This window comes from Triturus cristatus, chromosome 5_1, assembly GCF_964204655.1.
Source record: "Triturus cristatus chromosome 5_1, aTriCri1.1, whole genome shotgun sequence".
Classification (NCBI taxonomy): Eukaryota; Metazoa; Chordata; class Amphibia; order Caudata; family Salamandridae; genus Triturus; species Triturus cristatus.
Genome location: NC_140587.1, coordinates 904,896,346 through 904,968,434, shown reverse-complemented (window position 1 = coordinate 904,968,434; position 72,089 = coordinate 904,896,346).

Sequence of the window (72,089 nt, the reverse complement as noted above, 5' to 3'; positions counted from 1 at the left end):
TCTTTCTTCACTGGGATAGATTATTAACACAGAATATAAGGTACTTGTTCTCAGCTTCTCACAACCTTAAGGCCCGCAATACTTTGGGCCTCTACACTCTTGGAGAATGGTTCTTTCTATAATGTACATCACACGTTTCCTTTTCTTCTCAGTTACACGTTTCTCCTTTCAGTCACTATTTCCTATCAACACAGTTCTTCAAGTCTTCTGTCGGTTCATTGGTATCTATAGGAATGATTGGATATTCACTATTTTATACATTATTTTATACATATTACCATAAGAAAACATCAGTGCACTGACTGTCTTTTAGGCACAATATTAGCCACAGATGTATTGTAGATTGTTTTTATCTGGATATATACACTAGATAAAGCATTTAATGAGCATTATTTCTTCGCCAAATTCTTGGTCACAGCCTTGAAAAAGTTACACACAGTAACGAAACACGTGTCGGCTGTCTTTGGCTGCTTTTTAACTGCCACAATTTGGAAGGCTCTTGGACTAGGACCGTCATTCTGGCTTACACATTTGTTCACAGTGTTTAAAGTGAAGAATATTTTAAATGAAATACTCAAAACATGCATTGAATTTGAAATCATATGTAATATACTTTGAATTGTTTGAAACTATGATTACTGTGCTTTGAACTGCGTACATTACTTAAAAAAAAGAAAGAATCTTGGGTCAAACAATATTAAATTGTATATCCTCATTTGATGTTTTCTTCTTTTCTTCAATGATTTATGTATTGCTTATGTTCTCCTACTAGAATAGAATAGAATTATTTACTGACGCAGGATCCCTTGAACAGGCCATTTGTTCATATCTAATTACTACATGATAAATTACTTTATGTCAAAATATTAGAGTGCCGAGATACAACTGTTTTCTAAATGAATTTATAAAGTGTTTACTATCCTGAAGTGGGAGTTAGTTGTTATCTTTAATTTAGGCTAATGTTTTAGTTATGGATAGTTTTATATTCTTGATATCTGTGATTTGGTGGTAAATAGGGAGCAAGCACTCAAGTGTGTGCGCCCTACCATACTTAATTAGCTGCCTAGTGCACTGTGCTATTGAATGGGCACTGTGTTAGCTTTGTTGTATAGATGTACGTGTTTTAGAACATACTTATTCATGCTGGGTCATTAAAACTAGAGTGAGTATTCAGTGAGGTTTAGCCAGGAAAGTTGAGGAATATGGACAGAGGAGTTAAGGACAGGTTCAAGTTAATAGGTGTAGGAATAGGTATTTTCTAATTAATCTGGATTTGGCTGTAGTTCCTATGTGATTTTATACTGCCAGCACAAGTACTACAGGAATTAGCAGAAATGAACAGAGTCGAGTTCAGTTTGGTATTTATTTTTAATTCTTAGTGATTTATTCATTTACTAAGCATTCACTGAGTTTCCATGGTAATGTACTTTGAATCTCTATTTTTTTTTTATAATAGAAATATTGGGGCCTTAACTGGTCTGAGAGCTGTCCACAGGAACAACAGGGGCAACTACAGAAGTTAATTGTGAGTTTTACCCAGGAGAAAATGATCCTCAGCAAGTAGCTGTGGTCTATGATCAGAAGCAAATACACCTCGGCAGACTGTGCCCAACAGCAACTATTCTGCAGCAGGCATCTATGTGAAGTACAAAGCAGGAACTATTTCCTAGAATATCATCAGTGGTGGATGAAAGGAGAACCCGTATCAGGCGATAGGCTCTTTCCAGGATGTCCTTAACCTGTCATCCTTCACCTGGATGCCCCTGCCGGACACGCCTAGATTCCAAATTTAATAGGGGCACAAATTTAGCAATCGCATGGCCAGGGTCCAATCAGAGCCCTACTTGCTATAGACTGGTGGGGCTAATCTAGTACCAAAGTTCAGCCCTAATGCACGGCTGATCAAGTGGAGCCACCCTGTTGTTAATGATCATCTAACTGACTTACTGGGCACAATGAAAAAAGCAGGGAGTTGCACATAAGGTGTTTCAAATTATCACAAAGCTTTTAAAAATGAAAAAAAAACTACTGTGATCTGCCTCCGTGCAGTGAATTTATTTTTGGGGGTAAAAGGAGTTTGGGGCAGAGGCAGGCAGAGTGAAGAGAGAAAGTGAGAACGGAGAGACGGTGTGCATGGAGAGAAAAAGGAAAAAGAGGAGACAGAAATGGAGTGAAAGGAAGGAAAGGAATAAATGAGGAAAAAACAAAAAAAAAGAGGTGAAAGAAACGTACGTGAGAAAGTGGTGAGGGCTGAGACAAAAACATAGTGAGGGAAACAGTGGAGAGAAAGAGAAGGAGAAAGAAAAAGTAGAAGAGAATCAAGAAAAATGGAGAATATATTACAGAGGAGTGTCTGGTGCTTGCCTAGATTGCCACGGGTGAGGGGCAAGGGAGAAGCAAAAGCACACAAGCGCAATGACAATTCCAATTAAAACCACAGTATCAAAGTTTTCAAAAGCAGTTCTAAATAATTCAGGTTAATGCACTTGTAAAAGAGCATATGTGAATGAATAAACTTCTGAACTGTAGGCACACAAGCCCGTTTTGGAGGAACAAAACTTATCAACTGACCCTGGCATAAGAGGAAATGGTCATCTGCAAGGAAGCCCAACCAGGAAAGAAAGGCCAGGTGATGTACCCTATGCAGGTAATCCACTGAAGGGTGGTAGGGGCCCCAAAGGAGGAGGATATGAAATTCCAAACTACACTAGAAGAAGGACTCGAAGTAGTTCGGGTTGGAAAAAACGTAAAGAGGGTCGACAGACCGAGAGAACAAGGGGGGAGAGCGTGGAAAGGAAAAGAAATATAAAGAGCAGCGGAAGAGAAGGGGAGAAAGCCGGGGAGAAAGGGAGGAGGGGAGGAGACAGAGATCTGTGGGTCACGTTGTATAGAGCTACCCTCTTCAGCTGGCAGGTCATTGCAGACACAAGTTGACTCTTTACTTGTGTCGCACATAACAGCCGGAAAGCCTCCTGTGCAGTGAGGTTACAGACTGCAGAGACCTCATGCCCCGTGAAGTAACACAGTGAGGGGCGCGCTCTGACAGTTTCCTCCGTGCAGTGGAGTCACCAACTGCAGAGGTCTCCATCCGAGAGGAGTGAAGTCACATACAACAGATGTATCCCCATCTGTGAAAGCACACACTACGGGCAGCCACTTTCCCGCACAGTGAAGCCACACTCGCAGCCACCTCCCAATGAAAGTTAAGTCGATCCTAGGCACCACAGAAGGTTTCAAATGTAGTGGCTGCTAAGCCCCGGAAACACAATCTCTTTGGCAAACACACAGCTGGGCTCTGTCGTATAAAAGCTTAAGTGCTCAGGGGTGTATCTTTCAGCAGAAGAGGATTTCTTCACAAAATGAAACCAATGTGTGTCGAGAGGGATGGGTTTTGGGAGTAACAAGGGAAATTACTAAAAACTGAAATATGAAATATTGCGAATACACTGAAAGTAGCTCCTCTGGTGAAAGCGATGAAGCGCACAAATGACAGGGTGTGCGCTTTCTTTTTGCAGGGTCCAACACTGCGGTCTCACAGGCAAGAAGGAGATGCTACTGTATCCTTATTTTGTGAATCACAAGTGCTGTAATTAGGTCTGGCTTTACAGCACAGCTATCTGTACGACCAAATGTTACTAGTTCTTTTAGCACATACAAAGATAGATAGGGCTTTGGCTCTCATCGAAGGACTAGTCCTCTCTCGCCTTTTGCCATTGGCTGGCTGACGTATCATTGGAATTCCTATTGAGTGTTGCGATGCATCAGGGTCTATTTTAAATGTTAAAAGTATTCTGATCAGAACTCATTCAAATATTTTTCTCTTAGATACATTGTATACTTATGATAAAGTGTCCTGGATCATAAAACATGGGTCTGCCATCATATAAACAATATATGGGCCTCTGAGTCATGGTGACTTGACATAGGGCTTCTGGACAAACGCATCATTGGGACCAGTGATTAATAAAACACCGACACATGTCTTTCAATAACAGGGGACCTCAGTGAGATGGTCATTTAGGGGACTGGCATTGTTCCTGCTCTGCGGCTTCTGCTATGATGCACGGACCTGGGCAGAGGCCACAGCCGTGGCGCTTCCAGAGTGTAATGATGACGCCGCAGCAGGAGGGCGCAGTGTTCTGTGACTGCAGAGACAGGTACGGTGACAGCAACACCACAAGGCTCCTACAATGCCCTTCACTGCGTACAGGGACGGTGACACCAACACCACGAGGCTCCTACAATGCCCTTCACTGCACTCCCTGCAGCAGCTGCACAACACCCACCCACCTCATGCCGCTGGAGGGACGCCACCCGCAGCAGCGGTACTCACCCTGCGGTTCTCGCACCCACCGCCACTCCGCTCCTTCCAATGCTGTTCAGCTACCGCGGACATGGCTCATTCAGCAGCGGGACCAGGACACAGCAAGGGGCATGGCCTCCGAGGGGGGCAGAGCAGGGTGTAAACACCAAGCCATGTTCCGTGGAGCATTCAGAAAGAGGCATCCATGCTTCAGGGGAAAGGAGGCGCCAGAATGGGCGTGCGCAAACACCTCCACCAATCACCGTTGGGATATTGCATGCGGGTTTTGGCTTTGTTCTGACAGCCTTTTGTTGCCGTAGCTTGAACCCGTCTCGCGCAACGCAGCAGCTCTCAATGTAAAGATGCAATCTTTTCAGGGGCAGTAAAGGGAGCGTGGGGCTGCAGCAATTGCCTCACAACTAGCGATCTGTGTGTAGCTTGAACCATCCCACTTGCGTCTCGTGCAACACAGCAGCTCTCGGTGTAAAGATGCAATCTTTTCAAGGGGCCGTAAAGGGAGCGTGCAGCTGCAACAAATACCTCACAACTAAGCTTCCAAGCTATTGTGTAAACTGCATGTCTCAACAAGACAGTGCAGGCGCTGCCTAGGCGAGACCTAAAAACTAGTATTTAATCATAATATATTAGAGAAATTATAATATTACATTTTTGAGAACATAACATTATTTATTAATTAGATAACATTTTCAGTTTCCCATTTTTGCTGTTCTCAGATTGCACCTAACTTCACTCAGCACAGTGACTTGATTGTAGCATCATCATTGAACAGCGGGGAAAAACAATCGAATTGATTGTACAAAAAAAAGATCAGCATAGTACATTATTATCAATATGTGTAACTATGTGTTTTCATATCGACACTAATCGCTTCTTTCATCTACATTAACTCGATTATTTATCACAAACACATTTGAAAAAATTTACAATCTCATTTACATCTGGTACAATATTGACAAAAAACATATAAACTATTTGCATTAAAACACAATTTCAAAATGTTAGATCCAGTAGGCCAAATAATAATCAAAACACTAATTATAAACACCAATCGACTGCAGTGTTTTCTATTTTCTTTTGATATCTCCCCAATAGGCCGAATGATGTTCTCAAAACTTTGGCTGGTGAAAAAACATATAAGAATTTGGTAATTGAGAAGGCAATCTAGGTTTGAATTCCAGTTGGGCATCATTACAATGTGTCCATCCTTTGCTACACTTTAAATAAACAGTATAGTGTCCAGATGTTGTAGTAGATCCATCATGGAAAACAATAGCAACTGTTGTATAAGTTCTTCCTGAAATAGATATTAGACTTCCTTTAAAATTTGTAATTTTTATTTCCAATTTTCTCCCATTTGCTCTGCAGCGTTGTAACATTAAAATGACATATTTTCCAAGTCTTTTTAGATATAGTCTAGACTACATCTCTGATCTACAATGTGAACCTGTCATATCCTGATATGCTGTTTTAATCAATTTGTTAAAAGGTACTGATTTGCAGTCTGGTATTGTTAAGTAAAGGAATGATTCTCTACATATTTCAGTGGTAGAAGTGAACAAGCATTCTTCACAATTATGGTCCCCTTTGTAACTTAGTCCAAATAAGTTATCAATGTGAATTCCTTTGTCTTTTAATACGCTAACCCTGACCATTAGAAATTCTTGTGCATCTTGTTCTATGCTTAGAATAAATGTCAACGAACCAGTACATATATCTAAAAGATGTCGAATGACTGAAGCAATATGAATTTTACTTCTGTCACTTACCAATTGTTGAAATAAATGATGCAGTGCAGAACAGAATCTTTTTTCATGATTTTCTATGATTTCCTGATGAAGATGTGGTAAATGAAACACGACATTCAAAATCACATTAGCATAACAGTTGATACCTGAACTGTTTTCCAACTGGTAACCTACAATGTCATCATCACGTTCCACTTTTTTTTCTTTATGCCTTCAACTTTCTCTTCAATTGTTTTCTTATTTTCAACCTCAGTTGAATGTTTGATATATTTCCATTTTGGAAACACTATATGTTTCTCATATATTGGATATTCAACTAAAGGAAGAGCATGACGTCTTCTTAAACGATTCTACTCTCTTGCACAATTTGTATCAGCACTATGCTTTTTCTCATCAACATCTATCAAATACAAACCAGACAATGATTTTACTCAAGACATTGCAACGTATGCCATACCCTCTTTGAACACCGTACGTCCAATATTTACAAAAGCTTTGTCTACACTTAAACCTTGATATTTATGAATAGTTATTGCATATGCTAGAGACAGAGGAAACTGTTGTCTTCGAACATACAAGTCGTTTACAAGCAAAAAACGTACAACACAATGCCTCAATGTCTTACCTCAATAATCTGGTCAAATTTTATAATCAAAAATTCTATTCCATCTCTATTTTGAAAATTTACAAAATCAACTACTTTCCCTAATGCTCCATTTACTAATCCTTCTTCTACAGTTATGTAACACCGCAAAATTACTCAACAGTTTTTACACACATGTGAACTCTTTTCCAATCCTGCAGTTTTAGATACAGACTTTTCCAAAGAATCTAATTTAGCCTGTAGTTTCTCAGTAAGAAATATTGTTACTCTATGGTCTTCAATCTTGTCAATTGCTTCAATTTCCAAAATGTGTTATTTTTCCAATTTGAGAAGTTGGTCATTAAATGTAGAACACTCTTGCAGTGTAGGCATTAGGCAAACAATAGATTTCTTTTCTACTACCATATTCTACATTACTTCTGTGCTGTTTTTTCAGATGTAAACAAGTTACTTAGTAGCTGACTTTCTAAAGCTTGTGTACCATGTTCAGTCATCATACCATATTATATGTCTTTAAGAATATTTCCATAATCTTCATCACTTGCTTGTCGCATATTCTTAACAAGTTCTTTATATTCGAAGTTTAACAAAATATTTACATTCTCCATACTTCCCAAAGATTTCCTTGTGTCATCATGGAGAAGTGTTTAAAAAACAGGTTGTCCTTTAATGGAAGTAAGCTGCTTTAGGCCTCCAAATACAATTTAATGTTTTCCTCCAAACAGAACATCATAATCTGTTTTTAAAATATGTTGCATTCACAAGTGTACAAAGCAAGCATTAAGTTTGACACCATGCTCACCTCATCAATGATTCAAAGTTTTAGTTTCTTCAGAACTGTTGAGACTTCATAACAAGCTTCTCCCGATAGCTTTTGATATTCCAATTTATTATCATGTTTAACAGGTAGCATAAGTAATTGATGTAAAGTAATACCTTTAATGTTGTGCGCTAGTTATCCAGTTGTAGCTGTTATGACACAAGATAAATGTGATTCTGTAGTTTTTTGTAGGTAACTGGTCAAAACTTTCATTAAGAAACTTTTTCCTGTTCCAGCTTGACCACTAATGTACAATAGAATAGGTTGAAATTATGAGTATTGGCAATCTCTTTTTTAATGGAGGAAACCATTTTCTACCTGTTGTTTGTCTTGCAAATATATTTCTTTTTGTTCAATATTTAGTTAGTAGTTCTTCTAACTTCTCAAACTGAATTATATCCTGTTGTGCTTGCTACATTGCAGTTTCTACCTCATTCATGGCTACTGCTGCTTCATTTTCAATAATGGGTTGTCCCAGTGGATCTTCACACATTGGACCTGAACTTTGACAGCTTTGTGAACTTTTTCTAACTACTTCAGCTCCAATAGCTTTTTCTAGTTCAATCTCATCATTTAACATTTGTAAGTAAGTTAGAAAAAGCGTACACTGAATGCTGCCTGTACTTACATTAAAAGAATCTTCATAGCAGTCAAAATCTCCAAGTAATTCTGTTTCACTACGCCAAGGCTTGAACAGCTGCAGAAATTCTAAATATAAAAATTCTCTCTTATCTGCAGGATGGTTAATAGATTCCCTTTAACATGTTTCGCTAAACACCCATCACATCCAATTACTGCATAATTTTCTTCTTTTATATTTTTTCTAACATTCTTTTTAAACCTATAATATTGATGTATTTCATGCAGACATTGGTTTTCAAGATGTGGACTCCTTTTGAGATATTATGTATTCAACATATTAATTTTGACAATATCAGTACTTTCTGGCTCATGCTGTGCTAAGTGTTGGGTTTCTTGTAAAGGTTTCAATACTCAATTTCATGTGGAGGCTAGACCTAGACGTATCCAAATGATTCTTCTTGATATTGAATACAAACTGGCTGAGCTCAAGCAATCCAAACATTCGTATGATCTGATCTCTCTATGGGAAAGCATTTTCAAGCTGAAGCTGTACAATTTCTTGCTAAGACTCTTTTCAGCCAAAATTTCTTCCTACATTTCTTTCATCTGGCTTTTCAGATTTTGTAATATATGATGTGACACAAGAGCAACAGCAATTGAATTGTCTACAACAAACTGAATATCCAGGTTTGCATTCCACATTTTTAAAAGAACTGGATTATAGTCATTAATGTACTTTGAAGCTTCTGGTCTTCTAAGTTTTATGTATTCTTGTGAGATTATCAAGTTATTGTATGTCCTACTGCTGAGAAAAAACTATTTACTCTTCCTTTAGAAATTATAGGAAGTGGGAATCCAAAATGACATTTTGTATAACATTTCCTTTACTTTTATATTTCCGTCAGCAGTATTTCCCACATCTAGGACTTTGAAAGCGTAAAACTTGTTGTCTCAAGCTCTTTTCTCCGCCTTCTCGTGGAATGGCACATGTAACATACAGTTCAATGGAAGACAAAACAGCTTCATCACTATCTGTCCCATATTTTGGTGCATTCTTTATCCTTAATAGCATGTGTACATGAGGAGCACATCTGGCTTGGTATTCTTTGTGCCAAAAGTTATCAGTTACCTCGCCAAGTAGTAGAACACTTTTATTGCAGATAAATGACATGATAGCGTGAAACCTATGGTGACAATATCTGCAGACATTTACAGGATTCAAACAACAGAGTTCTCCAGTTGTCTTCAGTTCAATGTGTTTTTACATTTGTATTTGCTTCTCAAAGGAATTCAAGTAAATCACACCATGCATATTCAGCACAGCTAAGTGTTAGAAACCATGAAGATGTATGTAGGTTTTTTAACATGCATTTAATTTCACCATGAAGTCGATACCAATATTCAGTGGCACCACGTTGGCACGCCATCAAATTAATTAATTAAGATTCTAAATTTGTATCTCTTTCTTCGACTTTGTCCATGAACTCTTTTGCAGAAACATGTTGAAGATGAACTCCTGTTTTAATTATATGGTTTGCTGCATATGAAAGTGCAGACAAATTATATTCAAACCGAAGATGAAATATATATGGAATGCACTGCCAAAATCTTGGATCTTCACAGTACATTTAAAACATTTTTTTTAAATAAATTATTTTTTATTGAACTCAAGGTATGACATATGAAAAAGACAACTAATACATACAATGGCAATATAGTTATGTTACAGGGGAGACTTAAGCAAAATAATTACAGAACAACAATATTGCAATCACAGTTCTAGTGTGTTCAGACCTCGTGCAACAGTTTCTTCCCTCATCTATGGAGGCTCACATATCCCTCACCTTTGGGTGTTCCACTTTTCCCAAACCTGTGTCCATTTGGTGGGGCACCCCCTCGCTTCGTACATGGTCTTTTCTGTGACCATGCACCAGTCCATATCCTTACCCCAATCCCCTATACTTGGCGGGATTTGAGCCTTCCACAGTCTTACGATGTTTCGCTTTGCCACCATCAACCCCAATGTTACCCATATTCGCTCCTTGGAGGTTAGATCAGTCAGGCCCCAGGTGTTTAGGATGGCCAGCTTTAAGTTACAGTCGATCTTCTGCCCCAATACCCCTTCCATGAGTCTCACTACCACTGCCCAATACCCTTGGATTATCGTGCATTCCCAGAGAGTATGAATAAAGGTTCCCTCCTGCCCTCATTGCCTCGCACAGCCACCGTCCGAGCTATATCCCATACGAACCAGTAATGGACCAGACAAGTAGGACTTATGGAGGAGCTTTAGCTGTACTAAGCAAAGCCTGGAGAAAATGGCCACATTCCGAGGAGAGGCCACTGATGCCAGCCACTCCTCGTCATCCAAACCCGCTACCCATTTTGCCCTCAGTTGGACCAGGATATCTGCTGTTGATCAACTTTTTGTAAATGAGTGATATGGCCTCCTCAGGCAGGTCGCCATCCAAGTGTCTATCCCCGAGTGGGGAGGACTCAGGAAGTGACCCTCCTCCAGGGAGTGCAGCAAGTAAAGCATGTCTAATTTGTAGGTACTAAAGTGTTCGGAATGCGCCAGTTCATATTCTTGCTGCAACTGAGTGAAAGGGATTATATATCCTGATTCCCACAGGTCTCCCACCTTGGAGATGCCTATGAGATCCCAACGATCAAGGCCCTTCGAGCGAATCAGTCTACCCAGTTGTTCGCTATGGCAGAGCGGTGTGGCCTGTGTGATCTTACCTTCCCATCCCAAGCTTTTCGTGGTGGCCTTCCATACCTGCACCGCGTGTCCGGTAGGGCCGGTCAAGGCTGGTTTCAATGAACGCACATACAGTGCCCCTTCAAAACTCCCTCCCGGCAGAAGCCATCTATTAATCTGGAAGGCGAGGGGACCCTGTGGTCTTTACGTGCATTGGTTAATTGCTGCCAGGTGAGACGCCCAATGGTACTTCCTAATGTCTGGTACTCCAAGTCCCCCATCAAACCACCCTAGCATAAGCTTGTGCGTAGCAATACGAGGGGGCTTACCCTCACAGAGCAGGTCCTGTATGAGAGAGTCAATTTCTTTGAAGTACGAGGATTCAACGTAATGTGGGGTGTTCTGCAGGGCGTATAAGAATCTGGGAAGGGACCTCATCTTAAATAGTACCACGCATCCCAAGAGGGACAGAGGGAGCGATTTCCAAAGAAGGACATCAGACTTAAATCAATATCAACCACAGGGGCAGCCCTGCACACCCAAACCAGGGGCAATCAATGTTTAGTCCTAACATCGGTTCAGGATACTATTTACATAGACATACCATTTTTAAAAACAATAATTAATACCGACAAATTGAATTTGTTAAAAAAGAGAAAGAAGAAGAAAAATGGAAAACCCATATAAAAAGGAATTAGAAAATTATGTAAATTTTATTCAATTTGAAAATAGTAAAACAATTAAGACAAACGCTCAGAACAATAAACTGGTACATAAAGAATGTGCTATACAATACAAAACCAGACAAGTGGCAAACAGAAGGGATTACATAGCAAAAAGAGATTCAGGGTAAAATTGAAACAACATCAAGCTAGACGATGCGTCCTTCATTAATTACGGCCACACATGCGTCAATGGCGTTTCGAACTTTGTATAATTACATGGTCATCATCAGTACACGACTTTTTACTGAGCGCCCAAAAAGATCTATTTCTGAAGATCATCCAACCCCGAATTAATTCAAGTTATACGGTTGTGACCAGATTTTTTGGAAGACGTCAAAAGATGAATTTAGATAATAGATGTAGGGTAGTAACGAATATACCCCGAGATGTTAGAGAGCATCCACCCAATAGCTGCATGTAATTAATATAACAGAACTAGCCAGGGATGGAATTAACAAATCTCCGGTGTGCTTCACTCCCACGTAGGGCGTATCGTCCCTTGCGTGGTGGTTAATTTGCTTCTGGAATTGTTGAAGGCATCTCACCATAAATGACATAGAGCACTGATTTGGTCCAGTTTATTTTATAACACAATACATTATTATTGATCGGTTTTCTGAAGCTGGAATCAGTGAAGCTCCCTCTTCAAATCATCCACCTACTTCAGTGGGGAATAGCTGTGGAAAACAACCAGCTTCTAACCTTTTTTCCCAGATACTCATGGGAGTTCCCTTTGCTTCTTTCATTTGAAATAATTCAATACTGTTTCCTATGATTTATTTCAAATACGGAGGATGTATAGTATATTGTTCATAAATCTCTTCACTCCTGGACTTGTCCACTTTTTCAATTTGGCCACTTGAGAACAGTGTTTCATCTTGTAAGCATATTATGTGTTCATCAACATTTACATTCTTATATTAAATATTATTCTGTACTAGGTATAATGTAGTCTTTCGAAGCTTATTAACATCTCCAAACTCTTGCCAGATTTTTCTACTCTTTGTTGGTACACCATTTACTAGAATAACTTCTGTCTCGTTTTCCTCTCTCTCTACACCAACCGTTTCAATGTCTTTCTTAAAATCTAAAGGTAAGTACAAAACTCTTCCTTTGAGACCTTTCTGTAAATCTATTGGTGGCAGCTTACCTGTTTTAGGCTCCATACGAACTATGGCATGAAATGGGTGTACAGATTGAATAAGAATAGACACATATACATTTAAATATGCCGGTACCTGAGGAATAGGTACCAACTCTAAGTTGTTATGTACTGCTCTAGTGGCATTTTCTTTTCTTCTAATTTGTTGTAACAGTAGTTGTACAAATAACTTGAACACTGGCCAACTCAAACTGACCTTCTACAAACAAATAAAGACCAAATTGCTGCCAGTTATCATTGTTTTCTTTTTCACTTTTTAAATATAAATGAACATTCCTAGTTTGACTTTTATAGTAAGTAAGTAAACAACAAATACAAATATAGTTTGGTTTTTCAGACAAAACTGTGTTAAACTTTGTAATTTCTTCAGAAAAATCATCAATACTAATCTCTTTCTCTGCCACACCCACACTCAAGCTCTCAGTTTCTCTGCACTTCCCTTCAGAACTAAAAAAACTAAACTGTATATTATCACAAACTTTCTGTAATCTGCTACAGAAAAAGAGTTGTATTCATTTCCCTTAAACATAATGCAGGAGTTTTTACATATAAAAGTCTCCTTACTAACTTCCGCATTTCAGAGTGGTATACAGCTAACATTCTTAAATGATGAAAATTGCCTTGGAACACCTTTCTTGAAAGACAAGCCAGAGAATGACCCTGCAACTTAGTATATTTTCTTATTTGACATGGATCTAGCCCTTGCAACATCTTAATCTTCTATTTAACACTTTTATTTGTTTATTCGCACAAAATAAATTGTAATATGTCAATAGATTCCCGTCAAATACTGCAAATACTGCTACAGTCCCACTTATATACAGGAGTTTGTGCATGCCTTCCTTGAACTTCTTCAGCTATTACTTCTACATTTCTAGGAATAATTTTTCCTTTGAAATGGGAGAGCCATCTTTTACCTCGTAACACTGACCACTAGTATCAACTGCATGTACTAATATGCTCTCTTGAAAATAGCTTTCTTCATTAAAGAAAGGCTGAGTACTGAAAGTGTGCTTCCATTCAGTAGTAAAAGTTTTACAAAAGTGAATTTTATTAACCAGGCTTTTGTTTTGCTTTTGTGCTTCATAAACACCATTGTTTTATCTGATGTTCTCATTCTCTTCAATATTGAGATAAATAATTTTCGTTTCAACTCAAAAACTCCATCTACTACACTTTTAATCTGTTGCTTTTGCTTATAAATTGTTGATCTCTTTTCATACTTTTTAAATAAATTTATAATTACTCTTCTTCTAAACATTTTTCTTCTTATGTCCTTATTTGCTTTCTACCTTCTTTTGAGATGCATTGTTGTACTATAATGTGAAGTTCTTTCAGCATGACAAATTCTATTTTGTTTCTGATTTGTTGTTAAACTTTTCTTTTTCTTTTCAACATGTTCCACATTTTTTAATCTTCGTAAAAGTGTTTTAAGAAACTGTTTAGTTCTCTTACCAGAAGATTTGTTTTCCTGTATAACCTTGTGTGCATCATCTAATTTTTTTTTCACTCTTCTTTAAGTAGTACTGTTTTGTTTGTACACTTCTCCTTTTATGTTTTCTTGCCATCTTCATTTTTTTTCAAATAAAGTTAATATCTAAAAAACAAAGAACAGCTCCAATAGTTTGTAACATTAATTAATAATTTTAAGGTAATTACATATTAATATTCATAATAATTGATAAGCAGTTGCTTACGATTACATTGTTATTGTCTCCATTACAAATAAATATGTAGCATATCTAAGAATGCACATTAGCAAAGGTGTAAAAGGTTGAAACTCTGGGAGAAAACTTTTATAAATTACTGTACACTTTTATTTTCTAAATATTTGTACAAGAAGATGTATGCATTACTTTTTGCTCATTATACAGGCTGTCAGATTGGTAACTCTATATTCCAGTGCTTCTCTGATGCCTACCTAGGTAAATGATCTAGACTTCAGTGACTGAATGCTGTAGTAGGACTGAGAAAATGTGTCCAGCTGTATATTACCCTACAAAGTCTTTAAGTTAGGGTCATGAGCTGCACAACACATGTCAGAATACATGTAGAAGTAGAAACATAGCTCAGACATGATAGCACGCAGATATTCCAAGTTGACAGAGTGCAATTTCTGTTTAAAGAAGACACCTAAATTTATACTGCCTACTTCAAGTGTACCTTTCCAGAGACTCATATGAACTAGCATATACAATGATACATCTTTGTTTAAAGCTCACTTTTCTCTTGAAGTTTCATTATTCACTGACAGCTCACAATGACAGGCCAAGGCAAATATCAAAGGCCGACTCTTCTCATGTCACAGCTGTAAGTCTCAGCATCTTTCTCAAGACATGAATGTGTGCATGAGAGCACAACCCGCCGCAATGTTAGGAATGCAGGATGCACCCGCCAGTGTGGCAGGCGCATCCTAATTGCCCCCACGGGACCCTCGCCCTTATGGCGGGCGGTCCCTCTTCACATCGGGATGGCGAGCGGACAAAGTCCGCCCGCCATCCTAATGATGCCCTATGTGTCTTTCTGAACTGCTCAATAAGTATCTGTCTGCCTTTTACAAGTAAGAAGACATCTAAAGAAGCCTACAAGTATTAGACTACCACTATCTCACAGTGCATCCTCTCAAAAAATTTATAAAAGAATCTGCATGAAATACTTAGTGCTTATTATACAGCACAAATGCATATTGAACTCTGTATTCGAGTGCTTTTGTAATGCCTACCTAGGTAATGGTTCTGTGCGTCTGTGACTTAATGCTGTAGTAGCTCTGACAAGATTTGTGCAGAGGTATGATAAACTACATACTTTTTGAGTTAGGATCATGACCTGCACAAGACACATCAAACTACACGTAGAAGTACACATAAACCTCAGACATAGTAGCACTCAGACATTGAAACTTGTCTGGATATGTCATCAATTTAAAGAACACACCTCACTATATATGACCTACTTTGAAAGTACCTTTGCAGAGACTTATATGGACTAGAGTACAGGTTAATCAACTCTTGTCCATAAATAGCAGGCTGTCATACAATACAAGGAAAAAGTGGTTTAATAGTATAGTGACTGTTGTGACATGAAATGAATAAAGTGAGAAACTGAAAGGAAGAAATGAAAACCCTAATACATAAAAAACACAGATTGATGGCCAGTAAATTTAAATCTCTGTCCAAGTGTATAAATACAGTAGTAACCTGAGCCTTCAATTATATATAGTTACACTGCTATCGGACATGAGAGATTGGTACGTCGACATTTCAACCCAAAATGTCTATTTTATGAGGACATCAGAGTGGGTCTTCTTCAGGACGCAAAGGGGGTCTGACAGCCAAGTCCTTAAGAAACAAACTCCTCCAATCCTGGATGGAGTGAATGCGGGCGTCTTTTCAGGGCATCATCAAGAAGTAAAATTGCTGTGAGGATGTCTTCCTCTCCAAGTCTGAAAGAGGCGTAGGTTCTCTTCCCAGTGGGTAATATTCTCCATCAGGTGCTGGTTAATCAGTGAGAAAGCCACTGTGTAAAGGTAGAGAAACCAAGACAGATAATGAATTTGATCCTGTCATGAAGCGCAGATGACAAACCGGGGCATTTCTAATGGGTCTGGGAGAGGCCCTCTGTTATGAAAAGAGCCGTATGTGCAACTTGTGGCAAAATGAAAGCGGAACCTCCTTGTGATGTCATTTCAGCATGAATTACTTGGAGCTTACTATTCAGCACAAATGCATATTGAACTCTGTATTCGAGTGCATCTGTGATGCCTACCTAGGTAACGAATCTCTGCTTCTACGACTTAATGTAGTAGGACTGACAAGATTTGTGCAGCTGCATGATAAGCTACATGGTTTTTAAGTTAGGGTCATCAGCTGCACAATATGTGTCAGAATACATCAAGAAGGTTCTTAGCTCAAACATGGTAGTATGCAGGTATTCCACGTTGACTTTCCGTTTAAAGCAGACACCTAAATTCATGCTGCCTACTTCAAGTGTACCTTTCCAGACACTCATATGAACTAGCATATACAATAATTCATAAGTCAACATGTTTTAAAGCTCAATTTTCTCTTGTAGTTTCTTTATTCACTGACAGCTCACAATGACAGGCCTAGGCAAATATCAAAGTGTGACTCTTCTCATGTTACTGTTGTCAGTCTCAGCATCTTTCTCAAGATGTCAATGTGTGTGTATCTGCCTTTTTGTGCTGACATGACACATCAAAAGAAGCCTAAAAATACTAGAATACTTCTGTTTCACACCACACACTCTCTAAATTTGTGTAGAAAAAGATGTGTGCATTACTTTCACCTCATTACACAGGGCAGGCGGGTATTTAACTCTGTATTCGAAGGCGTCTGTGACACCTATATTGGTAACAGATCTCTGATTCTGTGACTGAATCCTGTAGTAGAACTGACAATATTTGTGCACCTGTATAATAAGCAACATAATTTTTAAGTTAGGCTCATCAGCTGCACAACACGTGTCAGAATACATGTAGAAGTAGACATACCTCAGTCATGATAGCACACAGATATTCAAACTTGACAGAGTGCACTTTCCGTTTAAAGCAGACACCTACATTTATAAGGCCTACTTCAAGTGTACCTTTCCCGAGACTCATATGAACTAGCATGTACAATAATCTATCTGCCAACATGTTTTAAACCTCACTTTTCTCTTGCAGCTTCATTATTCACTAACACCTCACAATAGAAGTCTATAGATACTAAAATTCATCTGTTGCACGCCACATGCTCTCTACATTTGTATAGAAGAAAATGTATGGTTTACTTTCTGCTCATTATACAGGGCAGGCAAGTATTGAGCTCTGTATTGAAGTGATACTGTGATGTCTCTCTAGGTAAGACATCCAGACTTCTGCAACTGAATGCTGTACTAGCTCGAACAACATTTGTGCAGAGGTATGATATACTATATACTTTTAAACTTATTTAATGTATATATGATGCTACAATGCAAACTATTATAACGCATACTTTTGCAACGTGATTTTTACAACGCAACTTCCATTACAATGCATGCTATTACAATAAAAGCCATTACAACAAATGCATCATTGTAATGCCTGCATTGTAATGGATGTTTCGAACGCAGAGAGTGATATGAACTGGGATACACGTTAATACATCTGCCAACATGTTTAAAACCTCAGTTTTCTCTACTACTTTCATTGCAGACTCAGGAACAACACATATTAGTATGCAAAACCTATTTCATCTTCATTTCAGTACAATTATACAGACTACAATATGGGTTCCTACATTTGGTTACATTTTAAACCTCACATTTCTCTAATGCTTCTCAAGCTTTATAAATACTGCATCTCAAAGTTTAAAATGTCATTACAAACACTGAAGCACTCCTACACAATACATAACACACCTTACATATTTGTAACTCACCTCTGAAATACTATTGCAGAATATGAAAATACTGAAACTCCTAAATCATTTTCTTTTCCACATAATAAATGTGATGCACCACTCTCAACAAGGTAAAACAAGTAAGGGCAAACTTTCCCTCTCATTTTGCACAGAAATGAAAGTAAAAAATCAAAATACCCTCTTCATTTTTTCAAATCCTAAAACCCATTTCTATTGGAAACACATATTAACCCTGTATTAATCTCTTCTAAAGGATTCCGGTAACTTACTAGAGTCACCACTCCACCACGGTGCCGCAGTATACCGTTGCGAAGGAGTCGCAAACCCTTACTGGAGTTTTAAAACCAATTACCAATAATACTACTATTATTTTTTAGGAACATACCACTTCTAAACATAGTACTGATTTGGGAAAACTTACTTTACAAGCATATCACATATATATAACTTTCCATTTCATAATTTTAAACCACAGTTCACTTTCAACCCTTCCAACATTCTCCTCAATCTTAGTTTCCATAGTAACACTTTCTGCAACATTCAACTGTACTAGCAGGTCACAGGTTCACCATATTTTTAAATTCAGCACACTAGCTTACACATGCAAATAGCAGGTGTGGTTGACTTTTCCAAAATATTAGCTTATCCAGTCTACTGTACCTTTCAAACTTTTTTCTATAACCAATCAGAAAGATTCTTGTTCTGCAAAGTAACATGCAACCTATTTTAGAGTACACAATGTTTATAAACAGTCAATCACTTATCTTCTCTTCATAAAACAACATCTTCTTCACCACCATTTATGATACCTCTCATTGTACCAACTGACTTACTCATTTACAGACATCATTTGATTCCTTCCACACATCCCGTCAAAATGCTTACACTATGGATTGTAGGACACAGCTATGTTTTCTGGGGCAAAATTATGCTGAACACGGAGGTAATGTGGATATCAAATGGTTTGCGCAGAGAGGATTAAAGTGGCAACAATTGATGCCTTAGGTTAAAAACTTTTTACATCTTCAATGCCCTAACTTAATAATTGTGCACTGTGGTGGCAATGGCCTAGGCACATTGACTGGGGTAGGATTGGAAATCCTAATGAAGGATGCCTTTGCACAACTGATGTTGCTTTTCCCTCATATTGTCTTTGTATGCTCTAATATATGCCAAATACAGAAATGGAAGCAGTCAAACCAATTCTGTCCACAGATAGACAAAGCTAGGAAGCATGTTGATAAAGTTGTTTCTGCTTACCTCAGAGACCACAACATGGGCTCTATCTATAACAACAATCTACGTGTTGACATGCTTGACATCTACAGAAATGATGGACATCACTTCACAGATGAAGGGAACAGGGTGTTTCTCAACAACCTCAAGCAGCACATCCACACTTACATGTAGCTGCAACAAAGCCATAACAAGCACAATGGCTCTTCTTAGAGCCACCTTATAACCCAACAGTGAAAGATATACATTTTTAAACTGAGTGCTGCGATATGGTCGCGACTCCTACCATGTGAGAATGGTTTAACAATTATTTAAAGTCCTCACTCCTCTGGGCCGATTTCGACCCGAGGACCCCATCCCCCGAGGCTGGCCAATTTGTTTTGTATCTATTTTCAAAGGAGGGGGGCTGCACGACCCCCCTTCCAGGCCATTTTGTGCCCCGGAGACCCCATCCTCCAGGGCAAGGCCATTTCTTTTTTATATATATATATTTTTAAAGCCCAGTGCTTCCACAAGTAGATGGCTCCTTCTCCTCAGTTTTGCAAAATGCCATGATGGATACGGCTACATTTTTTCTAGCTGCCTCTGTGAAAACCCGATGGCAAATGGCATTCAGGAAGCTTCTTCCTTTTTTTATTATAGCCTATAGGCTTGTTTTAACTACTATTCACTTTTGGCTAATAAAATGGCTCCTATCATTTTATTGACCTCTCATAAGTTACTGTTGTACTCCCATAGGACCCAAAGAGCCAATGAGAGATTACTGGTTTGATCCCATGGTGCCTTAACTTCCTTGTCTGCTCCTATAGAATTATGAGGTGACCCCAAAGTTTTAAAAATATTGGGTTTACTATGAAGGGGCAGTTATTCTTAAACTTTAACTCTAGGGGTTTCTTCTTAGGCACCAATAACGAAGATGTCTTGTAATATCAAGTCAAATGCATGCATTCTTAGGTGTTGCAATACTGTATTACCTAAAAGCAGTACCATGGAACTTATGACTTACAGTGAAACAACATCTCATTGGCTAATGGCACTAGTGTGATCTATTCTCAGAAAATCCCCACCCTCCTACTGTGGCTAGGGAGTGAATCTTCAGACCTTTTACACCCCCTCCAGTCTCTGCTGTTTTTTTCTAGTACTTTCCAATTTGTTTTTTGGATTGAACCGAAAACAAAAAATGGTATCTCCATGAGAAGGAATGCAAGAGAATTCCTAGCAAGAACTGGAGCAGCAGGAGGACCCGCAGACCACAACACAGTCTATTGCTTGGGACTTTTCTACCATTCCTGAAGATATAAAAAACACTCATAGAAGGTCATCATGATAAGCTCTGCAATCAAGACTTTTGCAGAGGTAAGGGAAAAAATATTTGCTGCGGTACCTCATGGATTCTAAAGCAAGTTAATGCTTAGCACAGCAGATAGCTGCATGCAGTGAAGAGGAAATGTCAGAAGGATGAAGAAGCCTCCACAGCATCTGCTCCAGTACACAGTGTCCAACATGGGATACTGTTGCTCCTGATGTTGCTACCACCTTTACCCGCATTCTGAATCCTTTGTACAAAGCAATTGCACTATACTGCATGGAATGCTGTAAATTTGTCTCTGCTGGAGAGCAAAGTACCGCAGTCAGCTGCCTGCTCACCAGCAAGTCTACAAATGTGTTTTTTACTTTTCCAAGTTTTGAAAAAAAACAGATTTTATTGCATTTAATATTCATTCAGTGTTTACATTAGCCAGGAGGCTTTTTCTCGTATGGTATTGAATGAAGTTGAAGAAAATTGTGTATAATCACATGTATTAACAATAGTTGTACATAACATATCTTATGCAAACTTCTCACTCCCCTTCTGCAGATCACTGCAAAGCCTTAAAGACGTGAAAAGGATGAGTCCTGCTCCTAGCCTAAATCTGGCATTCCTCGATACTCCAAGTTTTGTTGCCCCTTTTGTCTTGTTTTTAGTCCCATCCCAAAACAATGTAAAAATACTAAAAGGTTAAAAAGCATTTAAAAACACAAAAAGAAGTTCTTGTTAAAATCATCCTTCTTGTTTCGAAGATAAAAAAATATGTTGTTTGTCATGGCTGCCTCTGACCGTTATATGCCATTGCAGGCAGCATTTAAATCCCACTCAATTGTTATAGGTCCAAGCTATACGTGAAGGCCTACAACAAGAGAGTGGGACTTTAAAAGTTACAATAGCCTGCTACAGTGGGCTATAATGCTAATAAAACATTCTGTCCCAGATACAGAATGACTTAATATACATTTATAACCTGATGTCTCAGACTACACTAGCCATTAAATGCTCACTTTAATTGTATAGACCAGTACCAAAATTGAAGGTCTGTAACATTCGAGTGGGACTTTAATGACAATAATAACCACCGACAATGGGTTATAACACTACTAGAATGTCCTGATTTATAAGGAATAACATCCTAATACACCTTTATCACTTACTAAAACAAACTAATGCTGCCATTAAATGCCTGTCATGGTGTAATATGCTCGAACCAAAGGTGAAAGACTATAACAATGCAAGGGGACTTAAATGACCAGTGTAACCTACTACAGTGAGCTTTAAGGCTAGTAAAATATTTTACCTCATAAGGGCTGGGTATCAAACCAAAGGACACTTCAAAACATAGTGTACTCCTTCACAAATCTTGACAGGGAAACCTGTTTGCAACATTGTTGGTTCTCTGACCTCTGTTAGAAATCGATAGAATATTATTATTTCATCAAGAGAGACCATATCAGCTTGATTGGCAAATAATCTATGCATACCTTTCCACCTTAACCCTATAATAGTCTGTTCTGTTTCACTATGATTTCCAAAGAGTTGCTGTAGGAAGATAGAGTAAGTCAATTCAGTTTCACTTTGTATTTTCTTTTCTCACCTTCTCCAGTCCTTACGCATACCACAAGATATAAAAGCTCTAGAACTGATTAAACATTAAATATTACTCTGTTTTTTTTGGCCTACATTCTAACTTCAATTTGCATGTTTTCATAAGTTATTAATGTACTATTCCACATAGTTTGCTCATGGTAAAAGTGCACTTCTTGCATCCTCACATGTCCAACTCGAATAGCACAGTCATTTTCAGTACATGAATATAGTGCATTTTTTGTGTGGTTTCTAAAGGCGCATTTCATCTCTTTGGTTGGTCTAGATTCAGCCTACATTTTCAACCATTTCTGAACTGTGTTTCCCAGAGGATCTTCATGTGTTCAGCTCTAATTCATTTCTCAGGACATAATAGAGGAAGGTAAGGATGCCTATAAATGGAGTATTTTGCACCTGCCTGACACCCAAATGCAAACCATGCTATATCTGCAGTGTGTACTTTCCACTTTCCACCTTTTTCTGATCTACTCTGTCAAATATATATGTTTGGAAGCAGGAGAGAAAAACTTTATTTTTGGTCTGGATGCTCTTCTTTCACCCACTGCACTCAATACACAAATCACAAAACCTTAAAGTTCTAAAGCTGTCTACAAATTACATAATTTTTGATAATTTTCGGGCCTACTCCACATGCTTTTCTCAACATAAACTACTGTTTTTACTTATTCATATGTATCAGTCGTACACCGTACTCATGTTGGTTGGACAAGTAAGGAGCAAAGCAACTATTCATTCCACTTTGTAAAGATGAATCCCACCACTTAGGTAGGCCTAACTGTAGACCACATTCTGCACTTTCCGAAGGTTGTTTCTAAAGAGTTCCACAGGGTTTCAGCTGCAACTTTTTTCTCAGATCATAAGAGGCGAATGTAAAGATGTCTACGGATGAAAATTTCGCAACTCCAAACTATGTTAAATATGTACAATGCGCACTTTGCCACCTCCAACCCGGTGCTGATCTTCTCCGCTTAATTATAACGTTTCAGACAATTATACTTGAAAGCAGGGTTGAGTAACTTCGGGGCATATTAGCGTCCGTTTTTGGGCGATAAGCAGCGATAATTATATCGCAATATCATCAAGGACACTCTAGCGCATGTTTCTTTGATGTAGAGCCCGTTTTTTCACAGCCTCGCATCGCTAATGAGATGCAAAGAAGGCGTGGTTGTGAAAACAACACATGAAAATATCACGACGGCAGCTTCGCGATATTAAAAAGGAGGTGCAGCAATAAAAAAAATTGCGCTACCTCGGCCTTAACGCTGGAATTTAACGTCTGTTAAATTCCAGACTAAGGCATACTAATAATGGTAGGTGGATTCTGCTGATACGACCACAGGGTCGTATTAGCAATGTTATCGCTGTTTTCCATGGAACATCGCTGGAAAACCAGCGATGTTCCATGGAAAACACCGCTATCGCTGAAATATTACCGCCATAGCGCTATGTATTGTTAATATAGCGTTATCATGGCGATACTTTTCAGCGATAGCCGGCGATAATATTTCTATCGCTATGTGGGGCCAGCGATAATTATCGCTGGCCCTTGTTTATATGTCCCTTCATTTTTAGCCTGGTTTTTCTTCTCTCACCCACTGCAACACCAACAAACCTTATGGATTTAAAGTTCTATAGCTGCTTACACATCAAATAATTTTCAATAGTTTTCAGACCTATTTTTAAACTTCAGTTTGCATGTTTTTACAGGTTAGTAACACGCTATTCCACATAATTTACTCAGACTCAAACAACAGTTTGTACTTCTTCCGATGCAAAATATTACCACTGCGGCAGGCCTAGCAGCAACCCACCTTCTAAAGGGTGTTTCCAAAGAGTTCTTGTGGTTTCAGCTCCAATTTGATTTTTAAGGACATGTGAGAGGAAGGTAAAGATGTTTGTAATGCTTTGAAGTTCCCTAACACCTCACTCTAAACCAAGGTAACTTTGTTCAACATGCATTTTCCGAGCTTCAAACCTGTGCTGAACTTCTCTGTTTGATTATAAGGTTTCAGACACCTATGTGTGGAAGTAGCAGGGAGCGACTTCATTTTTAGTCTAGATTCTCTTCTCTCACCTACAGAAATCATCCCAGAAGCCACAAAAACGTAAAGCTCTGCAGCTCTCGACACTTTAAATAATTTTCAAAAGTTTTCGAGACAATTTTCAGACTTCAGTTCACATTTTTCATGAATTAGTAACAAGTTATTCCACATAGTTTTCTCACACTTGAAGCACTGTTTCTACTTCATCATAGTTAGTAGTTGGGTACCTTGTTCGCGTTGAGAGGAGAGGTAAGGTGCAAAGTAACTGTTCACTCGACTTTGTAAAGCTGAATCTCACTACTTCATTATCCCTTGTAGCAGCCCAAGTTTCATACTATTATATATGTATTTATATATTTTTTTTAAATCCTACTCAGAGTCCCTTTTCCATTACCCCCTTACTTCCCTCTACCTCTACCTGCCCCTGAATCCTAAAAACACCTTACCTCACTTTATCTGTGCCAGTCACTGAACCCTAAAACCTCTTACCTCTCATTTTCTCTACCCACCCCTGAATCCTAAAAATTATTTACCCCATTTACCTCCACCCACCTCTGAACCCTAAACAACCCTTACCTCCTTTTACCTCTTGCACTCCTGAACCCTGAAACCCCTTTACCTTCCTTTACCTCTATCCACCCCTGAGCCCTATAATTCCCTTACCTCCCTTCACTTCTACCAACAACTGAACCCTAAAAAAGCATTTGAATCCATTTAACTCTACCTGTCCCTAAACCCTAAAAAAAACCTTATGTCCCTTTATCTGTGCCTACCCCTGTCCCCATAAACCCTTATCTTCCTTTAAACCTACATGCCCCTGAATACTAAAAACCTTTAACCACCATTATTTCTCTTTGGACCTGAGCCCTAAAAAAACACCCCATAACCCTGAAATCTCCTCCCCCTTTTTAAATACCATTGAAAATGTGTCATTTAAAAAACTATTTACCTACTTGTAGTAGAGGGGAACGCCAATAAAATCAGGAAATTCTCCGTACAAAATCCACTCCTTTATTAATATTTGCAGATAAGTAGTGATGAAGGAAAAAGGAGCCCACGGTAACAGCAGTTGTGAAGGCAGGAACAGAAAGGCAACTGAACTAGAGAGCAGAATATAAAATGACATACTACAATTCTAAGTGTAGATTCTAAATGTTTAAATGAACAGTGAAGTAATGGGAATACAGTATACCACACTAATTGGTAAAGAATTGCATCGTAAACATGCCAAAATTGGCCTGCGTGAGAGGGAGACACAGAGAGGCTACTTCGTTCTCAGTATTGATGGCAGCTGTGTGTGTCCGAACATGTAAATAGGGGTACAGAGGCATTGTAGAACAAGAAGGACTTCAAATGTATGAAATATATAAATAAAATAACGTGTTCCTGTTTTGAAACCCCTGACCGATTATGGTCTGTGTACATCCTTCTAACTGGTAAATCCTCTAATTCCAGGGTATGTGTATATAATACGAATGACATATTGTCTTGGTCATTCATTTTCTTACCACTTGAACCAAAATCTTGCTTTAACTTTATGCTGAATTGTATTTCTCGCTGATTTGTTGTGTAATGCATTACTCCCCATACCACACTATTTTTACCTCATGCTAATGTAGCCACTAAGAATGTGCATTTTTTTGCCTAATCATCCATCTATATAGCTGCAGCATTGTGGGAAAATGTTTCTATTTCACTTAATCATTCAATTTTTGTGAGCTCAGTGGGATTTTCGGTGAGCTAATTTGATAACCTGTGTGACAACAAAGGCTGTAAACTGCTATGTTTTTCTTCGGATATGGTGCCTTAAAATATTAAATATATACAACATTGTGATATGGCTATTTAATTCAACAAAACAGGAAATCCTATTCTATAATGAACCAGACACCTAGGGGCTCATATACAAGGAGCTTGCGCCTCTGTTGCGTTAATTTGTTTGATGCATCAGGTAACGTATTCTCTGCTGCATGTTGCCCCATATTTACAAATTGACGCTTTGGGCGCAATGCGTCACTTTTTGTAGGCCTACATCAAAAAATACCTGTGCTGGAACCGGCTGTACAATGCAGTTTTTAATGTATGCTGGATAGGCATTACCTCGTAAAAACCCACTTAGAAATGACATAGTGATATTTACAAGTTTTTCAATGTGCCACGCATCTTTGAGATGTGTCACAATAAGCCTGGAATGCATCAACATTCCTATGCCTCTATAACCCAGGCATAGGAAATGGTGCTGTGCCTTTTCAATAGGAATCTGACCAGCTGAAGTCATTTTACACACTGAAATAAGTTATTAAATCACATCCCCTCTAATAGTGGTAGGTCTCCACATGTGAGAATCATGTTGCAGGACCCCTTGACCATCCTGGTACCATGGCAGCTGTGAAACCATTATCCACTGCAGCAAGGCATTGTGACGTTGTGTACTCCATGTAAGGGACAGGCCAGGATTGTCACATTTCCATGGAGGAATGGGTCCCCAAGTCCAGTCAAGTGTACTCCAAGTCACAACAGGTAAGTACATCCAGGACCAGTGTAATGGTGTACAAGGTGACTACTCCACCATTTTACAGTCCATTACATTGGTTCCCACACTTTAGGCTACTTGCGTCATTTAGAACTGACGCATTGGCTCTGTTTATTGACACATTGCTGAAGTTGCGACTGATGTAAGGCCAACTTCAGCAACGCACCACTTTTGAGGCTGATGCATTGCGGCAACCTTCCCGTAGATATGTCAGAATTTTCTGATGAATCCTTGTGACCTTACGCCATGGTGATCCGTATTATAAATATGATGCATCCATGGCGTCGATCCCTGTCTTGACACAGTGCAGGAAATTTTGACGGATCGCTGCCGCAATGCATCAATGCATCAAGACTTGTAAATGAGACCCCTTATTCTGAATAAACATTTCCTTCAAAAACACTAAGTAGAACATCATGAAAATCAAAATAATACCCCCCAGCGTTGGCAAATAAAGTTGGTCTTGCAAACCCGGCATTTTCTACCCGCAACCATTAGGTGTATTCGGTTCGGAATCTACAGTTATAAGTCTTCTGGAATTTTAACAGTGAAACGCTAAGGCCTATTTGTGTAAAGAGTCTTTTGAAACAAGGTCCCCATGACAACTATTCTTGAGTGGATTCGAAAAGAAAGGACTTACTTTACTGGTTCCTACTTGTACAATAACGCTGTTTATGGCTGCCTCCATGCCTCCTAGGACATCACCCAATGATAGTGCCGTGTAATTAATTAAATATTCTCTAACTGTGGGACAGTGGCGTAGCCAGGGGGGGGCGGTCTGCCCCAGATGGCACTATTTTGGGAGTGAAGAAAAAGGACAACCAACTGATGGTTGACACTGCGCACTGTGCTAAGGGTAACTCAGTTACAAATGATTAATCACATTGGCAAAACAATCAACAAATACAAAATGTTGTGTTCATAGAAACATATATTTTCCTCATATATGTAAAGAAACAATATCACATTTTATCATCATATAAAATGGAAAATCACACATAATGGTGGTCATCCACCTGAAACAATTCAGAAATGAAATTTGCTACATAATACATTTGAGTGGTCACATGATGGTATGTTGGTGAGCCCAATGCATTTCGGGACTAAGCTGTCCCTTCATCAGGGGCGATCTGTGAAAAAATACATAGATATCACAATCGATGATAAATGCTAAGTTTTACATTCAAGAAGGGTCCATGGTGAAAGCAATTTGAGTCATGTGGTAGATAACAATGCCTTTAACCCAGATAAATGATGAACAGACCTTATTATTCACGCTGCACACGAGTGATGTAAAGTATAGAAAAGAGGTTAAGCAATTTAGTCACCCAGAAAAGTGGTTGCACCAAGACGGTGTAGGTAAATCAGGTAAAAACAATTGAGAATGATGTATAGAACAAGAAGGTGAATCGAAAAAGTGGTGGCTGGAAAAAGCCTCACCTCAAGTATTATGTTATGATCACCAAAAATGAATGAAGATAATCGTAAAAAATGGACTGCAAATTGATAAACTGGAAGGCAAAGGAAATAAGGCATGAAACCAAGAGTCTGTGCTAGAAAAAAGTCATAAACAAGAAGAGGGCTAAACCGTACTTACCAACTAAGAAATATACAAATGCTGAGAAGTGAACTGAAAGAAATGCAAGGAAACATCATTTAAAAAATGATCTGGAGCAAAACAATGAAATATAGTATGGTGCTACTAATGCGTACCCTGTATACGATAAAAATACTCACTTAAAAAAGAAAGGGGGAGATGGCGTACCGAAGCCACAGTATTTTTCAAAGTGTCACGTAGTGTGAACACGGTGCTCTGTTGCGAGCCAAAACGTCAATAGTTGTTGCTGAAGCAGTAGTTTTAATGCTGGTGCTGAGGCAAGCGCTGTAAAAAATAGTGAAATAGCGAGTAACGTAAATAAGTAGCCTACAAACATAGCGGGCGAGTAAAGAGATGCTGATATACAACTGCGAGGGGGCAGGATACTTACTATAGAATGCCGGTAGCGTATGAAAAGACCGGAAAATCACTTGGCGTCCTGTTGCTACAGCAAGATGTTCTGGTGCGAATAGCGCGCCATTAAGTAACACGAGAACGGAAATTTAAAAGCGGAAATGCTGATGGCGGATGTGAAAGGTCAGAAAACTCATGAGAAGAGAAAGAGGACTGATAGATAACGCCATGTTAGGTCGGAGTGTCACCAAAACGAAAGAAACGTCGGAAATGGGGAATAACTACTTAGAATCAAGAATAATAAATGGGGAACAATATACAAACAGAATGCCACGTATTGGTGTGAGATAAGTGTATACTGAACAAAAAAATGGAAAAAATAGAAAGTGGAAAAAAGTAGGTGTCTGTATACATGTGTGGTATCTACATGACGTGATACAAAGGAAAGACTCGAGGTCTAAGAATAAAACATACGAGAGTGCTAAAAATATTGTGTAAACAAGGATAAACAATTGGGTTCGGCATAGTCAAGTGATGTATGCTAAATGGCAGAGAGCGGAAAGGTGCAAGACCATATGGTGAAAGTGTTAGAAAAGGGAACGATAGTGAGTCTCAAGGAGATGGAAACAGGTCCAGACAAGAAGAAAATGTGTTTACAGAAAGCATGATAGATCTAATCGGTCATTAAGCCCACAGGGGGCTAAAGTTTGCAATTTTTGAATCCAGAAAATCTCCCTACGTAGAAGTAAATTGGTGATGTCAACGCCTGGTCTGACACCAATGGTTTCAATAATCTGGAAACGAAGTTGGGACATTGTGTGTTTGGCTTCTGACCAATGCATGGCAAGACTTGAAGTACTATTTTTGTTCCTAATCCTGGATTTGTGTTCTGTAATGCGAGTTTTTATTTTCCGCTCGGTTTTGCCTACGTAGGCCTTGCCACAAGGGCATTTGATACAGTAGATGGCATGTGTGGTGTTGCAGTCACTATTGTGTTTCAAAGTGATTTTAGAACCTGATGTGGGATGAGTTAGGATGTTTCCTGTTATTACATTGTTACAGTGTATGCATGCATGACATTTGCGAGTTCCATGGTAGACGTTGAGTTTCTCAATGGTCTTGATGGGTTTTAGAAGGTCTCGTAGATTTTTACCTCTAGTGTATGCAAACATGGGTTTCTCCTTGAAGAGGTTTTGAAAGTCTTGTTCTTGTTGAAGAAGTTCCCACCGTGAGTGAATAATGTTCTTAATTTTGGTCGAGGAGGTGGAAAAGCTACTGACAAATACCAGTCTTTTTGAGGGAGTACGTAATTCCTGTTTCAATAGGTCTTCACGCGATGTAGCCAAAGCTCTTGATAGACAGTTGTGTAACACCTCCTGTGGGTATCCTCTTGATGCAAACCGTTTGGAAGTTACTTGTAGTTGGAATGTGCTGTTAACAGGATCAGAGCAAATTCTGCGTATTCGAGTGAACTGAGACAGTGGCAGATTCGTGATGAGATGGCGTGGATGAAAACTTGAGAAAGTGAGAAGACTATTGCGGTCTGTAGGTTTATGAAAAACATCCAGATAATGAATGGAATCCTTGTGAATGGTGTATGTGAGTTGAATGTGAGTATGGGTCCTGTTTAGAGTCTCAATCATGGAGATAAAAGACTGGATTGAGTCATTCCAAATCAAGAAGATGTCGTCTATATAGCGATAGTATAGACTTATTTTCGACCACCAATCAATGTTTGAGATGATGTTATCTTGTTCATATTGTGCCATGTAGATGTTCGCGTAGGCAGGTGCTCCCGAAAAACCCATAGAAGTCCCATTCAGTTGTGCATAGAATTGCTGTTGGTACTGGAAGTAGCTGTTGTGCAAACAAAACTTCAAAAGCTGCAGAATAAAGATCTTCTCAATGTCAATGTCATCCATTTTAAGTAGGGCCCATTCTACTGCCTCAAGTCCTGCAGCGTGTGGGATCGAAGTATAGAGGGCTGTGACATCAATGGTGCACAGAAAGATGGAGTCTTGAGGATCAATGGTAATCTGTTGGAGAACTTGGAGAAAGTGAGTGGTGTCTTTAAGATAAGTCTTCCATGTTTGTACAAATTTTTGGAGGTAATGGTCCAGGAATTTTCCAATGGGGTCAAAGATGGACTTACAACCTGATACAATTGGATGAAACGGAGGATCATTGGGGTCCTTATGAATTTTAGGGATCATGTACAAATGAGGGCGTTGTGGATTGGATGATAATAGAAACAGCCGTGTGGTGTTGTCAATCCATTCTTGTTCAAGTGCCATGTTGAGAATTGAGCTGAGCAAGTCAGAAAGTTGTGCTGTAGGATCACATGGTAATGGCAAATAGGTGTTGGTGTCAGAAACATGTGCCAGTACCTTAGAGTGGTAATATTCAGAATCCATCACCACTATAGCACCTCCTTTGTCTGCCGGTTGAATGGTGATCAAAGGGTTGTTGGACAATTTCTGTAAAACATGGCGTTCGTATTTGGATATGTTGCTGTGATGTTTAGGTCTGTAGTTCAGCCTTTCCAAGTCTTTGTTGACCAATGTTTCAAACTATTTTGGGAGTGGCCGCGCGGCACTGGTGACCCGTTGCGGCGGCCTTTATAATTTATTTGGGGACACTCATTGACACTACTGTCAGTCACAGTAGTGTCAGAGTCCCCAAATAAATTATAAAGGCCGCCGCAACGGGCCACCAGTGCCGCCCGTGCGGGCCAGTTTGAAAGTGCAAGCAGCGCGCACCTGACCTGCTTGCTTGTTGTAACTGCTGTGCCAGTGCGCCTGCAGTGCTGCCAAAATTGCTGCCGCGACATCCCGCGTTTGTGCTTGCTTGACTGCTGATCCATCCCAGGGCCGTCAATCTTGTAGCACGCGAGCACCACCAATGATGGCCCTGGGCATCATTTTGGCCAGCCCTTGCGATGAGAACGTAGCAGTGATGCGTCACACGCTTCACCACTATGCACTCTCGTAAGGAGTCGTAAGGAGTCAATTCTGGTCTGAGGCAGTGGCAGTGCTGCTGGGCGATTTGCTGACTGCTGCAGTGCAGTGCAGCAGAAGTGAATGAACCAACCCCTGCCTGCCATAGAGACCCTGGAGCGAGTGAGGTAAGAGGAGAGCTAGCTAAACGTTTTCAGAGGGGTGGCTGACTCCAAAGCCTCCTGGGTAGAGGCCCTCAAAGTCTCTTAAAATGTCAAACCTACTCTGATAAATGGAATATTTTGTGTTGCCACAAAACTGTCGTGAAATGGGAGGAGAAATCCAACGGTTCTGTGCCCACAATTTCCAGACGCCTGGCCTCGGGTGGGGCGTCAGAAGTGGGCACGCCATGAGTAAGGGAACCAACCGCAAGACTTGGCTCCGTCGCTGAGGAGGGCTGTCACTCACAGGCTCGGCAGCCCTGCCCTGGTGCTGCCTTCCAGCCCTTGTTTCTCTCAGCAGTGACTCCTGGCTCCCTTCCCGTGCCCTGGGTAGACTTGGGGGTAGGTTACAGGCTCAGCCCACAGGCCCTCTCTCCGGATTCCCGAGCGGCTAATGCCATTTTCTGGAAACCTGAGACATCCTGCGGTGGGTCACTGGGGGCACGCAGAAGCACAGGGTGCAGATATTCCTCTCTACTGTACTCAGCTCCCCCTGCTCCTGGGATGCCTTTCTTCCCCAACCTGTGCTGTGCTATGCTTACAGTGTCCTGTGCTACCTTGTGTTTTGTTAGAAAAGCTTTAGTGCTCGCAAGCAAGAACTGAGTCGCCTCATGGCAATAAATTGTTTTTCTTTTGTAAACATGCCATGCTCACCGCCGCCACTCTTCATCCTCTTCCTTACTCCCTAGCCTCTCTCCCTCACACCCTCCTCATCCTCTTCATCACTCCCTGGCCTCTCTCCCTCACACTGGCCCTCCTCATTCTCTTTATCACTCCCTGGCCTCTCTCCCTCACACCCTCCTCATTCTCTTCATCACTCCCTGGCCTCTCTCCCTCACACCCTCGTCATTCTCTTCATCACTCCCTGGCCTCTCTCCCTCACACTGGCCCTCCTCATTCTCTTTATCACTCCCTGGCCTCTCTCCCTCACACTGGCCCTCCTCATTCTCTTTATCACTCCCTGGCCTCTCTCCCTCACACCCGCCTCATTCTCTTCATCACTCCCTGGCCTCTCTCCCTCACACCCTCCTCATCCTCTTCATCACTCCCTGGCCTCTCTCCCTCACACCGGGCCTCCTCATTCTCTTCATCACTCCCTGGTCTCTCTCCCTCACACCCTCCTCATTCTCTTCATCACTCCCTGGCCTCTCTCCCTCATACCCTCCTCATTCTCTTCATCACTCCCTGGCCTCTCTCCCTCACACCCTCCTCATTCTCTTCATCACTCCCTGGCCTCTCTCCCTCACAGCCTCCTCATTCTCTTCATCACTCCCTGGCCTCTCTTCCTCACACCCTCCTCATCCTCTTCATCACTCCCTGGCCTCTCTCCCTCACACCGGGCCTCCTCATTCTCTTCATCACTCCCTGGCCTCTCTCCCTCACACTGGCTCTCCTCATTCTCTTCCTCTCTCACCTGTTTGTCGCCCCCCTTAGTATGTGGCTCCACAGTCCCTCTACTAATTTGCCTGCCTCTACTCCTTCATTACCTCCCGCTGCTCTCTGACACAAGCCTGTCCATGTTATTGCACGTTCTCTTTTCTTCCTGTATCGCATCCTCTTCCATGAGGTCCCCTCCCTGTCAGGAGTGTGTCTTGCTGTGCATTGCCTACCCAGGTTCTTTTGTGTCCTCCGTCCCCACCTCTTTTCCCTTGCTGTGGCAGTGCTGGGCGATTTGCTGGCTGCTGCAGCAGAAGTGAATCAACCCCTGCCATAGAGACCCTGGCTCTGGCTGCCACCACTGTGGAGTGCTGCTGGAGGCTGAGTGAGGTAAGAGCTAAACGTTTTCAGAAGGGATGCGGTTTTTCTGAGTCCCCAGATAGATAATGCAGTCTGTGTGTTCTCTTTTGTACTGCCAGTCACCGGTCTATTCAACTGTGTAGCCTTGGACGTGTCATGTATGTGCATGTAATTTGCATGACCGAGGTAACTATTAGCGGCGATACTACGTGTGTCTCTCGGACCTCTTTCAAGTGCTCGCCGTCCTTTTTCCCCAGCACCCCTATCCCCCCCCCTCGCCCCCCCCCAGGGGCGGCAATCTGAGGGATAGCCCCGGGGCGCCACAAGCTCTAGCTACGCCTCTGCTGTGGGAAGAGTTGTTATGCAACACAGCTATTGCCAAACATTTTCCTCATGTATTGGTGATAGAAAAACGTATTACCCTTCACCGGGCCGTTCTTTAGAATACCCTATACCCAGGATCCTCTTAACAGTCCTGCTCAAAGTATTAAGAACGGCTTCCTTTACCGAACTATGTTGAAAGTCAGATTATTGTGTTCATAGTGCTTTCAATAAGATGAGCCCACATATAATGCTTCCGCCGCCATTTTGTGCAAAGCGAGTTATTGTCACAAAGCAGATATGAAAGGGGCGCAAACAGAGATTCCTGCTTAATCTCGGTAATAAGGGCTCGTGAGGGTGCTAACATGGTCACCTGAATTATGCATGCCCATTGTGCTCAAATATCATAAATCGATGCATGAATGCCCTCCAAATCATTTTCAGTTCATGAACATTTATACACAGAGCTCTCGAGCGCCGCAAAGACAATTAGTCATATTTGTATGCCGGAATTAATTGAGAGTGAGATGCGGGAGGCAGCTAAAGAGAACAAAGAATGCTTTTTGTCAGTTCCTCCAACTGACAGGGATAATTAGATATATGAAATTGAAATTCCTCAGCGGGGGGTTTCTGTTGACAATGAATTTTCTTTTGATTCCATTCTGTTAGTCTTTTATGCTGTCATCTGTGGCAATTTGTTATTCAGTTTGAAGCTTACAAAAAAGCTAAGCATTCTGCTTTTATGAGTAGATGATGTCAGTTTGTACACTGCTGAGAAATAGATATTAAATGTAATCTTTAGGCAGAAAAACACAGAACATTTAAAGAGACAGCGCTCAGCCGCTCAACTTACCAACAAACTTAGCGTGGCGAAGCGAAACTTTGTTGTCTGTGCTGCTCAGAAGATGTTTGACTAGGCTCAGTCGAACTTTTCTGATGTCTGAACAGATTGAAAACCTTTCAATTGGCTCACAACTGTCGCCATGCCAGGGAATTTTCATTTCATAGCAGAGGAACGGTCTAGATAGATATGTGTCCACAAACGTTGAAAATAAAATATGTGATTTGGCTCCCCCCAAAAGCTAATGTATAAAATAGTACAAATAAACCCATTCCTCGTGTCAGAATGTCCAGGGTGGGTTTTATTATACCATACATTCAGTAACAGAAATTAACTTCATCATTCCCGATACCCAGCCCAATGTGTTAATTCAATGCACAAACCTTTTCACATTCTTGAATAAGCACAGCAATTCTGTGGAACGTTCGAACATGCTTTCAGGCAGCTTTGAATCTATAGGAGTTGTGTCCAAACTTGAGGTCAGTAAGGATACATTTTAATCAGATTTACAAACATTTCTTATGGAGGCACACGTGTAATGGTTTGGAATCATAAACAGGCGCACATACAATGGTTTGGCATTATAAATAGTGCAATGGTTAGATATCCTGAAAATACATAGATAATACGAATCAGGAAAATTATGTACATAAAACATGTGACATTGTCGGTACAGAAAACTGGAATTCAGCCATTTCCAGGTGTGAAATATGGTGTAAGTCAAAAGGAGAAGAAGCATGTGACTTGTTATAAGGGTTTTACAGGCATCTAATGCGTACTTTTCCAGATATAGACAATGAGCCTTGTAAAGAGTTGGGAGATGTGGAACGCCCCTCAAAAAGTGGCGGATTTCAAGTGCGGCCTGTCCAGAGTGAATGGAGGCCATATGCATTCCAAATAGGGTGGATGGCATCCGTCACTTTTTGGCATATCACCAAACTCTAAGTGATTCACTATGTCTTGAGAAAGGACATTCTACGAGTTCAGGCTTAAAGCAGATTACCAGCTAACCTGTGAATCAACGTCTCAATTAGTCTAATATGTAATGCCTTTGAACTTTTACTCATTCTGTATATCTGTTAGACCAGGCATCCATGGCGTGGTTTTCCCTGTCTTTTTGCCTCTACCGGCTGCTGATCAATGCTAAAGTGCAAGTGCTCCCTGTGTAAATTGTGATTATGGCTGATTATCCATGACTGGCATATTTTTTTTACTGGCAAGTCCCTAGTAAAGTGTACTGTGTGTGCCCAGGGCCTGTAAAGAAAATGCTACTCGAAGGGCTGCAGCACTGGTAGTTCCACCCACATGAGTAACCCCGTAAGAGGAGAGGAGTTGGCCTAACGGCTAGGGCGCTCGACCTCGAATCTGGGAACCTGGGTTTGAGTCTTGGCAATGACGCTGAATATCCTGTGATTCTGTGCAAATCACTTAATCTCCCCATGCCTAACAAAAAATGAATGTGTCCTCATGTAGTGCGACTGATGCTATGTAAAGGGTTCTGATACCAGATTCGGGTCAAGTTCGCGCTATATAAAACTCTGTTAAAAAAAGAAAAAAAGCTTGTCTCCGACCTGTCATTGCAGTGTCTGTGAGTACAGTTTTAAACTGCCATGTCGACCTGGCTAGTACACCCACTTACCAGGCCCCAAACCTTCTCTTTTTCTACATGTAAGGCACCCTAAGGTAGGCCCAAGGCAGCCGCTAGGGCATGGTGCAGTGTATGTGAAAGGTAGGACATGTGCCGGTGTGCTTTGCACGTCCTTATAGTGAAATACTGCCGATTTTGGTTATCACTATTGCAAGGGTTATCTCTCCCATAGGTTATCATCGGAGCTACCTTGTAACATCTTACAAGCATAACTTTCAATTGGGACAAGATAGAGATTTGGACTTTGGGTTCCCTGAACACAGGATTTAAAAATACATCTTTCAGTGAAGTTCGTTTTTCAATTGTTTGTTTGAAAATGCCACTTTTAGAAAGTGTATATCTAGTTGCTGGGTTCTCTGGAAAAATTCAACAAATAACGGGCCAATCTCATCTGATCACTGGCTCATGTGGTTTATTTGCAGCGCTGTGCTGAACTTCATTAGAACTTCTTTATTAATTAGGGAACAATATGAATTCTGATAGGGAAACTGGGCCTCGAGTGATTTGAGGTTTTTCAGTCGCACATCTTTTTGGCAGGACTGACTTTTATTTCAACCCTCATCCTACAAAAGAGGACACATCCCAAATGAGGTATATAGGTAACTATTGCAGTATAAACAGTGGAAGAAATAATAACTGTTTACTATCATCCAAACAGGTGTAAGTAACATACACCTTGTCTTTGGTAACAGATATCACCATGTCCAGGTCCTGATGAAAACCCCATAATGGTTATGGGTTTGGAAACGCGTCGACCGCGGCATCTGGGACAAAAATGCGTCTACAGTGTTTAGGAGAAAGCGTATAATTAATGCTCTCCTTTTTGATAACATTATAATTTCAAGTCCCAGAGCTGTACACACAGGCAGGAGTTAACACACAGGTTCAGGTTCAAATACCTTTATTCGATTCATATGAATCATAAAAGTATGTCATTCATACATAAAATAGTTGAACAAGACGTAAAACTTCCTATACAGCAATTGGGACGAGTACATATATTAATTCGCAGTTTAAAATATTAAGACAGATTTTTATAGTATTCAACATTTTCTCAGTCTATCACAGGTTTACAGAACAAATTTAAAACCTAAAATCACTTGAGGCCCAGTTTCCCTATCACAATTAATATTGTTTCCTAATTAATAAAGCAGTTCTAATGAAGTTGAGCACAGCGCTGCAAATAGCAGCAGTGGACAAAGATCGTAAATAATTAAAACCTTCCTGATAAGTTAACACACATTAAGTGCCCTTCCAATTTGTTGTTTCTCCGCCTAAGTGTCATCATTGTTACTTTTCAGTCAAGGACTGGTGGCTTACATTATGTAACTCATTGGATATAATTGCTTTATTCATGTATTGTCATACTTTTCATGTAAATGTCATGATTATGTTTTTTATGTAAATTTAATCTGTGTTGTCCGTTGTTATGACATGTCGATTACATGTTGAATTTCTTTTTGAATAAATATAAAAGATAAGTGGAATAAACCACAGGAGCCAGTGATCAGATGAGATTGGCCCGTTATTTGTTTAATTTTTCCAGAGAACCCAGCAACTAGATATATATTTTGGTATATAATTATATGAAGCCCAATCTAGTTTGCTTACGGACCCAAGCCTTACATAGGATTCCACTTTTAGAAAGTGGGCATTTTCTTGCTTTACCATTTTGTGTCTCTGTCTGCCTGTGGAATCAACGTCTGTTTCACTCTAGACAGTCACACAAAAGGAGCTGAGGTGTGCCTTGCATATCCTGATACCCCATCATCAGGCTGATGGGCCTTTCTGAGCTGGACTGGGGGAGGAGTTGTCACTGACACCTGAATAGGGCTTTGCCTGCCCTCTCACACTGCTGTCTCCACCCCCCTGTAATGTGTCTGGAGCCAAGGCAGGGCAAGGCAGGATCTTGTGGACAACAAGGACTTTCCTTTGAAGTATGCCAAAAGGGGTATAAATATTGGGCCTGTAACCCCACATTCTAAGAACACTTCTGGACTGAGAATTTTACCAAGAAGAAGTGCTGAAGAGCTGTCAGGAAGAGTACTGCCCCTTTGCTGTGTGTTGCTTTGCTGGGTTGGCCTGTAGTTGCTGGTTCTGTCTGTGGGCAGTGAAAGAACTGGACTTTGCTTTCGTGTATCCTGATTTTCCAAGGTTTCCCAAAGGCTTGTGTGTGCTTCCTCCTGTTGGAAGTCTCAGGGCCATCAAAGACTTCATCTGCAGCCCTCCTGAACTCCTCTGTTGGGAGATATGACCTGCCAAGTGGTGCCAATTCCAGTTATAGGTCCTTGAGGGTGGTTTGGCTATTCAAAGACTCAAAATCCACGCATCACCCTTCCAGTGCCATTTTTCCATCTGCAAGTTTGCTGTGCAGTTGAAAAACCAAAGCATCACCACATTGCTGCTGAACAACCAATGCAGGGCCATTTCCAGCCAGAAGAACTGCTACAGCCCAAGTCCAGAGCACCAACCCCGCTCTGACTTTGATGCAGGCCCTGCTGTGCAGCTGAAGGAATTGATGCATCAACTGTGTGTGGAAATCAATGCAGCGCCTGTTTCACTGCCACATTGACCCCCAGTGCCTGGATTTTCTAATGCATCATACCTGTGCGCCAAATCTTCATCAACGGACCCCCACAGTAAAGGATCAAGCCAGCACATTTGAATTTTGCACACTGCTTTCCCTCACAGTAAGGATTTGGCTCAACACTTCTCCCGTGCGCAAGAAGACCTGAAGTCTCCACTTCAGTGGGGCTAAGGAACGGACACATCACGTGTTTTTTCTGACACTTCTTCCCTCTGTGGCTGTTTTTCATTTGGATTTTGACACATCAAAGGTTGTTTGTGCTAAAATCACCGCTTTCATAGTGTTCTATTGACAGAATTGCTTAAACCTTAAAAAAGTGATATCTTTAGATCTGTATGTTTGATTTTTGTAGTTTAGGTCTTGTTTTGATTAGATGAAAAGTGGTTATTTTTCTAAACTGGTGTGATGTCCATTTGTGGCATTTTTAATGGATTACTGTATGACTTATGTACAAATGCTTTGTACATTTCCTCTGAGATAGGCCTGACTGCTTGTGCCAAGATACCAAGGAGGTGAGCAGGGGTTATCTTGGGTGTGGAACTCCCTTACCCTGCCTGGAAGGAAGGGTCCCTACCTTTACAGTGTGCATTCCACTGCCAATAGAGACCTCCATTTCTAATAAAATCTTTTTCTTTTTTTGGGGATTAATACTCTTTGTTCTATGCACGCTGGTGTAGGGAAAAGATAGCTCTGCATCTGACTGTTTCACAAGAAATTATCACTTTGTTGCTTTAGGTCAACAGTGTTTTCCCATCATAAACGGTTATTTAAGAAGACAGAAAAAAGGCTTGAAACTGACTATTTTAGTTTTTTTGTGTTCATTCATTTAATCATTTGTTTTTGTATAACGGAATTCATATATTGATAAACATTATTACAGGCTAAAATACAATTTTCCGATTTATCATCAAATGTTCAGTTACAAGATAGGCTTCTTACCACCTTTTTTTCCCCACAGTTTTATATCACGCACGAACTTGACCCGAAGGTAGCAGGTATCAGATTACTTTAAATGAGCCCCAATTACGTTATACAAGGACACATTCATTTGTTTGTTAGACATGGGAGATTAAGTGATTTGCCCAGAATCACAGGATGTTGAGCGGAATTGCTGAGACTCGAACCCGGTTCCCCAGATTTGAGATGGACCACCCTAGCCTGTTAGGCCACATCTTCTCCCCGGGAATCTTTAAACATCAGCACATAAGCTCCCTCCTCATTTACTGCAAATTCTTCAGTTCTTGTATTGTCTTGTTTAAGGTGCTTTGAAGGATTTCAGTGCAATGTAGCATTATGTGAATGTGATAAATGACAAAATAAATGACAAAAAATAAATTGACATGGATTTTTATTCTGAAAAAGTGGGAGCTTTAAAGAAGAAGTGGATTAAAATGTAAACATCATGGGCAATATCACGGATTAACTTATTGGGAGGTAGCTAAGAGGTAGCCAGTTTTTCCGTCCTCCAGTGTATTCTGCTTATTATGCAGCGGCGACTAGAGTTGTGTGGATCCCAGGGCTGGATGTCACATATTTCGACCTACTTAAAGGCTGGGGCTGTATTTGCATGGCAGCATTTACCAACCAAATGTGGCCTCCCTCCTTCCATCAAAGTTACTGAATATTATTTTGGCATTACATTGCTAAAGAGTGTTAGCCTAGACTTCTGTTAGTCTTAATTGGGCTGTTGTTCTGAGGGTCTCCTTGATACTGCCAAGTCTTTAGAGTGTATCTGAAAACCTATCTAACTCTTCAGAATGAGGACCAAGAAGCCCCATTACCAGAGGGACATCACATGTTCCTATTCTGCTAAGTAGTGCCATTTCCAGTGGCCCATTGGGCAGAAACGGCAAATATGAGCAATAAATGAGCTTGAGGAGGTCGATTGTGTCTTCATGATTTATCCCATTCTACTAAATCCTAACACTTAAATAACAACTGTCCACCCAGGGTGCGCTGAGGCTTATATATCCTTATCAGAATATGATAAGAAGCAAGAAAGGCTAACTTTAAATGTAAGTGGCATGTCAGATGAGCAACTTCATAATAATAGCAGAGAATAAACTTTCCCCAGCTCTGCTCAATTGCCCTTCATAGGTAGTACAGCTAAACTGGCGATGATTCAGTTGTTGAAAGTCATTAAGAAGCTTGTACTGTACCTCAAATGAAAGGTGAATGCAAACCAGAATATCCTGATGGTGCAACTAAGGCACACCCTTCCCAATGGATGACGTTTGACCAAGAGGTAGGTTGCACTGAAAGAAGTGTGGCAAAAGAAATGCACAACAGGAAGAACACAAAAAGGTTTCAGCAGAGTTTCAGAGACCTACCAAGAAGTAGGGAGATCACAGTCTCGCATAGGAAGTTAACAGTAAAACAGCAGATTCATTCCAAATAACCAGAGAACAAAAAGTATAGCACCAAAGCAAACCAGTGGGCTGATGGTTGTCTAAGCAGGAGCTGCAGACAAAAGTATGTTGAAGAGTAATTCAGGGCTGTACACAGAAAAGCACAGTATATTCCAGTGAAGACAGTTTGCTTAAGTAACAGAAGGCTAAACAGGGAGTGGGAGTCACTGTGTCATGGTCCCCAGTTAAGAAACAATGCATATATGAGGACTCTCCTTTTGCAACCCAGAGCCTCAAAGAGCTCTCATGCATTTTCATTTGTGGCGTGTCTGGACTCAATCCATAATGATCTTATTTCAACGGTGAAATCAATGGGGTAGTTCAAGTGCTGTAAGTGCCAACTGGTGTGAGGGGGTTCCGACTCTTCCATATCTTGTAATTTCCTGCCCGAAAGAAAGTTATTTCCTTATTAGTTAGCCAGTGCAGTGAAGCTCATTAGGTGGAGCCCACCAATGCACAAGATCCTTAGTAGTACTGTATAGGCCAGGGCAAAATCGATGTTACACAGGGGCAATATCAAGTGATTTTGATCATTTTGCATTACCCTTGTTATGTAGAATCCTCACAATTAGGATATTACGCCATGGTGTATAGTTACATGCGGTTCACATATAGTGGCCTCGATACTGTTGCTGATTCAGTAGGACCTAGAAAGCTTGACAAAACAGGCTGGTTTTGAGATGCGCATTAAAAACAGGAATGAAGGTTCCAATTTTAAAGCCAGGAGAATAATAATGTTCATCCACAGCCGCCAGTGTTTGTGGGGTATGGTCACTGGTGGTGGCGACAAATTCAGGTTCTGATGACAGAGGTGCATTTTACTGGGATAAGACTCGAGATGTTTTTCCTGGGTAGGTAGAGGTCCGTCTTCTGACACCTCATCTCCAGTGACATCTATGTCTACTACTCCTTCCGTAATGTCCTCCGCCTGTGTTTTGAGTCTCTTGTTCATGACTGCGTCTTTTTCCAGGCTGGTGCACTCTCCCTCCACTTCAGAGGTGGTACTGGATTCTGGTGCCTGCAGAGTGGCAAAGTGGCTAAAATCCTAGGGGGCAGATTTATGTTGCACTTGCGGCACTTTTGCGCCGCCGTTGCGTCACTTTTGTGACGCAGCAGCGGCGCAAATCCTGCGCCATGGTGCGGGGCATTTACAAACGTGATGCATCTCCCAGATGCGTCACGTTGTAAAGCCCTGCGCCACATGTAGGCGTTCCAGGGCAGGTGGGGGCGTTCCGGCGCAGGAACGCCTCCTAAAAGTGGCTGAGTGAAATCTACAAGATTTCACTCAGTCACTTTTAGGCCCATGCTGCGTCAAAACCCTGCGCCTGCTTGAAGCAGGCGTAAGGATTGACGCAGCATTGTACAGATAGGGCCCCCCAGATCATTGCTGGAGCTGCGTCGCGCTTGCGACGCAACTCCAGCAATGCGCCACTTTTCGGCACAGATGCGTCACGCATCTGTGCCGTTTTTGCCCCATGGTGCGCCGCATTATAAATGCGGCGCATCCATGGTGGCGCAGCTGTGGCGCATAATAACTGGCGCATCCCTGCTGATCTGCAGGGATGCGCCAGTCGTCATAAATCTGCCCCTTGGTCTTCTTCACCTCTGGTTTTGATGGTCCCTGCTGCTTTCTTCCAGACTGCCCTCTGAAAATGAATGGTGAGAGAATAAAACGCATATGTGCACATATCCACTACATCATGCTGACAATAGGTCACAATGTCATTATATCTATAGTCCCTCAGATAAAGAATCTCATTGTCACCTACTCTATTGTCCTGCCCTATGCAAGGTTGATAAATCTGTAAGCCCACTTGCCCATTTGTTGACTATAGGCAACAAAGGAGCTGTAGTACATAGTACTTCCACCTTCAACATAAACTTTTTCAGAACTCTACATAAACAAACATCATCTTTGTTCATGGAAAGCCATCACTTACTCAAAGGGTCACCATCACAATCACTCTTGATGGCAGATAGGAATGTACACATGATTCAGAGGGCAATAGATGATGACTAATGGGTGCAGCATGTATGGCCGATTGGTGGACATGTGAAGGAAGCTACTTCCAAGTGTACTTTGTTTATCCACGATTTAACACTGAAATGACCGTCAGTGCTACAGTTGTCAATGATCTGTGTTTTACATGAGTCAAGTAGACATGAGCATGGGTCCCATGTGGATTTTGCAATATCAAGGGGCAGAGAAAATAAATAGGACATATGTTCTTAATGCGAATGACTCTTTTTTTAACGCTTCCGATGCTCTAACATGACCAAGTTCCTCCATGTTAAATTGTGAGTGAAGAACATATAATACATGTTTTTAATGAAATACGATAAATTCAGATACTAGTTAGTTTGACCACCGGCTTTCAGTTGCACTTTGTGCATGACACCATGGCATACAGACAACATGGACATAGCAAGACCCAGTAAACAGTAGACATGACACAACACTTTCAATCCAGGGATGAAGGTATGAACTTTCTGTATTTATTGACTTACCTCCATGCTGAGGAACCTCCATCTGAGCATCAGCCATCTAGACCTCTTACTGCTCTTCAGTTTCTGTAATACAAATGCATTGTGCAAGGTTAGGAAACAAAAATAAATTATAGAACCTGTTCGTTCTTTCCTATTTGGTCCCATGCAATGCTTCCTAACTTATAATAAGACCCTGTCTTGTAAGATATAAACCATTGGTCTAAATATCAAGACACACTCAAACAATAAAAAAATACGAAGTTTGATAATCATCACTTTATGATGTTATGTGTAATATTATATGAAAACTCAGTTGTAAGACTATTTATTGTGTCTGCTACATCTATTGTAAGATCATGAGTTCTGCATTTGGTGTGTGAGTTATTATTTGCAAGGCTGTTCTGCAAGTTATGGACTGCAGAGTTACTGTAACACATAAGCACACACACTGTGGGGCAATGTACTAGTACACATAGAAAATCACAGGTTGTGAACACATTCTGAATATGAACTTGAAATTTAACAGCATCCTGTGTTTATCTTTGTTAGCATATTAAATCAATCAGTTTTAAGTGCTTTGAGGCCACCACTGGGTGGTTGGCACCACGTTACAAAAGAATCAAATAAATAAGCACATTAATATATAATTTGTGTCAATGAGTCAAAAATAGGAAAAGAATGTTTACAAAATATGTATGCCTTTCAAGCTTTAATTTGAGAAATGCTATCATAGTCGGATAATATTTTAATACCTTTGGCCTCTTTTTTTCTCATAGGCACATGATGATGCTTGGTATTAAGAATTATGTTTAACTCTGAACTATTTATTTAAATTAGGTTTGTTAAAAACTGTTACTATAATCCTCATTTGTTTTTGAAATACTTAGTTGGTGTACAGTCACAGATGTAGTTGGAAACAAAAATGCATAATTATTAATATCCCAGTACAAAAGTTGCAAATTAGAAAGCTGTTCTCTACCAAAATAATGCACTTTTTATTGGCTCTCCACATCTGCCAGGGAGAGGTTGTTCACCTAGTTAACAAAATCTGCCGGCGCTGAGAGACATGCAGCTGGAGAAGTACTCTTTCAAATCATTCAATTTTCTCTACAGAGGGCTAAATATGCAGATAAAATGGTTCCCATCTCTACTGCAATAAGTTTCCAAAATAAAAGAGCCTGCTAAAACATATATTTTCATGTGTTTGCATTGATTAAGTTACAGTGTTCCCAGTCTGTGTAAATTGTATACTCTGACATTATTGACAATGCTTTAGAATATTTGTCTCATTGTTGAGATTTAACTACTGAGAAATGGAAGTGGGAGAAGAAAAAAGAAAAATGGAATGTCTAAACAGCAGGGGCAGCTCCTCAGTTGGAGCGGAGGAGTGTCGCCCCACTTAAGTTACCCCTCAAAGATGAAAAATAAAATGGAATACATTACCATTTTATTTTTCATCCTCTCAGCTGACAGAGGTGGGGTCGCTGCTGAATGACAACAGTAGGGAAGAGGGTGGGCTGTGTTTGCACTTTCCAAAGAGCTCATGTCTTTTTGAACGGCCATCTTGCGACGGTCAGTCACACCTGCACACTTTTAAACCTCGAACCCAGCTGTCTTAAGATAACTGGGTCAGAGTAAGTGCAGGCATCCAGTGCCTTCTGGAGCAGTGAGTAAGGCTGATTGGCGTAACAATCAGGGCGCTGTTCTCAAAGTGTTAGAGCAGCGCGAGGATTGGTGCCCGCACTGCAGTATCCGCTTGGGAAGAGGTCCGGAGCTGAGGAAGTCAGAGGATGTCGGGTATGGTAATTAAAAAAAATATATCTATATTTGCTCGCGCACATGCGCTCACCGTAGACGCCACTGCTAAACAGCAACTTTTTCAGATGGTTCTCACTACCCATAAAAGCACATTTTTCCCATACTTTCTCACACAGATGAGGAAGATATTTGAGAATGTGTAGCAAACGTGAGTCTTCATTATAGCTTTCTGGAAAAGTAACCATCATTTGCAAGACAAAACTAGGCGTGGGCGAAAATTAAATTATGCCACTGGATATGAGTAATTCAGGAAGTTCATGAATTTCTGAAATTATACCATCACATCCCTTTGCATATGTAAGCACCATTTGTGGGAAAAGTTTACAGCAAATGCTCCTTCCTAGTAAAAGTTACTGAAAAACCATGGTAGCAACAGAACACAAGCAGCTGTTGTTAATTGTGTTTTTGTTTGTTTCCACTGTGTTTTGTGCTTAATTTGTCCTGATGCGACAACGAATTATAGAGCTAAATGACTGATTTGCGTTTTGTGTATTTTCACAGAAGTTCAGTGAAATTGCACTAAATTACATAAAATGTGCACACTTCTAGACAAAAGTAAGCCCCTCTTTTTTGTTTGTTTAATGTAGTCTACTCGATAAAAAATGCTTTCAATCCTACAGCTCCTCCTCAAGCAATATGGCATTAAGGTGTGCCTCACTTTTGTCACGGATATGGAATCGCAAGGCCAAAGTACGAGTTTGGCAGTCCGATGACCATGGTACCCGCAGTCACAGTCTAAACGTTGCGAGCTCAGCAGTTGGACCACCATATTACGAGTTGTATGGAATGCCTTTGGAAAGACCATTGCTGAACCGCGGACCCCCCAGAGTCACAGTTGGAGAAAAGCAGCTGCCATAGGGTGGTACAGGTGAGTTTCACCACCGTCCATATTACGAGGTGGCTTTTCCACCAGCTGACTGCAGCAGTGAGACCATCAACTTGAAGTCGGCTGAAACAAGGGATTTGGGGTGCATACCCACCCTTTTCCTGTTTTTTTGGTCAAAGTTCGACATGGATTCCTTTTTTCAGGTCCTCCCTTTACAGCAGCATATTCATCTCAAAGATTATGACCCTATTCTTGCTGATCTACGGGTGAGTTATTTTTGTACCATATACCCATTGCCTGGACTACCCACATATGTGCCCGACTCCGGCAATGGGTAGGTGGTATTTTTCTACATGTATCATGCATATGTGTGCATCCGACACATATACAGTTGAAATGCTCACACCGGCATCAATACATATGGAAAAGTTATCACCACTGCTGCAAAATCTCCACAGCCACACCACTGGCACCGCAGTAAACTCATAATATGGCGGCCAGAAGCCCGTTGGTGCTGTGGTCTCCTGGTGGCTGTGGTGTTCAGGCGGTCGGACCGCCAAACTCGTAATAAGGCCCTTAATGTTCTAGTAATTCATTAGAACTCTGAGGTGTAGCTGCTGCAAAAACCAAATGCCAGCCTGCTGCTCCATTTACAAGTACATGATTCACTCAGCGTGTCACCATGCCAAACGTTTTTCCATGGATGAGGAAGATATTTGTGAATTTAAAGAAATGCATTCTCTTTTTAGATACTTGGGCACTAACCATAATTTCTATGACAAAATAATTGATTGAAAATGGTTTCCTCTCAAACATGGTTCATCACATTGCAGCAGAGGATCAGCATTTCCCACAGGGTGAAATCACATTAGAACGCACCACAATTGCTGAGATTAGTATGGCACCACACTTTTTTTTATATTATGATCAAAATCTATTATCACCCTTTCGTCATGCTCCATTTTTTGACCCTCAACATGAGGCAATGAATTTCCATAGGACAACTATGGCAGAGTTTTATCACAAAAAATTCTGGCAAGTATGCTATTTATAAATTTCCACCTAAACTGTACCATGAAAACACATCATCTAACAAATATTCTTGTGAATTTCACCCTCCTTTTAAATATATGATTCATAATTAGGCAATATTATCAAAGGAGGGCATTCCACCCTGACCAATCACCACCTGAGAATGCCCCCCAGATAATATAACTTGAGTATATTTGGCACTGCATTGACAATTATGAAGCTTCTGTTATAGAGAATCCCAGTATCAAAAAAAGATCCTCTGTCATAATTCTGACCCTAATTCTGGTGTTAGCCCGAACCTCCATGCCATGTATTCCTGTTAGTGTGAGGTGTCTGAAACCCCTCATAACAAATTCTGTGTTTGTAAAGGTAGCTCAAACGTGTGAGTAATTTTCACCTGTTATTTACTCTTACACTTTTGAATAACTTAACTATTTTAGCTATGCATGAAATCTGAGTGTAAAGCTACTCAAAAATGTAGACTTACATATCTCTAACCCCTGAAAGAGGAGGTGGAGATAAACTACAAGTGTAAGTTACTACTGAAAAAACACAGTAGTAAGTCCTGCAGCACACATGACTAACCACTGGTACTGCAAAACTCCCCATAGAAAACAATGGGGGCAGGGACTTAAATGTAAACCCCTTATGGAATAGTGTTACATTAAATTAAAATAAATTAAAATATTTAAACTAGTTAAAAAATGTGATTTAAGATATATAAAAATACATATTTATTATTTCATTTTAAAATATTTAAATAACCTTTTTTGAATTTAAAAATGAATGTAACAAAATTGTATTAAAATATGAACAAATTACATTTAACTATCAAATTACTTCTAGCAGAGATCTCCACCACTGCAATGGAGATCTCCCTTTGGTAAAGAACAGGGAAAAGAGAAACATTTAATAAACTAGGACAAATTGATTTGATATAATTATTTTAAATGTAGAACTAACGAAAATTAAGTGCTACAAACTTCTTGACCTAATTTTGAATTAAAATGTAAATTCATTTAAATCTGTCACATTAAATGGACATGATTTTTCTCAAGCTTATATTCAAAAATACATTCCCACCAAAAGTATAACAAAAATGTTCTTATCATGCATTACTTAGTATTAAATGTGGTGTATGCAATTAATTTAAAGTAATTTAATTCTGTTTTATTAAAAAGCTAAAAGTTACCATACATTCGTTTTTAATGAAAAAAATTGTAAGATATTTTACAATGGAGTGATAAATGTATGTTCTTCTTTATATTAAAATTAATTTAGTGATATTTTTAACTATTTGAATTAATGTAAATGAATGTATCATTGTATCCTATGAGGTTTTATTTAAGTCTCTACCCCCTTGATTTTTCGGGGAGGGTTTTGCAGTACAAGTGGTTGGCCATGTGAGGTGCTTAACTTACTACAGCTGCAGTAATTTACTACGGTCTTGTGTCCCCTTTTGGCAATTTAGAATGGCCGTTTTGTGAACAGCAATAGGCATTCGTTCTTGTGGGTGGATATACAACCCAGCCTAAACCACTCCCTAACCCTGTCTTAACCCCTCCTTACACTTCCCCTTCCACCTCCTCTTTAAACTGCATATCTAAAATGTACTACAAAATACAGTTTGTGAAGAGGCCCCACATTATCAAAATATACTCTGCAATGGGAAAGGGGAGAGGAGAAAAGCAATGGTTTCCTGCTAGGCAGCTTTTCGATTTTTTGAGAGAAGTAGGTTGGAAAGATGCAAAGGAAAACTAAATTATGTAGCATCCCTCCTTGACGTTGTTATGCTTTTATAAGTGAAAGTACAGAATGTGTTTAGAGACGTCCATATATCTGTTCCTATCTTCGAGCTATCCATTATTAGCATTCCATTGTGACCTAAAGAAACTTGCTGAGGAAGGTTGGAAGTATTGGTGGGTAAAAAATGTCACCTGTATGGAAAATTTAAGTAATTTGCCTTTTTTTAAGTCCATTGGGGAATCAGATTTGATTTAAAACCTGCCAATATCTGCTATGCAAACAATCTAGAGAAAAGGTTATATTTTTGAGCTGAACACAAAATGCGTTCGGGCTGCATGCACCTTAATGGACTACAAAACGAGTATCATATAGGTATGGGTTATTCATAGTGATTCAGACTGGCTGCTATAATAATTAGCCTCATACAGATACTTCTTCTGATTGGTAGGAAATGCGGGCTATCAAGCTGTTATTGTTTCAGGATTGCCCATTCATAACACCACTAAGAAGAGAGCCCATTCAGACGCCAGCAAATCAGAATAGCCCTGGGTTGAAATGGTTGCTAATATGGTGTTGACCGCTAACTTCAGAGTGATCTGTGGACTGCTGTGAGATTACCACATTTGTAGGCAGATGTATATCACCTGTATAACAGGTTGATTTGCATTAATTCACCAGGGATTGAAGGAAAATAAATTGAAAAACACCTTTTTCTGTTGTGGAGTGGAGAGCCGTATGGGTTGCATCTTAGTTGCCCACTTGCTCCTGGCACGTACCTAGGGTGGGTGAAGTGAGATCCTGTCCTAAGAAGCCAGATGAAATTAAGGAACAGTGGGGCATATCAACAAGGGCTTTATCTCTGCTTTTTTGGCTTTAAAAGCCAAAAAAGCAGAGATAAAACTAGCACCCTATCAACAACAGGGTGCTAACACGCAAATTTGCATGTTAGCACCCTTTTACTCTACGCTTCCACTTGCATCTCTAATGAGATGCAAAGGGGGCGTTCCAGAGTAAAATAATAGGAGAAATGTCGCTAAGCGACATTTCTCCTATTATCAAGAATGTCGCTAACCCTGTTAGAGACAAAAAAAGCAGCGCTAACCGCGGTTAACGCTGCTTTTTTACGTCTGCTAATTTTCAGACTTAGCCATGATATCCTATGGAAGGAGGATATCATGGCTAAGTTTGCCTGTCCCTATCAACAAGGTAACCTGTGATTATCGCTGGGTTTCCAGCGATAATCTCACGTTAGCCTGTTAGCGTGTAGATTTTTATCGCTATTGAGATAAGCGTTGCTAATAGCACGCTATCTCAGCGATAAAAATTCACGCTAGCCGGCGATAATTATCCTCACGCTAAGAGCGCTGAGCGATAATTATCGCCGGTTGTTGTTGATATGCCCCAGTGGGGCATATCAACAAGGGCTTTATCTCTGCTTTTTTGGCTTTAAAAGCCAAAAAAGCAGAGATAAAACTAGCGCCCTATCAACAACAGGGTGCTAACACGCAAATTTGCATGTTAGCACCCTTTTACTCTACGCTTCCCCTTGCATCTCTAATGAGATGCAAAGGGGGCGTTCCAGAGTAAAATAATAGGAGAAATGTCGCTAAGCGACATTTCTCCTATTATCAAGAATGTCGCTAACCCTGTTAGAGACAAAAAAAGCAGCGCTAACCGCGGTTAACGCTGCTTTTTTACGTCTGCTAATTTTCAGACTTAGCCATGATATCCTATGGAAGGAGGATATCATGGCTAAGTTTGCCTGTCCCTATCAACAAGGTAACGTGAGATTATCGCTTGGTTTCCAGCGATAATCTCACGTTAGCCTGTTAGCGTGTAGATTTTTATCGCTATTGAGATAAGCGTTGCTAATAGCACGCTATCTCAGCGATAAAAATTCACGCTAGCCGGCGATAATTATCCTCACGCTAAGAGCGCTGAGCGATAATTATCGCCGGTTGTTGTTGATATGCCCCTTGGAAGGCTAGATTCTCCTTTCACCACAGCCTAAAATCTGTGATTGGGACTTCCGGCAGTGAGGAAGAGGTGTATAACAATGCTGAAAGAAACTGTAAGCCGCTGCAGAGCAGTGCAGATTGCAGCGCTACGCAAGCAGCAAGCACATCCCTGTTGCACATTCCTTATGTAACCCGGGTCCTTTTAACTTTTTTTTAGTTAACCTCCTTATCTTGGATAAGCTGCAAAAGTTTATGAAAAGAATTGCGAAGTTTGAGAGTTCCTGGATTATTGACATACACTCCTTTTGACCTTTGAACCTGCCAATATTACTTACTTGAAGGTAAGTACCCCTATTCACCAGCGATTCAAATTATATATGTACCTAATGTAAAAAACATGTGTTCTATAAAAGCTAACTGTACTTTGTGCTGTACAGTAATGTCAGAAACGTGTGGTTTTTCTCAACACCGCATCACATTCTGGGGCATATTATCAAAAACAGCGTTAAAGTTTTCGCCGCTAAAGTGACGATAATGGGCTTGATAATATGCCCTTGAGAATTACAATAAAAGCCCAGGTTCACACCAGAACATGGACTTCTATTGGAATTCTCAAGGGCATATTATCAAGCCCATTATCACCGCTTTAGCTGCAGTTTCCTGACGCTAAAGCCGCGCTAATTTTAACGCCGTTCTTGATAATATGTCCCTTTGTTTTTTGTAATTTGATTTCATATGGAGCCAAATGCCTCTTTGTACATAACAACACATTTAACATGCTCTAATTTTAAAAACATCCTGTGTGAACTGCCTTCCTGCTTCTTGGAGTTCAATCCATACTATATCAAACACATTTCATTGAATATAAATGGCTCTGAGGGCCTATGTCTATACACTTGTGTAGCAGGTGTCTTGGCACTCCGGCCATTTTGCTGCAACACTCAACCTTCTGAATATTTCGCACAGGGACTGAAAGTCCTAACAGGTAACAGTTTAAGTTCCACATGTATTTGGCAATGTGTTTATTGAGAGCTTTTCTCGAGTTCTCTTTCAACAAAAAACAGAAACCTCAATCCATGTATATCCTTAAAGGGCTTCACAACAGTTTGTTACTTTTCTGAATATCATACATAGTACCACTAGTTCTCCAAAAACAACCCAAAACCTACTATATCAGTAGGCTGCGTCCCTCCCTCTGCCATTACGTCCACTACCCCATACCCCCCAACCCCCACCTGCACCGTTTTTTTCACGTTCAATATAACACAGTGCTTGTCTGCAAATCTCATACTAGCACCTTCCACAGCATACCAACTAATATACCCCTGTCTAACATGTGTCAAATTTAAAACCGCAGCCCTAAAACCATGCCTAACCACAACCCTCACACTACCAGAGCAGTAACCATGAACCTAACCCAACCTTAAACATACCCTTAAAAGAAATTCTAACCCTAATTTTTAACGCTTCTCTGAACTTAAACATAACTCCTTACCCTTAGGGCCTTATTACGAGTTTGGCGGTCCTCCTGTCCACCAACCACCACCGCACCGACAGGAGGACTACCAAGCCCCTTGTGCACCTACCCACCGGATTAAGAGTGAAATCCAGGGTGGGTGGGTGGTGCTGCGGCGGTCTCCCATGCATGAACAGGGGTGCAATTCCCCTACGTGCACCTCAGGCCCAGATCTGGCTGTGGGCCCTGCTAGGGCACTCTTAGTTGCCTCTCAACCACCCTTTTCTTGGTGGGCTCACTTCCATGATATGGGCGGTTGTAGGAAAGTAGGATCTGCTTCTTACAGTTACCTCCACATTTTGCTTTTGGCACCCACTGTTTTGACTAGTCTGGCTGGGATCCTGCTATTCAGGACCCCAGCCTATCTGCTTTGTCCCTTAAATTGACATGTATGTACTTTGGTACAACTCCAGATTGGATATTGCACATTTTGCACATTCTGTTCTTAACGTATTGCTGAAAGTCTTGCTTACTTACTTTTAAGGGAAACCTCTTGTTTTTAGATAGCGCTTGTGTGTTTGGTTAAGTGTCTGCGCCTAGCGCACGCACTGACACTACTGGTCGCCATTTTAGAGACAAACATAGGACCAATCACGCTGCTACAGGGCCGCTACTTAAAGCAGGATGGTGCGAGCGCGCAGCGGACGCTTCCTCCTGAGGTGTGAGCCGGGAGAGACGCGGTATGCTAATTTAAACCTGTGATTTTGCACATTTTGCACATTCTGTTCTTAACTTATTGCTGAAAGTCTTGTTTACTTACTTTTAAGGGAAACCTCTTGTTTTTAGATAGCGCTTGTGTGTTTGGTTAAGTGTCTGTGCCTAGCGCACGCGCACTGACACTACTGGTCGCCATTTTAGAGACAAACATAGGACCAATCACGCTGCTACAGGGCCACTACTTAAAGCAGGCTGGCCCGAACGCGCAGCGGACGCTTCCTCCTGAGGTGTGAGCCGGGAGAGACGCGGTATACTAATTAAACCTGTGATTTTGCACATTTTGCACATTCTGTTCTTAACTTATTGCTGAAAGTCTTGCTTACTTACTTTTAAGGGAAACCTCTTGTTTTTAGATAGCGCTTGTGTGTTTGGTTAAGTGTCTGCGCCTAGCGCACGCGCACTGACACTACTGGTCGCCATTTTAGAGACAAACATAGGACCAATCACGCTGCTACAGGGCCACTACTGAAAGCAGGCTGGCGCGAGCGCGCAGCGGACGCTTCCTCCTGAGGTGTGAGCCGGGAGAGACGCGGTATGCTAATTAAACCTGAGATTTTGCACATTTTGCACATTCTGTTCTTAACTTATTGCTGAAAGTCTTGCTTACTTACTTTTAAGGGAAACCTCTTGTTTTTAGATAGCGCTTGTGTGTTTGGTTAAGTGTCTGCGCCTAGCGTACGCGCACTGACACTACTGGTCGCCATTTTAGAGACAAACCTAGGACCAATCACGCTGCTACAGGGCCACTACTTAAAGCAGGCTGGCGCGAGCTCGCGCAGCGGGCGCGCCGCTGGCGCTCTGAAGGCGCGCCTACGGCAAGCCCGTCTGCGCCCGTCCGCGGCCGGCCGGGGCAAGGGGCACCCTACTCTGCCCAAATTTTCTCCTACTCACCCACTGAACTGCGCAGCCATCGAGCAAACTGGCCTATTGATCCCTGCTTAAAAACCTATCTATCCTCTGTAGGTATCTTCCATCCTAGGTATGAATCCTCTGAGCTACCCTCTCCAATGTCCAGAGAGCGCCTTTCGGCTAACCCAGCCGAAACACTCATTTCTCCTCCGCCCTCTACCAAGACATGCTTGGAGTTTTACTATCTTAACACTCGCTCGTTGCCCAAGCACCAATTAGAAATATTTCACTTTCTCGATTCTAACCAACCAGATATACTTCTTCTCTCAGAGACTTGGCTTACTGCTGACTCCCTACCAGACATCTTGGCAGCAATCCCTACAGGGTACTATATACTTCAAACCAATAGACCCCCTGGGAATCCAGGTGAAGGAGTGGCTGCCATTATCCATCACAAATTTAGATTTACTGCCTTATCTGTTACCAGTATCCCCTCCGTTGAGAGTCTTAATTTAAAATTTGACTCCCCCCCATTCCCCTTTTATTTGTGCGCTCTTTTACAGACCCCCCAACACATGCCTTCCTTTCCTCAGTTGGTTGGTGAACTCATCTCCCAACTAGTCATTAATTAAACGAGAATTATTATAATAGGTGACTTCAACTATTGGCCCTCGGACCTCAAGGAAAGCACTAGCTCCCTGGAATTTACTGACCTTCTCTCCGGGCTTAATTGCACCCAGCATATCCACACAGCTACTCATGTTATGGGTCACATTTTGGACCAGATATGGACTGCTAATCTGACTATCTCTCCCACCCTCATTTCTCCATGTCCCTGGTCAGATCATTATGTCATTCACTTCTCCCTGGATTCCTCCCCTTTCGCCAAACCCCCAACCCTGGGCAAGTACTGGGCCAGAAACTGGAATCGTGCCAATAAGGACGAGTTCCGCTCCCTACTTTCAACTTCCATTCCTGCCGAAACGGACTGCCTTAACAACCAGGCAGCCGCTATTAAATGCTGGCTTGATTCTGCCAGCATTGTTGTTGCCCCCCTTAAATTATCCAAACTCAGACGTCCTTATGATGCCCAACGCTGGTTCTCCATTGATCTAAAGATTAAGAAATTAGCACTCAGACAGGCGGAACGCAGCTGGAGACGCAATTACTCCTTGGAAAAGAAAGCTACTTACATCAGTCTTCTAAATGACTATAAAAAATCTATTATTCAAGCCAAATCATCGTATTTTTCTTTGAAAATTACCAACTCTGCAACCAAAACTAAAGACATATTTGCCATTGTGGACGAATTATCTTTGCCTGACAGAGTAACTGCTAAACCTCTTCCTTCCCAACAGCTATGTGATGCTCTAAATGACTACTTCTTGCAGAAAATAATTACCATCAAAAGTAGCATCTCCCTGCCTGTCGCCCCTATAAATTCTGTGACCCCGTTTAAGAGCTTGCAAGTGCTAGACCAGATACCTCTGATTTCGAAAGAGGAATTTCTTGCACTTGTAAAGAAGATCGGATCCGGCTCCCCTACTGATTCTTGCCCTCCTCACTTCCTTCAAGAAGCATTTTCTACATGTCCTGATCCCCCTTTAGCACTTCTCAATAATTCCTTGAAACTCGGCTTAGTTCCTGACTCTTTTAAAGTTGCCGAGGCCGTCCCCATCCTCAAAAAACCCAACACTGATCCTTCTAACCTCGCTAACTATCGCCCAATCTCCCTTCTTCCTTACCTCAGCAAGATTTTAGAAGCCCATATCACCAAATGTCTCAGTTCTTTTATTGAACTATCGTTCTTTCTCGATCCCCAGCAGGCTGGCTTCAGACCAGCTCATTCTACTGAGCTGGTCTTACTCGCCGTCATGAACGAACTCAGAAAGGGGGCCGACAACAACATCTCTCAGGCCCTTATCATTCTAGATCTTTCTGCCGCGTTCGACACGGTCGACCATAATTGATTGATCGACCGTGTCGGGACGCTGGCATTCAGGGAACAGCCCTGAAATGGATCTCTTCCTTTCTTGACAATCGGTCTCAGGCTGTTCGCCTAGACACCTTTTCAGCTAGGAGGGTTAGCTTGACCTGTGGAGTCCCTTAGGGATCCTCTCTTTCCCCTCTACTTTTTAACCTGTACATGCTTTCTCTGATCCGTTCTCTACGCAACTGCGAGGTGGCCACCTTCAATTATGCTGATGATCTCCAATTAGTGTTCACAATCGACTCTTCCACCACGTCAGCTTCCAGGTTTCAGGCTACCTTATGCTTCATTAGTAATTGGATGAACGCCAGTCAACTTAAACTCAATCCTGATAAAACTGAGCTGGTCCGGACTGGCGGTGCCTCCAACCCCTGGAACGACAGCTACTGGCCACCTATGTTAGGCAACCCCCCCCCCAACCTGCTGACTCCGTGAAAAGCCTTGGAGTCATTATAAGTAAAGACTTGACCATGAAAGCTCAAATCGGTGCTGTGATTTCCTCCTGTTTTTTTCATCTTCGCAGAATTCATAAGATCTCGAGATTTCTGACTACCGAGGCCCTCACCTTGGTTCTCATGGCCTTAGTTATTTCCCGCATAGATTATGCTAATTCATTGTATGTCGGTATTCCGGTCTACCAGCTTCACCGCCTACAATTGGTTCAGAACCAAGCAGCCAGACTTATTTTCCAACAACCTAGACATCAACATGTCCGTCCCCTGTTGAAGAGCCTTCATTGGCTCCCTGTAGAAAAACGTTGCACTTTCAAACTGGGCCGTACTATCTTTAAAGCCCTAGCCGGCCTTGGCCCTGCTTTCATTTCATCTCTGGTACTTCGCTATACACCTTCACGCGCTATTCGCTCATCTCATTCTAACCTCCTCGTTATTCCCCCTTTTAAACGGAAAAAACATGGCGGTCTCAGTTTCTCTTTTCTGGCTCCCCAACTTTGGAACACTCTCCCCATCGAGCTCAGATTTGCAAACTCTCTCACTCAGTTCAGATCCCTTTTTAAAACTCTTCTATTCGTACAGGCTTATTCGTAAATTCTATTCTTTCATTTCTGCCGCATCTCTCCCACTAGCGCCATGAAACCGTGTGGTGTACGAGCGCTCCATAAATATTTTTAACATAACTTAACATAACATACCGGGGTACCCGTATCAGTCCCTAGTTTATGGTACACATGTACCCAGGGCATAGGTATCCCAGAGGCCTCCAATGGGCTGAAGCATGTATCATGCCACCCATGAGAGGCCATGAAAAATGGAACCTCAGGTCTGCTACTGCAGCCTGCGTAAGCTGGTGCTTGCACCACTTACGAGAGATATAGGTTCACTATATCTATAAATATCAGTACACTTAAAACCCTATAACTCACCCCTGTAGCAGGCCTTAAGAATCCAGAAGGCAGGGTGCTGGGTTTTACGTAAGAGGGTGCTCCTGCATGAGCAGGGCCCCTCTGCAGTCTTTACAGACCATTCTCCCGGGCTGTATGTGATACTACCAGACATAGAGGTGTATTATAACCTCGAGCTAAATGCTATCTCGAAAACGACTGCAACAAAGTATGTCATGTTTGGTGTCAACCACCTTGGAATCATACCTCCATACCAGTAACTGGCGTGGGAGGTATGATTCCTCCCCTCAGAACCGAGGTTCCTAGTCTCTCGGTACCAAAGTTCTCGAACCTTACAGCACAAAATGGATGCTGACAGTCACAGACACAAGTCTGCCCTCCTGCTGCTGAGCCAAGCTCGCGCAGAGGAAGGTCAGACAATAGGTATCCTGTCACAGACAGGATTTAGTGTATTAGGGTTGGGTGGGTGCACAGTCTCCATGCCAGAAAGTCTGCACGAAGGGCACATTTGGTGTCCCTGTGCATAGTCCAGCTCAAACCAGTTCTGGGGGCCATTAGCTCCTGCTCTAGCACGAAACTGGACAAAGGACATGGATGTAGCCACCCCTCTGTCTTGTCCCTCCCCTAGGAGGGTCCTTAGAATCTGTCCAACCCTTTCCCGTGGGTATAAGATGGGTTACCTGGCTACAGGACATTAGATTTTACGTGGAAGATTCTGCAAGAAGATACCACTACACTTCGACCATCTGGACACGCTGCACTTTGCTAGACCTCCCTTGAGCTCGACTTCATCTTCCCTTGCCGTCCCCAGTCTCGCCACTGTCTGTGATCCATACAGGCTCTGTGCTGGACCCTGTGGAGCTCCAAGACAACAGAAACATTTCCCTTGGGGTGAAGGAATCACTCCCCTGCAAATGCAGGCACCGTAACGCATCTGACCGGTTTGTGGAACCTGAGCTCCTGTGGACTCCAAAGGCTCCAGCAACAAAAGAGGTAGATTTCTGAAAGTCTCCGAGTTTGAGCTGCCGTCTCACTAAGTTTGAGGTGGATATTCCTCGTGGGAACTGTATACCCATACCCCTGTGCACCGCGTTCATTTGCAGCTACACATGCTTATTGTCATGCAAGAATTCCGTGCATTGGGCCATTTGTAGCCTTAACCCCAACACATCTTTTCTGAGAAGGACTCTGGCATCCTCACACTCTATGCCCTGCTAGCTGGTATCCTGTGAAATTGCCTGAGGTCCCCTCATGACTCCTGTGCCTTCGGCCTGTAGGTCCACTTGAGGGAACTTTGCTATATTTGGGCTCCCCTGGTTGCTCCAGGCCTGCCTTGACTCCCCTCACTGTGGGGAGTCCCCTGGTCCTTGCTGGGCCAGATTGACACCAAATTTGACCATCTCCGTTGTTTGCCACTGCCAAGACTTGTTGGTGCTCCCGCTGGACACCGACTCCTCAGCACTCAACATCCTTTGTGGGACAGCTTGCCTCTGGCTCCTGGTTGTCCTAGACATCTCCAGGTCCTTGCAGCTGAAAAGTCAAGATCACCGTCAACACAACTGAAACACCTGATATCAGTGGGCATTCGTCTACCGAGCCCCTGGTCACTCCAAAGTGGCCCAGACTTTGTCCCCTCTGCTTTCAGGTTCTTCTCATCTAGAATCCACATTTGGTTTCCACCGGACACGTTTCGTACTTCCTGCAGCAGCATTTCTTTGTTGACATCCATAGAGAACAACAAGGGTTTCCAATATCACTTCGTGCCTATGCACCCGGCTCCTCTGGGATAGGTAACTCTGGTACAAAGGTATCCACGGGTGGGGTGGCTCTTCAAAGTCTTAAGTCCCAAGGGTTGTCTTCGTAAACTGCTGGAAAGAGTCCTTAATCTCTGATTTTCTAACCACGACTTTCCCATTGAATTGTACGGAGCACGCAGTCGTGTTCTCACACTGCACCCGGCCTCCGTGGGGTCTCTACTCACTCACCTTGGGTGGTTCCTTGGGGTGCCAGCATTTCTAGACCTTCTAGACTAGGTCTAGTCCCGAGTCATGGTTCTTATACCACTTATTTAGTATATGGTTTGGTCTCCCCCTGGAGCCCACTGTGTATTGTGCTACTTACGTTTGATTCTTTGCAACTGTATTATTTGATTTGTGTTCTATCCTTGTGTAGAGGATACTAGAAAGTGTTATAATAATAAATACATATTTTTATAACTACTGTGTGGTTTCCCTTTCATTTAACCAATACAATAAGGTTGCATTCTGGTAAAACAAGGTGCTTAACATTCCTTCAAGACTTAGCCTGAAGGCTGCTTTCTATAAAGGTTATCTTTGACCTAATCACCATAAGGGTTGTTTGGACTGGTACAAGGTGCCCACTTTAACTAGTGGACAGCATATACTACTACTCACCATTGAAAAGTAACTTGGGGGTCCTCAGAGTCCTCAGCACTTTTGTGAAAAGTTGATGGTCCATGTTCAGTCGGTGTTGATTCATCAGGAGACCCAACAACGTCATCTTCCCTTGCAAATATCGGAGGAGAAGCACCAAAAGTGTCCAGGAGCTGTCGGAAGGTGTCTTCATCCATAGGGGGCAGGATGGTGTCATCAGCAGGTTAGGTATTGGGGACAAACTGATATCCAGGAGATGTTGTTTGTACCTCTGGAAAGAAATAGGGAAATGTTACAAGGATTCCATGATTGAATATGACATAATAGATTTTTTTTGCATTTGGCCTGCTTTTTTCTTCACTTTCATGTACACAAGGAGATATGAAACATATGTTTCTTAAAGTGAATATGTTCAAATTGTTCTATTGTTTCTTTGCACATGGCAATGCATGTACATTAATCACACAACCTCAGTATTCACCAGGGGGCCTATCTGTGTACATTTCACTCAACCCATGGCAGCTAGACAGCTTCTGCCCTGTCCTGCCTGAAAGAGTGAATGCAGGAATCGGCCACATTTAGCATGTGATGGGGCAATTTCTGTTGTCTGCCTGCACTGATGCAAAATGTGCTGCCTAACATCACTGCAGGGACCTTTGCACCATGTAGCGCGGGTGCCTGCATTTGCTCTACCCATCAGTTTGTGCTACAGCACTAGCCAAGAAATGTAATTTATTGTTAGACCTCACACATTCCTGCACTCTACCTTTCACAAAGCACTACATACCAAGCTGCCTTGCTCTATTATCTTGCATGCAGTTTGCACATTATTGCTCCCTTGGGTCATATTTCACGAACATGCACACAGCACTACAGAGCAAGCCACCTTGTTATACTGCATGAAAGGGGAAGGGCATGCATGTGCCATATTTAATACATTTCAGGGAAATCTTGTAGTTCCTGGCACACACACACAGTCATCTCCAGACTTCACAATACAAGAACCAGGCAGCATTTCTGAAGTGGATAACCTCGAACCTTAGAAGTATGTATCAGCTCAAGCTCATTCCATTCCCTCAGACCATAAGGAGCTCATCTTACTGAGTCTCACAAATATATTCACACAGCCCTGCTCTCTTAAACTTATACATGACTCCTATAGCAAGCATCATTCAGACTCAGGGACTCTACATCATTTCTTACACTGATAACACCTACATCATACAGTAACTCTTAGGAGACACCAGCACCACCAAAAGTTGATACATTATGCAACTGACCAACATGGCTTACTTTCTGTGAGATAAGTAGCTCAAATTCAACTTGACAAGATAGAATTGAAGATATTCTGCAACATGAACTCATCCTGGTTGCACACATAACTAGGCCTGAACCCCTAACCCTCCAAACACCCATGTAACCTGTTCATTATCCTGGACACCAATCACACCATGAGACTTCAAATTGCCACTATCACCTCCTCCTGCTTCCACATATTTTGCATGCTCAGAATGTTCTTCGTTTGGGTCCCTCCTGACACCTGGAATACCATCACCCAGACCCTCATCACATGTAGACTGTACTATTTATTATTTATTTATTTATTTTGCAGTTTTGTATAGCGCGAACAAGACCTTTACAGGTATCAGAGCGCTTTACAGTACAGAGATAACGACATAGAAAACATATGAATATCGTGAAATAGGTGAGGAAAGTTAGGATTAGCATACACTAGTATCACATAGTTACAAGGGAGAATCAAAGAGTCATGTGAATTTGGCTAGAATAATAGATTTCACTTCTTTTTTTAAAAAGGCTGCCGATGGGTTAAGTCTCGTTTCTTGGGGCAAGGCATTCCAAATCCTGGGTGCCATTCCTGAGAAGGAGCGGTAGTATGTTTTCTGCTTGGAGAACCGTTGTGGTTTAAGCAGAAGATTGTTGGAGCTCCGAGTGGATCTGTTGCCACCAGATAGTACCAATTTCTCCGTTAAGTATCTCGGTGTTTTGTGATGTAAGGCCTTATGAGTCATACAAGCGATTTTCAAGTGAATTCTGGCCTCAAAAGGAAGCCAGTTGAGGGCACGAAGGTCAGGGGAGATGTGGCTGCTTCTTTTGGAGCCTGTGACGAGACTTGTTGCTGTATTGATTGTGGCTCTTAAGGGAGCTGTCGTTGATCTGGGTAGGCCACAGAGAGCAATACTTCCATAATCCACTTATGCAATACTAGGGATTGGACTGTCTGTTTAAAGTCTCTGGCCGGTATGAAGGCTTTCAGTTTTCTCAAGGTGTTAATCTGGAAATTAGCTCCTTTAGTTGCAGCGCTGATGTGTTTCTGCATATTTAACTTATTGTCCAAGGTTATTCCCAGTGATTTAGCTGAGTCGATGATGGTAGGTGGGCAATCGAGTGCTGTAATGTGCTTCATCCATTCAAGGATGGTGGTTGTTTGGTTGGGGGGGGGCGATAAGGAGAAATTCCGTTTTTGGACTGTTTAGTTTTAGATGATTTTCTGCCAGCCAGATCTGTGTTTTGTGGAGAGTTGAGTTAAGGGACTTGATGTCGTCAAGTGAGTGAACTTTGATGTAGAGTTGTGTGTCGTTGGCATACATGTGATATTGGATGTTTGACGAGTTGAGTAGCTCCGTGAGAGGTTCCATAAACAAATTGAAGAGAGTCGGGGAGAGGGATGAACCCTGGGGTACTCCCAGAGTGACCGGGGAGGGGTTGGATAATGATTGGTTAATCTTGAATCGTTGTGTTCTGTTTTGGAGGAAGGACGTGAACCAGTTAAACACAGTACCAGATAGTCCCATCCTGTGTTTCAGGAGGTCTAGAAGATTGACATGCTTGACTGTGTCGAAGGCTGAGGATAAGTCCAGCAGGACTAGCAGGCATCCCTTGTTTTGATCCAGAATTTGTAGTGTGTCATCAATTATGTGGGTCATGGCTGATTCTGTGCTGTGTCCTGATCGAAAACCTGATTGGAATTGATCTTGCAGGTTGAAGTGATCTATGTGTTTACTGAGCTGTACGTGGACACATTTTTCTAGCAATTTGGCGAGGGTCGAGATGTTGGAAATTGGGCAAGTTATTCAGGTCAGATGGGTCCGCCGATGGTTTTTTTAGGATGGGGGATATCTGACCAACTTTGAGGATGTCTGGGATAATTCCTTGTGAAAGAGAAGTGTTTATAATCCTGGTCCATAGGGGCAATAGCAGTGGCGTGAAGGTTTTTAGATGGGTTGCTGGGAGAGGGTCTGTGAAGTGATTGGAAGGGTTCAGTGCTGTGATCATTTTTAAAATGGTTTCTTCGTTGTAGAGGCTGAAGTCGGTCCAGGAGGCCATGTTTTTGAGTACGAGCTTTGGAGAGCTTATTATCGGGATACTGGGTGTGCTCGGTGCATCACTCCTTTGTGGGCCAGTATGTGATAATAGATCGTTAAGTAGGACTGTCTTTAAGTTTTTAGTCTTAGTTGAGAAGAAGGATGCAAGATCCTCACAGTTGGGAAGTGTTTCGGGATCAGCTTGGGGAGAGTGGGAGACACCCTTGGATTGAGCTTTGATAATTTCGAATAGTCTTTTGGGACGATTCTTGGCTTGGTCTAATTGTTGACGAATGAAGTCAGCTTTCGATCATCTGATCTTTCTATAATAGGAATTTCTTTTACTTCTTAGCAATTTAAGGTGGGCTGCTGATGGAACAGCTCTCCATTGTCTTTCAACTGTTCTTAGAGCTCTTCTGTCTTCATTTAGCCTACCATCATACCAGGGGTGTGAACCTTTTGTGGTGGCTCTTTTCAGTTGTAGTGGGGCTAAGTTGTCAAGAATCTGGTTCATAGAGTGAAAGTAGTGGTTGGTTAGAGCATGTACGTCCTTTAGACCCCCCAGTGGGGGTGTGAGGGTGTGAGTAGCGGTTGTGAGAGAGGCAGCGGTAATGTTTTCTAGGTTCCTCTTCCAAATATTCTTTCTCATCGGTTGGATAGAGAGTGGCTTGACTACCTTCTTGATGTGGAAAGAAATTATGTGATGGTCAGACCAGTCGCAAGGGAGGATCGATTCCAGCTGGGTAGTGTCTGTTTTGGCAATTACTAGGTCGAGGATGGAGCCCTTTTCATGGGTGGGGCAGTCACATATTTGGGCCAGATTAAGGTCTGACAGAAAGGCTTTGAGGCTATTGACCTCTGGGTCTTCCGGATCATTCCAGAGTAGGTTGAAGTCCCCCAGGAAGATTTGCGTATTTTGTTGGCCGACATTTGCGGCTATGATATCCATTATTTGTTCGATGAAGATGGGATTGTTTCAGGAGGGCGGTAAAAGGAATGTAGAGAGCAGAGGGGCTTGTTATTGTTTGTGATGTCTAGGCAGAGGTACTCACATGAAGAAAGCGTCGGTGAGTTGATGCGGTTCACCGAGAGGTAGTTTCTATGAATGCAGGCGATGCCACCCCCTGGCCTATCTATCTATCGAGTCTAGAGATGTAATAGTTAGGGGGAACTAGTATGTCTAAGATGGGCGTGGAAGAGTCATTTAGCCAGGTTTCTGTCAAAATTATGAGATCGGGTTCCGTGGTTAATATAAGGTCAGCTATGTCCGTGGCATGACGCGATGCAGATCTGCAGTTTAGTATGATACATTTGAGCTGGGTTGTAGAGGAAGTAGTATTGTGGTTGTGGAGGATGGGTACTCTCTTGAGGTTGTTTTCAACAATACCTCTAGGAGTATGTCGTGTCGAGACTCGAGAGGCACTGGGTTGGATGGACTGGATAAAGGACACTTTTTGCAGGGCGTCTGTCTGTATAGTATCCAAGGAAGGGGGTGTGGGTGCGTAGGAGCGGAGTAGGGAGGTAAGATAATTCGCTGAGATGGGGGATGTTATCCTGTTGGGACGTGATGGGGCATTGGGGTAAGGTACTGTTTTCCATCTGCTGGCCAATGATACCTGGGGCTAGTGCGTTGCTGATGAGTGTATCTAGTTCGCCGTTTGTGTGGTTGCCGAATCAGTTCGTGAAGGGATTGGATGTCCTCTTTGATTTGGTGTAGGGATCTAAGTATCCTGTCAAGTCCGTGATCTGAAATATGGGTTGTCGTGTTTGAGAGGGGACATGTCTGGGTATTAATGCGTACTTTCGATGTAGCTGGTTTAGTATAAGGCAGTGTATCTGAGTGGCCGACAATGGCTGGGGGGGTGTACGTAGGGGATGGGAGGGGGTGTTGATGTGAGCGGAAGGCAGTGGGACTGTGCACTTCGTGGTGCAGGGGGGGAGGAAGATGAGACATCAAGCTGATCAGGAGTTGGTTTGCGAGGAGCGATGGGGGCCAGGTCAGCCGAGCTGTTGTTGGGTATGATAGTGGAAGTGGAGGGGGGAGTACTATAAGTGGGGTAGGAGATAGAGTCCTTTAGGCGATGGGGGGTGTTAGTGGTAGGTGAGGGGGCGTGTGTGAAGGCTGGGGTCGAGATAGTGCCCGAGTAAGGCGAGGTAGGTATAGGAGAAGTTGTGATGGTGCTGGGGGCCGAGTATGAGTTCTGTAGGTAAAGGTTGCTTAGTGGGGTGTTGGCTATACCAGGGCTGAGATTTTGATTGTTATGGAATGATACTAGGGGAGGTCCAGTTGCAGAGTCAGATAGGGGATCAATCCGATAGTTGGGGGAAAGGTTAGATGGTGAGGTGGGATAGGGGCTTGCAACCTTTGCTTTGATGATTGGGAAGATGTTGTCCAGAATGTGAAGATTATGGTCAGATGCCTTCATGAGGATGATACCATTATGATAGATGGTGATAGTGGCATTCGCTATGAAGAAAGGGGAAGGAGTGATGTGCAATGTAAGACCGTGTGCACTTTTTTTTGGTGGATGCAATCGCGAATAGTGTGAGGAATGCTTTCCTCCATTGTGCTCTTCTTTTGGTGTAGAAAATTATGTCGTTAGTTGTGCGTCCTGTGTTATAAGAGAAGTAGGAGTCAGCAATTGGTGTTTCGGGGTGAGATTTTAACTGCCTATGTTTAAATTCTTTGGCCGCCTTTTTTGAGAGGCTCGCGGGATATTTGATTGAGTAGGTGTGCCGGCCTATGGACTCCATAGTGTGAAGCTGGAGAGATAGGGGGCTTAAAGGGAGGGGTAGGCGGGCTCAGGAGAGGGGGAGGTGGAAAAGAGAGGCTGTACTAGAGGTTTCTATAGTATGTAACTACACGTATTGGCCTATCAGATCAGGTCGGAGCAGCTGCTAAAATGTGTAAGCGGCGACACCATCCTGTGCATCTTCCTCAATGATGTCAAGGGTACCGTCGAATTAGATGAAGGCAATTCCTAATGTTTATATGATGTAGGTAACAGTGGAATAGCGGGTTATGACAACTAGGTATGGGAAGAATGGGTATGATGAGGTGTGAATGCCTAGAAAGATAGAGTGATCAGCTAGCTGTAGATGTGGTGAGACGAATCGTGTTAGTCCTATCACTCTTTCCGTGTCCCAAGCCTAATTTGGGATAGTCCTTTGTCCATTTCTATGTGTGAGTTGCTGTGCCTGTTGGTCCTATGTCTTTGTCTATGATGTGCTGGAGAAGGCTGGTGTTTATCTATTAGAGTAGCCTCCATTCTCCAGCCATTTTGAATGATGTGCAAATGCTGTGAATAAACCTTTCCTACCCAAGAGTACAGTAGTTGCCTCGGCACGTTGCTTAGGTCTATTTACCTCGTCGAGTCAGCTCCGATTCACTCCTGCAATCACTCCGATGCATTTTTCGGGAGCAAAGCTGTGCTCCCCGTGCTATAGAGGCGCCACCATTTTGGGACCAGGCAGCCTGCAGCCATTGCTTGTGAAGAGGAGCATAATCCATAGAGAAAGGGTCCGAAAATAGAACAACTGGATTCTGACTCAGCGGAGGGGCGGGGCTCCACGTTCACGCCTCCTCCGATCGAGTGCACCGATTCAAACTCCGTCACCGTCGGCAGAGAGGGAGGCAGCTGTCGAGAAGCGCTATCCCCCGTGAGGGCTGTCATGAGGGGCGCCGAGGATCAAGGGATCCCACTGGTCCCCCGGTAACTTTTGCCGCTGGTGTGGGTCACCGCAAGTCAAGTACGGCCCAACTGGCGTCAAGGCTCCAGGCAGGGGGGAGATGACGCCGCAAGCGGAAGCAACACTGAAGGCGACAATTAGGAGGACGGTCCCGGGCTCCGGGCACCCAGCGCCAACGGGAGGAATCAGCACTGCTCGACTATTACTCTACATACATTGCAGCATGCACATCACACCTCACCTCAGAAAAAAGACACTTGGTCCCCATTCAGACACACTGCCAGTTACAGATGCTCACCCACACCTGCAAGATACTGCACTACCAGGGACCCACCTAGCTCACAAATGGAATGGAAATGTGTAATATTTGACGTTAGCATAAGCAACAGTCATTTCAGCTGTGGTTTCCATTTCGTTTCCTTCGTAATTCTCCCATCCTCTGCTGCTCGTCTTTTTTCCTGCCTGTGCTATCTATTTTAGTTGACTTCCTGACTCAGCTAAAAGCAATGTGCATGCTGAGAGTTTGTAGCTACTAGTACATCTGTTGACTGTCAATCATTTGTTGCTGCCATAAGCATTTCTGCTCCCCCTCCCACTTTGCTGACCATGTAGTTTTCATCTGCCCTTGTTTGTTGATAACTATTCCTAAAACTGTTCTTCCTATTTCTGTTCACGTACTTACACTGCAGAAAAACTGTATAAAAGCCCTGTGTTATTTGACTTCAGTGTACTACCTCCTCCAGCACTTGAGAGTGCTGTGTATATGTGGTCCCACTCATGAGTGATTAATAAACTTGTTATGTATTCCTACTTCAGTGCTGATCTCTACTTTGTTGGTTTTTGAACCCGTGAACAAAAGGGTGATCCTGCACCAGTGTACCCCTAAAAAGGTATATTTCCACACATTCACAACTCAAGTAACCAATCATGAACCTTGGCTCTACATCACTTGCATTCACCCACACACCCTCATACCCATTTGTGGATGACAGGAGGTAGGGTGTTCTCTTTCATGGCAGGCTACACCTGGAACAACCTCCCCAGCACATCAGGATACCTGCATCACATTTGGATTTGTGGTAGAAACTGTACACCTGGCTCTTCAAGTGAATCTACGTGAAGAGCATGTACGTACTCAGCACCTGGATACCCCCTTGAGTGACACATTGACCCTCTACAAAGCCACATGAACTGAATTTACATTACAGTATACTTTTGGCTGCCTAAGGCCAACACAAGTATGCTTGTGTCATTGTGCAAGGGGGCCTGCTTGGCACTGGCTTATCTGCCAAGTTTCCAAGGTCCAAGCATGATGTGTTGCTCCAGTCCAGGTTTCCTATTTTGTATTCTGGGGCTTATAGTACTGATCTATAATTGAATAAAGTACACTACATGTCCCAGTATTCAAAGGAAACACCTGGGCTGGGGCACCACAACTCGCATGGACCTGGGGCACTTAGTTGAGCTGGACTGGGCTGGAAAGAATTGGTACTGTTCAAGGAAAGGACAGTTATGTGAAGTATGAGTTAAGGTTTGGGGCATTCCTTCCCTTTCACGCAGCATCACAAAGTGTCTTGCTGCAATGCACTGCATGACAGTTGAATAATATATGATCACTTGTTTTAACTCACCCTGTAGTTCTTGCTGGTCCTCTACTGCAGCACTATCCTGACCTTCCACTCCAGCTACCAACTCGATTGGAAGGAGGGATGCCACCTACTCCCCAAATGGGTCCAACTCCTCCTGGACTTCAGGTCCTCCTCCAGTCCTCGTGGCTCCCTAAAGGTTCCTGGACAGTTTTTCTTTGGTCTTGCATTTGTAGTTGTGCCACCTCTTCTTACACTCCAGTACTGCTCCTTTTCTTTGTGCAAAGCAGTTTATCTTTTCCACCATGGATTGCCAAATGGCATCCTTCCTTGCTAATGGCAATTTTGAGCTGATAAATAAGATGTTTTCATTCTTTGTCACCTCACTGATTAGTATCAAGTTATCCTCCTCACTGAAGTTGCACTTCCTCTTCCTTTTCCCCTGGGATGATGAAAGATCTTCAGGGTTGGGGTTGTTACCCTCCTGGCTTCCTGAGGCTCCTTCCATGCTTCTCTGTATTGAGCAGTATCGGCTGTGTAGATTGCATTGGTTTTTCAAGCATTCCCGTGATGCACAGCACTCTTGCGTGATGCAATGCTGATTTGCGGCATGTAAATATGCTTTATGACACACATATCAACTTTGCATCATGTAGGTAGTACTTGCATTGCGGTACTTTTCATCATCCTCAAAGCCGTTGCTTCAAAATTTGGGATGCATCTCAGGACCTTGCGCCATGGTGCGCCATCCCATAAATACGGTGTATCCATGACAGAGGGAAATGCCACAACACAGCGCAGACATTTCTGACGCAACGCTGTGCAATGTAGCATTGAGTCAGTAATGATTCTTTCTTTCACCAATTAGGCCCTGTTCACATAAGAAGAGGAGTAGATCTGCTGCGGCATTTTTAAAAGTTACGCAAGCACTTTCATCCCTAACTATCCCTAAAGGCTAACAGGGTATGGAGCAGTTATTTATTTGCCATTAACTTTTTAAGAATGATACATTACGACTGTTTTTAAAGAGTCATGTAAAAGTATATGTGTTCATTAAATATTACCACCTGGGTCGCACTCATTTTCACTTTGCCCACAAATAAATTTGACGTAGTGCTTGCTTTGAGTATGTTTATATTTTAATAGCATTCCTGGCTCTGATGTATATGATGGAAAGACTGTAAAATCTTGTTCAAATAGCGTTCAATGCCTTGAGCATGTCTGCTTACAGTAGGCTGTCTATCCACAGAGATGCTTTTCTTCCTAATAATCCACAACTTGTTTGGAGTGGGACAGGATTCGATGGCCTTCGACCCGAACCTTTTTTAGCTCTCACCCTGACCTACATAGTCTATTGTTACCAATTATTAACCTATTCATAAATTGGGCTTGGCATAGTAGATTATTTCTCTATCACCTCACGAGGGATTAGTTTACATCTCAAAAGTACACCAAATTATCATGTGCTTAATTCATTATCCTATTCATGCATCGTTCGGGAAAACAATCGCTTATTGCTTTGTTTTTTCAGTACACCAAGCTTCCTAAAATGTTTTAGTCTGGTCTCAAAATGCAAGCCTGGCCTGTTGACTCTGCCAATGCTTGTTCTATGGCGTGACCGTGTGAGTCATTTTGCAATATTCACGCCTTTCAGCTGTACTTTGTAAAATGAACTACGCAGGTAAAATTGCTGTTCCTATCATCATCGTCAAGAAGAAAATACATTAGTACCGCATGCTTGGCTGCCACAAAAGAAAAGGAAAGCTATTTTTGATGTTCTTCCTCATGCTGTTGAATAATTGTCTCAGGTGAATGGTGTCATGTGCAGTAGTTCATATAGTGAGAGAAAGAGAAGAGAGAGAGGATTTATTTAGCATCCTCAATAATCTATAAATTGTTGCCTGTGAATGCAGTTATAGCATGTGTATTGTGGACACTGGAATTACAGATGTCCTGCTGAAAAAAGGGACGTCCTTCAGATTAAATAAATGGCCACCAAAACCACTGTTAAATATCAATAATCAGTTTAAAAACTGCAGCTTGATTTCACTGGATTTTTCTCTTTAGCAGTTCAGTATATGTGCAAGAAAAAACAAATGTCAACAACTGGATTAGGTAGAAAATATTTGTAATTTGTCAACTTGAATTTCCGCCAGGTTTAAGTTTGTCTGGCTACTGAAGAGTTGGGGGGGGTCAGTGCACGGCATTACTTCACATAATGATGATAAATACAGTTTTTGTACTAACCCCAGCCAGGCTGTATTGCCACTTTAATGTCTTCAGAGTTCTTTGTTTAGAAACCTTGTATTCACAAAACACACATTTACATACATGAACAGATTTACTCACCCGCATGCGTGTAAAATGAACCAGTGCCAAGGCAGAGTCTTGTTTTCCAATGATATTATAAGACACATTATATTAACCCAGTAAATGGATCATCAGTGTAAGGGAGAACTCACAAAATTTGTGACAAGGTATACCAAGGTTTTCCCCTCATTGAAAAACAGTTTGTAAGAGTTCAAAATGCAAATGTACTTGTGCTATTCACCCACACACTCAATAAAGTATGCCTGTCTTGACCCTGTGCCTCATGGGAACAGTCCAGCCCGAACTGCCAAGCCAGGTCCCCCCTGGACCGGAAACAAGCATCCTAGGACCGGTTTCTGGGTTTCACCCCTCTTCAGCCAGGATAGCTTGATTCCAGTGGCACAGTGAGCCCGGGACTCACGTCTGGGCATACCCGGCGCATTTAGGGCAAGGAAGCAAAAGACACACAATTGATGGACGGAAGGCAGAACAAAGCATACCATTCACCCCCAGTAAAAAAGATCTGGTTTAGATCCATCATTCTTTTGCTCACCATGCCACCCCAGTTTAGACCTGGCCAAATGCAAATCAGTCTTGACCCTGTTCCTCATGGGAACAGTCCAGCCTGAACTGCCAAGCCAGATACTCCCTAACAGGTATGCCCAGACGTGGGTCCCGTGCTCTCCACCCCAAAACCGGTCCTATGATGCTTGTTTCCAGTCCAGGGAGAACCTGGCTTGGCAGTTCGGGCTGGACTGTTCCCATGAGGCACAGGGCCAAGACTGATTTGCATATGGCTGGGTTCAAACTGGAATGGCATGGTGAGCAAAAAAACAATGGATTTAGGCCCAGATCTCTGTACTGGGGTGAATGTATGACATTGTTCTGCATTCTGTCCGTCAACTGTTGTTTTTGCATATTGTAACATTAGGCATCTAGGTGCAATCTGCTAGGAGAATAAGACAAGCGGTAACAAGGTGTCATTTTTTTAAATGAAATTGCTGGTTACTCAAAGAGTGATGTTTGGTGTGTTTGTGTGTGT